The sequence below is a fragment of the Rattus norvegicus genome, chromosome 9 (genome assembly GCF_021556685.1).
Source record: "Rattus norvegicus strain SHRSP/BbbUtx chromosome 9, alternate assembly SHRSP_T2T, whole genome shotgun sequence".
Classification (NCBI taxonomy): domain Eukaryota; kingdom Metazoa; phylum Chordata; class Mammalia; order Rodentia; family Muridae; genus Rattus; species Rattus norvegicus.
In genome coordinates this window covers 17,130,635-17,199,607 of record NC_141542.1, presented here as the reverse complement: position 1 = coordinate 17,199,607, position 68,973 = coordinate 17,130,635, and the positions used below count along the sequence as shown (strand labels likewise).

At 36.7% G+C, this 68,973-nt stretch overlaps 1 protein-coding gene and 1 pseudogene across 2 annotated transcripts; both read right to left on the bottom strand.

Annotated features, from left to right (window-relative positions):
* Window positions 1–1,552, bottom strand: part of Sik3-ps1 (SIK family kinase 3, pseudogene 1) — a 1,959-nt pseudogene extending 407 nt beyond the window's left edge.
* A 15,739-nt stretch (window positions 1,553–17,291) lies between these two features.
* Window positions 17,292–41,703, bottom strand: Vom2r76 (vomeronasal 2 receptor, 76). Of its 2 annotated transcripts, XM_087565069.1 has the most exons (7): window positions 41,498–41,703; window positions 34,611–34,616; window positions 28,365–28,656; window positions 27,188–27,994; window positions 26,277–26,504; window positions 24,414–24,537; window positions 17,292–18,220 (listed from the first exon to the last, which is right to left on the bottom strand). In XM_087565069.1, exons 1-7 carry the CDS (start codon window positions 41,701–41,703, stop codon window positions 17,292–17,294), a joined length of 2,592 nt encoding a protein of 863 aa, XP_087421195.1. The 2 variants fall into 2 exon arrangements, with proteins under 2 accessions (XP_087421195.1, NP_001092975.1); NM_001099505.1 differs by lacking the exon at window positions 34,611–34,616 and having other exon boundaries at window positions 41,492–41,703.
* Between the last annotated feature and the right edge of the window lie 27,270 nt (window positions 41,704–68,973).

Genomic DNA, 68,973 nt, shown 5'->3' with positions numbered 1-68,973 from the left:
TCATGTTAGAATCCACCTGCAGGAATGGAGCCTGTGGGTTTGCTCTAGGAAATCTGGGCAGGAGCTTCTGCATGTCTTCTATAACTGCTGTACATGGGTCAGCCACTCACACCATGTGCATCCTCATTGACAAATAGTGAACAAAGGCTTCTGGAGAAGGCTCTTCACACTCATCACTGTCCAAGTTCATGGTCCTTGTCAGGCTCTATAAATTGGTTCTTTGAGTTGAATCCTCTCAGCTGAACTTGGGGGACACTAATGTTCAAGGCAGTGCCTGTGTGCTCTGCCTGGATATTAGCTAGTGCCTGAAAAGCTATGTCGTTGGGCATGCTGGGAAGTGCTCCAGGATGCAGTTTTGTCTCTTAGGTCAATTGCACAGGAGACTGTAATTTCAGTATAGTAATTCATAGGCATCTGACTTGAATGACTGAAGTGTGCTCTCCTTGTCCAGTCCCATGTCTTCCATGGACAAGAGAACATCATTGTTGAGGGGATCCAACTGCCATTCCTCCTTCAGTTGCTTGCATTCTTCTATTAACCTGTCAAAGTTGGGGACGGTCCAAACCTCTGAGCTTCATCTACTTGTGCCTGTAGATCTGCTCCATTCAGTGGCACTTATTTTGATATAACACCAGTATGTGGGGGATCAAGTGCTCACACCCTGTGGACATGAAGAATGGAAGGCAGGACTTGCCACTAAGCACATGGGCCTGAAGATTCTGCACTGTGTTCCCATCAAATGGTAGGGCACCACACACAAGCACATAGAGGACAATGCCAAGACTCCATATGTCCACCTTGGGCTTGTCATATTCCTTGCAGTCAAAGAGCTCTGGTGTGGCATTGAGAAGGCTGCCATAACACGTCTTCAGCAGCTGCCCCAGAGTGAAGAGGTTGCTGAAACCCAAATCTGCTACTCTGATTTTCATATTGGCATCCAGAAGCAAATTTTCAACTTTTCAATCATGATGAATGATATTCTGACACTGACAAAAACACACAGATGTGATGATCTGTTTGAATTTCTGCCAAGCTTCCTTCTCTGCCCTTCTTCCATGGTCCACCAAGTGGTCAAATATCTCCCCTCTGCTAGTGTATTCTGTCACAAGGTAAATCATGTGTTATGTCTCCATAACTTGGTACAGCTTGATGATATGTGGATGGCAAAGCATCTTCATTATCTGAACCTCCTGGAAAATCTTCAAGGTTTCTTCATCGAGCTGGATATTATTTATGATTTTAATAGCAACCTTGGCTTTTGTGATGAGGTGCATGTCCCACTTGACTACAGCAAAGATGTTCTTGCAGAAGTGCAGTTAATTTCATAAAAGCTGATGAGTGCGGTCGTTGAATTGCAGGTGGCTGGGGCTGGGGGACACGGAGGGCAGGTGGCAGGAGGCACTGTGGTGGGGGATGTTGGTGTCCCCACTGCAGTCAGAGATAGCAGGTGTCCAGCCAGCCCGAGTCCTCCTGCTCAGATCACAGAAACCCCAGCAGCCCTCTCCAGTTTCTTTATGAGGGCACGTAGTGCTATGAATTTTCCTCTTAGCATGGCTTTCACTGTGGCTTTCATGGTCATAAGTTTGGATATGCTCTGCCTTCTTTTTCATTGAATTCTAGAAAGTCTTTCATTCCTTTTTTTATTTCTTTCCTGATCAAGTTATCATTGCATAGAGAGTTGTACAGTTTTCATGGGTATGTGGACTTTGTTGTTTTTGTTGCTCTTAAAGACCAACTTTATTGTGTAGTAATACAATTTTCTTGTATCTACTGATGCTTGTTTTGTGTCCAATTATATGGTCAATTTTGGAGAACATACCACGAAGTGCTGAGAAGAAGGTATATTTTTTGTTTTACAGTGAAATATTATAGATATCTGTTAAATCCATTTGGTTTATAACTTCTATTAGTTTCACTGTGCCTTGGTCTAGTTTTTTTTCCATGATCTGTCCATTGGTGAGAGTTGGGTGTTGAAGTCTCCCACTACCGTTGTGAGAGGTTCAATTGTGTTTTGACCTTTAGTGATGTTTCTTTTACAAATGGGTGTGTCCTTGCATGAGGGGCATAGATGTTCAGAATTGAGAGTTCATCTTGGTGTGCTTTTTCTTTGATGAGTATAAAGTATCTTTCCCCATCTCTTTTTATAACTTTTGGTTGAAAGTCTATTTTATTAGATATTAGAATGGCTACTGCAGCTTGTTTCTTGGGACAATTTGCTTGGGCAAAATTTTTTTTCCAGACTTTAGTCTGAAGTAGTGTCTCTCTTTTTTATTGATGTGTGTTTCCTGTATGCAACAAAGTACTGAGTCCTGTTTACATATCCAGTCTGTTAACCTATGTCTTTTTATTGTGGAATTGAGTCTATTGATGTTGAGAGATTTTTGGTTTCTGTTATTTTAGTTGTTAGTAGTGGTATTGTGTTTGTGTGGTTCTCTTCTTTTGGGTTTGTTGTGGGGTGATTAAATTTTTTTTTGTTTTTTTGTGTTTAGATTTTTTAACAAAGCATATTATACAGAAAACGTCTATACAAAACACATATGGCCATTTCCATTTTTCTTTTTCTTTTTTTCTTTTGTACTTTTACTTTTTACAAGCTCTCTTTTTCCAAGATCCCTTACTTTTTATGATGTCACTTTCTGTTTTTACTTACTGCCTTATCTATATTTCCCTATATCTTACTCCCTAGGGGCAGTCATTGCTCCTTTATCTTTACCAAGGGCTGTTTGTCTGTTTGTTTTACACTCTACCATGGTCCCCACCAATTTGTTCCCACACTCTCAGAGCATCCCCTATTTGAGTGCCACCTGTATGGGTCTGGACACTGCGAGATCAAACAGTCCTCTGATGGGGGAGTAAGGCTGGTTTTAAGAAAGACAGAAAAGAAGACTCAAGGGACAATGGTTAGAAATTGGGAGGGCTATGCAGTCAAAACTGAACTGTGACAGCCTCCAGTTTAATTCTCTTAGGCTTTATGTACTTTACAGCATCATAGGAAAAAAGTCCACAAGCTAACAGAAATAATTTGCTAAAATGTGCACAACACATTTCTTCTTATCTGAAAAGCCTTTGTTCTCTCCATCAAGGTCAACAGAATCTTCAGCCCCTAGTCTTGAGTCCCAAGTGCACCTCCTTTAATCCATGACTCAGCAGGCCAGAAAATCTTCCAACTGGCCCTGACCTGCCTTGGCTCTGCATGTCAGACAGACTTTGTAGCTTTTTTTTGTTGTTGTTGCTTCAGAGAAATGGTGAAACAGCTCCCAACAGTTAGTTGGTCAAGTTGTTTTCTACCAAGCCTGACAACTTGTATTCAAACTGAGGACACTACAATGTGGAGTGGAGAGGGCAAACTCCTGACCTCCATGGGCAAATCTTCCCAGGCACATATACCTCCCCCAATAGATAATACTTTTTAACAAAACAAAAATTCCTCTTTTCTAGTTATTAAAGTAAAAAAAGAAGTAATGAAAAAAGAATTTCTTTGTGACTTAGGAAATATTTTTTGGTGTTCATTTGTTGCAATGCACCTATTAATACAACACTGCAGATTTAATTATTTGGTTGTTTGTTCTTTTCTGTATTTTTCTACTTTTTAGGATTTTAAAATTTGTATGTATGTATGTGCCTGTCTGCAAGTGTGAAAGTGCACATGTGTGGTGGGTTCCTGAATAGTAAATAAAAACTAATGTACAGAAAATTGTGAAGCTACCCGTGTGTTTGGAGTGAATTCTTGTCTTCTGCAAAAGCACCAGGCAATCTTAACAATTTTAACTAGTAAGACATCTAAACAGTTCCGTTTTGTGTATGTTTGGCTCAACCATATAGTTACACCTGAATTTTGACTCTTATTTATTGATTGAGCGCGCGCGCGCGTGTGTGTGTGTGTGTGTGTGTGTGTGTGTGTGTGTGTGTGTGTGTGTGTGCCACAGCATATATGTGGAGGTGAGAGGACAGCATTTTGGAGTTGGTTTTGTTCTGTGACCTTTACAATTGTACTAGAAATCGAATTCATGTGATCAGGCCTACATGGCAAACACATTTTCCTTCAATCATTTAGACATCCCCATTTTATACTATTTTACAGGAGATATTGTTTTTTAGTTTATAAATTTACAATGTCTTTTATAATGGGTTGAATCTGACTTTAATCTAATAATACACCTGGTTTGAATCATCCCATAATTGTTTAATATCTGAGTTTATTTATGTCTCATTTAGTTTCAGCATCATTTAAATTTTCTCATCATTTAGATCTTTTACACAATTTATTGGCCATACAGTTTGGAGACATTATGGCTGTTAGAGCATTCTGTGGAATAGTGACTATCCTGGGAGCTTAAGATCTTCAGAAGCATGGCCTCTTCATTGGTAGGCTTGAATGGTTGGAGCTTACCCCTCCTAAGCTGTTAGAAGGAGAGTTACAACTTTTGTACTTATTAGAGATTCAACAATTCATTTACTATGACTTGTTTCTGCTTAGCAAGAAAGTGTTGTGACCTTATTCTTATTAATTTATTTAAGTAACCCCGATCATTGCCCCATTGACTATTGCCATAAATACCGATTTTGTGTCTTTTTGAAGCATCATTCCATATTTAAGACCCTTTCTTGTCTCTTAAGGACATTTGTTCAGCAATTGGTTCTAATAGTCAGATTCTGCTTTCCATTGGTTAATTCCATTATATTTTGCATGTTTCCTGAGGCTATTGTAACAACCTGTCTTGAAACAGCAGTTTATCAACTCCTAGTTCTGCTGCTAACAGCTCAAAGACAAGGTGTTTCAAGAACTAGTTTCTCCTGGAAAGTCTTCAAAAGACTGACTAGTAATGTTCCACACACTTTTGTGGTTGCTTACCATCATTACTGTCTTCTGGCTTATCGACTTTTCACTTCAGTATCTCCCTCACATTCAGGAGCTTTCTTTTCTCTGTGTACCTGTGTTTGTATATTTACTTTGTAATACAAAGTCCTTGGATTGGGATGTATTCTGGTCTAACAGACTAAAGCAGATTCCACCAGCAATAACTTCCCTCCAAATAAAATCATGTTTGTCAGTTTTGAAGATACTTGGAAAAAGCACCCATTTCAACTCCAAAAACCAATAGCAGCATGCAGACTTCCTATTTTTCTCAATAGAAAACTCCAACTCCCCTTGATCGTATTTCCTAACTCTAAGCTACTTAATAGAGAAGGCACAATTGTAGAGCATATCCCCATAGATAAGAAGCATTGCATTTTTCTTAATTGGGTTGTAATTTTGAAGACACCTAAGCAGCTGTCATTGAATATGGAGAAAAAACAGTAGTTAAAACAGAAGAGGAATGCTTATGTTCATCTGTAGGTGTATATAATGCAAATGTAAAACACTGAATATTGCAAGGGGATAAGTCTTCCCTCTGAAATACACAAACTTTATCCAAATGGATCCCTATCTATAAAATTACTCACTTGTGACACTTGACAAAAGTGTGCTAGTGTTTTCAGCCTCAGGTAATTCCCGTCTTAACTATCTGTAGTCTACTTTTTCAAGTTTTGCCTCTGTGATGAGTTTTAACTATGAGATTGGCTACTTTGAGTTGGCCATAAAAAGGTACACTTGGGCTATCAGAATGACTCAGTTGGTCAAGATGATTCCCACCAAACCTCACAATCTATATTCAAACCTAGGTATGTGTATGGGTATACTTCCCCAGTACACATAACTCCACTGAGGGATAGTAAAATGTAATTGAATAAAATAACAATATTCTCTTTTTAGACTTTAAAATAGTAAAATAAACAAAGAAATTTTGTGTTTGATTTAGCAAATATCATTTATTTATTGTTCATATGTTATAATGCTGCTATTAATATAAGAGTATGGCTCTCATTCACTTAGCTGTTTTGCATTTTGAAGTAATATTTTGAACTACAATTAAAAGGCTGCCTTTGTCTACCAAGTTTTGGGCAAAAGCCTTCTCTCCATGTATCCCAGAAATTCTCTCTTGGTGTGGGAAGTGGAAAACTAGTTTTTGCATTTCACAAGCACACTGTGCTGATCACTTCATGGCCTACATATAGCTGGACCAATTAATGAATCATATTCTTCTCACTTCAAAAATTGTCAGAGTTTATCTAATTTTGTGGATGCATGAGTCAACTTTGCAGGTTGCAGGGGATACTTGAGTGTATAAGTTTAACTCACCTCTTGAATCTTAGGAATATCCCTCTTCCTCTAGGATGGGAAATTTCTATTCTCAGGAAATTATAGTAAGTGATAAATGACTGCCAAAAGCTCAACTGTTTTTTTTTCATCAGTCAAATTCTATACATCACTGACAGAGTGGCTAAGACCTCCGCTACAAACTGCTTTGTTTCCACTCAGTGTATTCAATGTTATGACAGAAGATCTTCAGTTTCCCTATGCCAGAAAGTCATTGGCTCTGCCAGTGCAGTGTTCCAAGTTATTTTTGTGTCCTTTCTTAACTTGTTTAAATTGTATAGTACACAAGTTATCATAATCACTTTTCTAGGTCAGGAGAAATTTAGGATATGGTAAAGGCTAGCAAGTGACTCTCATCAATATTAATTCTTGCAAGTTATACGTTCTTTTTCTCAGTATGAAATTAGAACAGTAATTCCTGTGCATTAGCCTACCCTGTGGGGTAGATTTTTGGATGATTTACAGATCAACCAACATGTACTATCTTGTAGCGGTGCTATATAGACAAATAGATGATTTTTTAAATTCTAACAATGACTATATAGAATAATTAAATTTACACTAGTAACTATTAAGTCTTCTGTAATACAAAAACTATAGTTAGGGCTCTGCAGGCATGCAATGGAATTATGATCAAACATTCCTTTTAGGCTTGCTGTAAAGCTATTATGTGATAAATATGGTCATACAGTGGAATAAACAATTTACTGTATGTAAAATAGTAGTGTGTGTGTGTCCATGCAAGAATATATGTCAGTGAGACAGATGAGATTATTGGACCCAACTAAATGTAAATGTATATCTAGATTTGTATAAATGTGTGTATATGCATATTTGCTTGTGTAAAAGGTTTTTTCTTTTTATAGGTGTAAATTTCTTTTTCTGGTTCAAGAAAAATTAATTGCTCCAAGTTTTCCTCTTGCCTGGCCAGTGAGAGTCAAGGCTTCCAAACAACAGACAAAAGAACCTTAGTAATCAATCCTCTACTTAATTCCCTGAGGTTATACATATGTTAACTGCCATTATAAAGTAAGTTTATAAATTAAGTAAGAGTTAAGATTTTCATGGCTTATTCAAGCAAAGAGTGTAATAAGATAGATAAAGAATTAAGTTTCTCCAGCACACAATTAAGCACACAAGAGCAATAAACAGTTAAGATTTTAGTACCAAACAGTAAGAAAGAGTTACATTTCTTACGAGTACAGAGATCATCAGTTTTTTTGTCTGCCCCTGATGTTGCAACTCATTCCAGCTGAGAAGGCCCTGGACATCTAATCACATATGCTAAATTCCCTTGTCTTCTCCCACTTAAACCTCATCAAATTGATCTCCATTTTGTAAGACTTTACTGTAGTTGTGTAATAGAATAAACTATCATACTATTTATGACTGATAATTTTTCTCTATCCATTTTTCTATTCTCTTGCTCAATTCTTTAAGTACTTTATTTGCTTCAAAGTACTAAGGATTGAGTTTGTGGCCTAAAGTATTGTTGAGAACTGAGGGTTCACAAGATAGTCAATGGGTAAAGGCAATTTCCACAAAACATGAATTTAATCTTTGGAACTCACATGAATGACTAAGTCTTTTTCTCAAAACTCTACATGCATATATATAGTGTTGCACACACACATGCACGTGGACACATACACACACACACACACACACACACACACACACACACACACACACACACCAGGATGTTTACACATTGGGGAGAAAGCTTCATCAAGTTCCCCTGAATAATAACTGTAGTTCAAGTTGTCATGACTTGGAATCACTTTCCTCACTCTTCAGAGCTCCAGAGTAATAACCATATTTCATTAGTTTCATATGTGTGTGGGTGTGTGGAGGGGTGGGTGTGTGGGTGTGTATAATTACATTCCAGACTTTATTCCCCTCTGAGTCCACCCTCCAATTTTCTACATCACATACCTCTTCTCCAATATGCCCGTGTCTCCATGAATGTATCCTCACCACACCTACACTACCAGACCTCTAAACTCCGTAGGACCTTCAGACTCTTGAGGGGTTAGGTGCATCTTCTCTGACTGAACCCAGACCTGGTAGTCCTCTGTTGTATATGTGTTGGGGGCCTCATAACAGCTGGTGTATGCTGCCTGGTTGGTGATCCAGTGTCTGAGAGATCTTAGTGATCCAGGATAATGGAGACTGCTGACCCTCCTACAGGGTCACACTCTGCCTCAGCTTCCTCCAGCTTTTCCCTCATTCAACCACAGGGATCAACAGATTCTGTTAATTGGTTGGGTGCAATTATCTCCATCTGACTCTTTCATCTGCTTGTTGGGTCTTTTGGAGCACAGTCATAACAAGTCCCTTTTTGTGAAAGCCCCATTGTCTAAGTAATGATGTCAGGTCTTGGGGCCTCCCCTTGAGCTGGATCACCATTTGGGCCTGTCATTGGACCTTCTTTTCCTCCAGTTCTTCTCGATTCCAATCCCTACAGTTCTTTCAGATAGGAACAATTATGGACCAGAATATTGACTGTGAGATATCAACCCTGTCCCTCACCTGATGACCTCTCTGTGCTGGAGGTTGGTTCAACAAGTTTCTTCCCCCCATTGTAGGGTATTTCATCTAGGGTCCAATCCTTTGAGTCCTTAGGGTCTATCACTTTCCAGGTCTCTGGTACATTCTGGAGGGTCCTCCCAACATTCTTCCTCCCAAGGTCACCTCTTTCTATTCTTTCTGCTGGCCCTCTGGGATTCACTCCTTTTCCCCCACCCCATACTAGATCACGTTCCCCTTTGTCCCCAACCCCATCAGATTTTCCTTCTATGTCTCTCCCTCCCTCACCCTTTGTAGTTGTTTTTTTTTTCTCTCTCTCTCTCAAGTGGGATGAGGCATCCTTACTTGGGCCCTTCAGTTTGATAAACTTTTTGAGTTCTGTGGACTGTATCTTGAGGCATTCTGTACTTGGGTATGTTGTTGTTGTTGTTTGCTTGATTGTTTGTTTTGTATTTTTGGCTAATATCCTCTTATTCGTGAGAATATACAGTGCATGTTTTGGGGGTTTTGTTTCTTTTTTTGTTGTTTTTGCTTTTGTTTTTTATTTTTTGGTTCTGAATTACCTCACTCAGGATGAAATTTTCTAGTTCCATCCATTTGCCTGCAAAATTCAGGATTTCTTCATTTTTCATAGCTGAAGAGTATTCTATTCTGTACATGAACCACATTTTCTCTATCCATTATTCTGTTGGGGGACATTTGGGTTGATTCCAGCGTCTGGCTATCACAAATAAGGTCACTATGAACATAGTGGAACATATGCCCTTGTGGACTGGTGGGGCATCTTTTGGATATATTACCAAGAGTTGTATTACTGGGTCTTTAGGTAGATCTATTTTCAATTTTCTGAGGAATGTCCAAGTTGATTTCCAGATTGGTTGTACCAGTTTGCAATCCTACCAGCACTGGAGGGGTGTTCCTCTTTCTCCACATCCTTGCCAACATGTGTTGTCACCAGAGGTTTTGATCTTAACCATTCTGAATGATGGAAGGTGGAATCTCTGGGTTATTTTGATTTACATATCTGTGTGTACATTAAATGTGAAGTGTTTTGTGGATGTAATTTCCTATAAATTTAGAAATTAATTTGCGTTTGTTTTTTCTTCCAGTCATTGGCAAACATATACAGTCTGTTATACAATGTGTAAAATAGACAGATTCTTCATTCATTTTGCTTTATTCAAAAGGAAGAGATGATAGAAGCCATATAGGAATGGGTATGACAAGAAAGTGTTTTTCCTGGGGACTGCCCACTATTTTGTATGGTTGTAAAAGGATGGACTCAGAGACTTTGTCACAGGATTTCTTTTCACTGCTATGTGCCTTTCCTGCCACTATCAGATAGTCTAATGATTCTTGGGCATCAGCCTACCCTATTGATCCAATTTCCTACAGATCAACATGAAGAAGAAATTTCATAAATTAATGCTGTCTAGATAAATTAATGACTTTATAGCATCCCAGAGTTGATTCAAGTAATTTTAGGAAGAAAGTATAAGGAAATGATTTTAGTTCTTTTGACAAACAATGCAAAAAGTTAGAATCAATAATAGAATGTGCCTCCAACTCAAAGATAGTAAGTAAAGGCTGCATAATAAATCATACAATGAGCTTTCTTAAATTGAACTAAGAAGAAAAAGAAGCTTGGGAAAGACTTCTGATCAAAAGAACATATTCAGTCAAGGTCAGGTCCAAGTATGAAGTCACAGGAGTGCACTATGATAAAGCAAGTCCATGTAAAATTGTTGTCTTTTACTTATAATGAGCTTATAGTACAAAATATACTGATTAGAACTTACTATATACATCCTTCTTTAACTACCCTTTTTGTAACATTTTATCTATGTAACATTTTTATCTATGAATTGATGAAATCAGATGGTCAAGCCCAACCTGTGTGTGTGTGTGTGTGTGTGTGTGTGTGTGTGTGTGTGTGTGTATCTTCCTTCCTTTCCATTCTTTTCTCTCTAGCTCACAAAGCCCTAACAGGCTCAGAGACTCTTACCTTGCCTGGGTAGCAAGGAGACCTTGGGTCAAGAAGAAAAGAGCACAAATAACTAGGCCTGTTTTAAAATCTCATGCTGCTATCAGCAGGAGTCAAATTGCTAGAAGTCACTAGCTACTGGTCCCAGAATAGCAAGACAGAGTTAAACTGCCAAAGTTAGCATCTTTTAACCCAAACCACCTAAGCCATTACTCCTTCTCTGTCTTCCCCTATTACCCGGATGCTGGTGGACACTAGCAGCAAGACAATCAGTTACTTTCCACATACTTGTAGTAAGGCCTCATTGTTGAAGACAACATAGAAAAACTCATTGAACATGGAATATTTCAGCTGGTACCATCATATACCTTCTCTTTCTTCAAATAGCTCTGGAACTGGAAGGTACAGTGTAGGTTACCAAAAAAGAAATGTAAATAGCAACCCAGTGACAAAACCTTTTCCCTCCAATTTAGTCTGCCTACAAAATATACTAGGGCAATACTAGTGGGAGTAGCTAACCAAAGTCTATACCACAAAATGAAGCCTGTGTTAGGTTCTTCTAGTTTAACAAAGAACTGGAGACTAGATATCCCAGAGACCTGATCTATAAAGTAAAATAGGTAACATTAAAATGACTTCTAATGATCTTTGGCTATATTTATAGAGCAGTGCCACATTCATTCAGCAACAGACAAGCTTTTTCTTACAGCAGAGAGAAAAAGATACAGACAGCAATAGTCAGACACTATGAATATCAAGTGGGGGGAAGAGATGAGGAGGGGAGAGTGAGAGAGAGGTTGGCAGGGAAAGAGGGAGAGAAAGAGAGAAAAAGAGAAAGAGAGAGAAAAAGTCTAATAGGATGACCATTTCAAATTTCTCTTCCCAGATGTCAGAGAACCACATGGAAAAAGAGGTAGAAGATGTGTAAGAGAAATAGGGGCTAGAGGATATCAGGAGTATAAGGTCATATCAATGAATTAAGCAATGCTTATATGAATTCACAGTGAATAAAACAACAAGGTGAGACCATGTATTGGTTCTGCCCCTGGTCTTCTGCAATTTGTATTTTTAGGAGCTCTAAGTGAGTTAATAGAGGGTCCTTGAATCTAAGAATTCACTTACAATCTTTTTATTATTTTGATTTCTCTTGTCGTAGTTAAATTTGATAATTTTTTTAAATTAGCTTATATTCTGTTATGTTTTGTTATCTTGTAGAAGTGGATAGTTTTCTAATGAAAAGCAAAATGGACTGGACCCAGCATAGAGAAAATGTAGAGAGAACCTGATATTAGAGAAGGGTAAAACTGTAATCAGATTTTTAAAAAGAAAATAATGTATTTTTAATAAAAGAAGAAATGGTCCAGAGTGAGAAAAAAAAGTAGAGATGGCAATAAATCTTTAAGCAGAATCAAAGTATAGTAAATAAACAAGCCTATGAAAATTATAGCTAACAATAACTCTAACAATATAGTGAATTAAATGAATTGCTCCCTTAGAAGATGTAGACTTCCAAAGTTAGTGATGGGTACCTAAACATGTGGTATTTAGTTGAGTAAAAGTAGAGGATGTTGGCTTTGAGGAAATTGCTATCAGAAGGAAAGGAAGCCATGAAGAGTACTCATTGAGGAAGAAAAGATAAAATGAAGTAAGGCAGGATGAAAAACAGAATGTTTACTGGAGGTAGTTTTGTCTTTCTTTGACAGTGTGAATGACTTTTAACTTCTGAATATCCTGCCAACACATTTAGAACAGCAGTTCTGAACTAATGATTCATGACCCCTCTCTCATCACAGGACCCTTTTGTAGGCACCACCTAAGGCCATAAAGAACAACACATAGACATGTTATGATTCATAATGGGGCAAATTAATGTTTTGAATAATAAATATAATCATATTCTCATTACAGGTGAGCACAACATGAGTTAATGCATTAAAGTGTTATAGTAATAAGAAGGTGAAAACTCCTGAGTTAAGGTGACTATGCAAAATTAAGTAATGTTGGTGTCAAACCATGACCTTTGTGAGTTTTAGACAAGTGGTCTACTGACTGAATTATATGCCCAAATTCTGAATAGTTAGCAAGAGAAAGAATCCTATGTGGTACAATTTAACTTTAATTTTAGAACACAATATTTATATATAGAGAACCACAGTTTACTCCACACACATTAATTTATATATAGAGAGGCTAGAAACACTTTTCAATTTTTAAGGTCTGTCACACCTGCATGTAAAGTCAACTACTTCCTAAATACACACACACACACACACACACACACACACACACACACACACACACACACACTGTATACTGTAAAAGACATAGGATATAATTCTCTATGGTTGAAGGTATAATTGAATAAAGGACAAAGCAACCATAGGTAAATCCAGAACAAATAGTAGTACATTGTCATTGCATTGTCAGTTTGAAATTTCTAACTGACACAGTGGAAATACAACTTTGAGTGTATAACAGAGTTTTCATAAAGATTTAACAGAAGTAAACATCTATATTTTGATTTTGGAAAGTGTAATCTCATGTGACCTCCTCAACTACTGTGACCTTCTTAGCCTGTACAGGTTGAGGAGGTCACAGTCTCATGTTAATATTCCACTAAGAATAAAAATAGAGCAGTTACCTGAATGCCAGAAAACATCTTTATGGGAATCTTAATAGAAAATATAATGTGATATTTTGAATATCCATAACTGGGTGAATTTTTATCTTAAAACTTTAAGTGGATCAAGGACCTCCACATCAAACCACACTCAAACTAATAGAAGAAAAACTAGGGAAGCATCTGGAACACATGGGCACTGGAAAAAATTTCCTGAACAAAACACCAATGGCTTATGCTCTAAGATCAAGAATCGACAAATGGGATCCCATAAAACTGCAAAGCTTCTGTAAGACAAAGGACACTGTGGTTAGGACAAAACGGCAACCAACAGATTGGGAAAAGATCTTTACCAATCCTACAACAGATAGAGGCCTTATATCCAAAATATACAAAGAACTCAAGAAGTTAGACCGCAGGGAGACAAATAACCCTATTAAAAATGGGGTTCAGAGCTAAACAAAGAATTCACAGCTGAGGAATGCCGAATGGCTGAGAAACACCTAAAGAAATGTTCAACATCTTTATTCATAAGGGAAATGCAAATCAAAACTACCCTGAGATTTCACCTCACACCAGTGAGAATGGCTAAGATCAAAAACTCAGGTGACAGCAAATGCTGGCGTGGATGCGGAGAAAGAGGAACACTCCTCCATTGTTGGTGGGGTTGCAGACTGGTACAACCACTCTGGAAATCAGTCTGGAGGTTCCTCAGAAAATTGGACATTGAACTGCATGAGGATCCAGCTATACCTCTCTTGGGCATATACCCAAAGATGCCCCAACATATAAAAAAGACACGTGCTCCACTATGTTCATCGCAGCCTTATTTATAATAGCCAGAAGCTGGAAAGAACCCAGATGCCCTTCAACAGAGGAATGGATACAGAAAATGTGGTACATCTACACAATGGAATATTACTCAGCTATCAAAAACAATGACTTTATGAAATTCGTAGGCAAATGGTTGGAACTGGAAAATATCATCCTGAGTGAGCTAACCCAATCACAGAAAGACATACATGGTATGCACTCATTGATAAGTGGCTATTAGCCCAAATGCTTGAATTACCGACGCCTAGAACAAATGAAGCTCAAGACGGATGATCAAAATGTGAATGCTTCACTCCTTCTTTAAAGGGGGAACAAGAATACCCTTGGCAGGGAAGAGAGAGGAAAAGATTAAAACAGAGACTGAAGGAACACCCATTCAGAGCCTGCCCCACATGTGGACCATACATATACAGCCACCCAATTAGACAAGATGGATGAAGCAAAGAAGTGCAGACTGACAGGAGCCGGATGCAGATCGCTCCTGAGAGACACAGCCAGAATACAGCAAATACAGAGGCGAATGCCAGCAGCAAACCACTGAACTGAGAATAGGACCCCCGTTGAAGGAATCAGAGAAAGAACTGGAAGAGCTTGAAGGGGCTCGAGACCCCATATGTACAACAATGCCAAGCAACCAGAGCTTCCAGGGACTAAGCCACTACCTAAAGACTATACATGGACTGACCCTGGACTCTGACCTCATAGGTAGCAATGAATATCCTAGTAAGAGCACCAGTGGAAGGGGAAGCCATGGGTTCTGCTAAGACTGAACCCCCAGTGAACTAGACTGTTGGGGGGAGGGTGGCAATGGGGGGAGAGTGGGGAGGGGAACACCCATACGGAAGGGGAGGGGGGAGGGGGATGTTTGCCTGGAAACCGGGAAAGGGAATAACACTCGAAATGTATATAAGAAATACTCAAGTTAATAATAATAAAAAAAAAAAACTTTAAGTGTAGAAAATCAACAAGCTGAAGAGCCCAAGTGAGGATGCCTCAGTCCCACTGGGGAGGGAGAAGAAAGCAATTACAAAGGGTGAGGGAGGGAGAGACATAGAAGGAAAATCGGATGGGGCGGGGGGACAAAGGGGGACATGATCTAGTATTGGGTGGAGGGAAAGGACTGAATCCCAGAGGGCTGGCAGAAAAAATAGAAAGAGGTGACCTTGGGAGGAAGAATGTTGGGAGGACCCTCCAGAATGTACCAGAGACCTGGAAAGTCATAGACTCTCTGGACTCAAAGGGGAGTATCCTAGATGAAATACCCTACAGTGGGGAGAAGAAACTTGTTGAACCCACCTCCAGCACAAAGAGAGGGCATCAAGTGAGGGACAGGGGTGATATCTCACAGTCAAAACTCTGGCCCATAATTGTGCCTATCTGAAAGAACTGTAGGGATGGAAATTGAGAAGAGCCTGAGGAAAAGAAGGTTCAGTGACAGGCCCAATGGGTGATCCAGCTCAAAGGGAGGCCCCAAGACCTGACATCATTATTGAGGCTATGGGGTGCTCACAATAAGGGGCCTATCATGACTGCCCTCCAAAAGACCAACAAGCAGCTGAAAGAGTCAGATGCAGATATTTGTACCAAACCAATTAGACAAAAGCTGGAGGAAGCTGAGGAGGAAGCCAGCCCTCTAGGAGGACCAGCATTCTCAATTAATCTGGACGACCTCCCCCCAATCCCCAAAATCTCTCAGACACTAGATCACCAACCAGGAACCATATACCAGCTTATATGAGGCACCCAACACAAATACAACACAGGACTACCAGGTTTGTGTTCAGTCAGAGAAGATGCACTTAACCCTCTAGACATTAGATGCCCCAGGAGCTTTAGAACTCTTGTGAGATGGGTGGGGTGGGGACATCCATGTTGAGATGGGGTGGAGGGAAGGTATGTGATGGAAAACATTTGGAGGGTGGACCAGGAATGGAATAAAATCGGGAATGTAAAAATAAATAAATAAACAAACAAACAAATTAAAAAGAAAGAATATCAATGTTACATTAAAGAAATATATATATCTTTCAAAAAAAGCGTGAAGCCTAATAATACCCTTCCACAAATGATTTATTACTTATTTTGTTTTACATGTAAAAAAAGTTATACATTCTGAAGAATCCATTCTAGGATATATGTAGAGTGTTCGAAATTTGCATTTTTTTCCACGAAAACTGGGGAAGTGATACAGAACTCAGAAATGGGAAGCTTTAAAACATGATATAAACTGTTCAAAGGGTCTTTATTCTGGAAGATCAGAAAGCAGAGAGAAATATTTAGAGTGAAGTTAAAATTCAAATAGGGTCATAGAGAAACGAAGATTCTATTGATCAACATAAAAATGGAACACATTTTACATAATTTGTTGCAAAGTTCTAGATTATCCCATGTAAGACTGATATCAAATTTAAAATATTATTTGCTTATTAAGCAGGAGAAATTTCAAGGCATGGTCACATTTAGCTAGAACACCTTTATTGCTGACTGCTCTGATTTATGACTTCAGTAGAAAGAAAAATAAAACAGAAGATTTGAAAATGTGAAATATGAGGAATATTGCATTTTGCAGCTTAAGGTCACATTGCAATTCATCACATCTGAAAGGATTAGAAAGTAACACTATCATATTGACACCGAATGGTCAGTACTTGGAAAATTGCAAAGGTCTTCTGAAAGCAATCACTTGTCAAAACTACTAACATGAATTATATATAAATAGTTAGACAAAAAGCCTCATAATTGTTGTATGGTTTGGTAAGCAAAGTCATGATTCCAATTGGACCAAATTTCAACAGGAAAAAAATAATTTCTTAAGTTCATGAAAACAACTATATTATAAATTCATTTATTGTTTATACAGTCTAAATCATAGTATAATGTTTTAAAAGATTTATTACATGTTTCTTTATTTATTTATGGCAGGAGACAAACAATAGTTCAGCCCGAGAAAACGGGTTCCAAACTTCATCATGTGGTTCCAGAGAATCAAAGTCAAACTATAAGATTTGTTCAGAAGAACCTATATCCACAAAGCCATCTTTAGAACACCACTTTATAGCATTATATTTGACTGTTAGAATTGTAGAGAACTAGCATAATTCAGTTTAATTGAAGAATCATGTGAACTATGTTTTAATTAAATTTTTGCATCTGTTTTGTCTTTTATCCCTGATAAAATGAAATGTATTTCTTTCTGGCCTGAACAAAATGATGTAGCACTTGGGGGCAAAGATCAGGCTTAAAATGCTAGCACTAGAGGCCAGAATAGAGAAAACTTCCATAGCCACCATGAACTTCCCTGTGGTGCTGTGATAGACAGGGAGGAATGTGACCCAGACACAGCAGAACACCAGCATGCTGAAAGACAGGAACTTGGCTTCATTGAATGTGTCAGGTAGATTCCTGGACAAGAAAGCCATGAGGTAACTACCAAAGGCCATGACTCCCAGGTAGGCCAGAGTGCAATAGAAGGCAAAAGTTGATCCCTTGTTGCATAGAATGATGATGTACCCATGTTCAGAATGAGCATCCATGTCAACAAATGGAGGAGATGTTCCCAGCCATATACCAGAAAGAAGTACTTGTATCAGGGTACAAACTGGAATGATGAAATTAGGGGCCTGTGATATCAGCAACCATCTTTCCTTTCTTCCTGGAGCAGTAATCTTGAAGGCTATAACTACAGTGGTGGTTTTGGCCAACACAGTAGATAGGGCCACTGTGAACAGAATTCCAAACACGTTCTGCTGCAGGATACAAGTTGCTGTGTTTGGAAGGCCAATGAAGAGCAAGGGGCAGAGGAAACAGAGGGTGAGAGTGACAAGCAAGATGTAACTGAGAGTTCTATTATTGGCCTTGACAATTGGAGTGTCTCTGTGATTTACAAAGGTTCCAATGACAAAAATTGTGAGTGCTGAGAATCCCAGAGACACGAATGTCAGTCCCTTACCCAAGGGATCATCATAGGCTAGAAAGGTCACAGTTTTCTTGAGGCAGTGCTTCTTTTCTGCACTTGTATAATGAGTTTCTGGACATTTGAAACACTGGTCCATACCTGGTAGAAATTCAGTTGGTCATAAATGCATGGTCAAGTTTTTCCTTTACCCTAACATGTTTTACAATACCAACTCATTGGATTGTTATTATAACCACATTCTCTTAGCGTTTTAGATATAATTGAATATGTATTCTAAGGTGAATAATTCCAAAAGTTAAGATATGTACTCCTGTCATAAAACCACATGAGCAAAGCCAACCTGTGAAAGAAAGGATACTTTTCATATTGTTCCTTGTAAATATATCATTAGGGAAACCAGTCAGGAACACAAAATAAGATCTAGAGGCAAGAAGTGAAGCTGAACTCATGAAAATTTTGTGTTGCCTGACCCGCTTCTAATATCTTGCTCAACCTGTTTTATTATATAGCACAGGATCACACTCTCAGAAGTCATACCACGCACAGTGAGGCAGTCCAATCACAGTAATAACTCACCAAGAGCCTTGCCTATAGGCCAGTCCATGAAGACATTTTTAAATTGTTCCATCTTCTTGTAACATAAATCTAGATTGGGTCAAACTGAGAATGAAAAAAGTAGAGGCTACAACATTCCTAGTGTGCATTTATTTTAGTTGAATATTGAGTGATTCTGATTCTCTGTTTACCATAGTGTCTGGCTTATATTATACAATATAGTTAAAACATACATTTCAACCACGAGAATATCAAATTACACAACAAAAGCTACCTCAGCACTTAAAAAAATTTTTTTTTGGTTCTTTTTTTTCGGAGCTGGGGACCGAACCCAGGGCCTTGTGCTTCCTAGGCAAGCGCTCTACTACTGAGCTAAATCCCCAACCCCCTGAGCTAAATCCCCAACCCCCTGAGCTAAATCCCCAACCCCCACAATTTCTCATAAAACATTTCTTAATTTCCAAAAGATTATGTGAATTGAATATTAAGAAATGTATTTCTGTTTGAATTTCTTAACCTATGTTAATCTCAGGTGTATGACACAGATTTATTTTTATTTATAAATAAATTTTTCATTCTTATTTGGACTTTGATTGGCCCAAATTACTTAAAACTTAAAACTTGTTCAAAATTTTTCTTATCTTTCCCCACTCCCCTTCCAATTTTGTTGGCAGAAAGATCTTACAAATACTAGAGTAGTTGCACAGATGTCAGAGAAAAACTAGCAGGACTTTATTCTTTCTTCTACTTGTAGATTCTACAATCAAATCCAGGTTAGTGTATTGGAATGTAAGCTCCTTTGCATAATGAGATAATTTCATGACTATTAATTTATTGAAGTTGTGAAATTTTTCAATAGCAAAAGACTTTTCAGGAAAATACCTACTTAATAGTTACATTTAGCTTTCCTTTGATCTTCCAGAAAAGGTTTTAAAGACTAAGTACTTGTGAATAAAACTCAAAGGTAACAACAGTATATGTTCCTGATGTTATTTAATGTCACATTTCATGCTAGGTAAAACTTTTAATAAAATATGAAAGAATTTCATTTCAAAAACCTATTTTAGTGTTATTTTTCATAAAACATATAGAAAAGCTATACATTTACTTCTTTGTACCGTCCATTTATTTTGTGTATTGGGATTATACATTCTTAAACTACTCTCTCATAATGCTTTACATTTTCCCAGTATCCCATTTCTGCTCCTTTTTAGTTTGTTTTTGTTTCTGTGTTATTTTAGCTTCTAATGATTGCATCATATAAATAATGTCAACTCATTCGTTAGTGACAATTGACCTGTAAGACACAAAATTTACTTTGTACAGGATTTAAGATATGCTTTGACATATAGGTTTACTTTATTCTACAATATTTTATCTACAATTTATTTCATTTTGAGTGTTCAACACGTATGTAGCCATCTTTTTTAACCAGTAAAAATTATTGTTATATAGGTAAACTGGTTCTTTATTCCATTTCACCACTCCAAATATACACATATCTGTAGAGTCTAAGACTTACTTTGTAACGATGAAAATAATTTTGAGGTGTTCTGTTATATAGTCCTCCTATATCCATATCAAAGTCATACATGAACTTCTATGGTTTCAGTCAACATATAGCATCTATAACCAAGTTAACAGTAAGACAGACTCTGTGTTCAATCTCACTATGTTCCATAGAAGTAACTTATGTTTAGTTTACTTATTATGAAATAATGAAAATTAATAGACAAGAAAAACTATCATGTCCCTTACAGAAATAAGATTTTTTGATGCTAGGTATATATCTAAAATAAAACTATTTTATACAAAATGGTAAATGAACAAATAGCCCTCTCTTTCAAATCAATAATAATGATAACAAATCAATCCTTTCTAATTATCTTTTCTATTCAACATGGATTGACATAGTGTTAACTCTACATTCCTGATTCAATTACCTTTTAACATTCTTATTTTTCCTGAACTTATTTTGATGCAGTGTTCTTACTTTTCCCAAGTCTGCCTGAAAGTAATTATACTTCATTTCAGTGTTCTATGGTGTGATAAAAGTTGTATGTGCAGCCAAGCTTCACATATCATTTCAGCAACATTAGATGGGTAGCCATGTGCAAAGTCTTCTCATTTCAAAATCTGTCAGAATATCATGGTCCACAATTAAGTTTTTGTTTCTAATAGTTCTTATGGGAATATGTATATTCTATTGGCATTTGCACATTGATGAGTTAATGAGTACTATCACAAGCTACAAACTTTTAGAAAACAACCAATGATATGAGTTATAATAAAAATTTCATATTTTGTCTAATTACAGTTTCAACTTCATTAGTAGATATGGAAATATAAAAATTTTAAATCATTAATTATTCATGAAAAATGTAACAGTTTACAAAATACTATATAAAATATGAATTCTGTCTTCAAATTCATTCCATAAGTCTCTGATTGTCTGTCTTAAAGACTGTTCACAGTACCTTAAGTCTATTGTATAATCCATTGTTTCACATGCATGCATTATATTGTGCTGGAGAAAACCTGGCAATAAAGTCTTGTTAATTTAGAAACTTTTTTACACCAAACAACAAGGATCCAACTAAAAAAATCCCACTAAGGAAATGAAACAAACCTTCCTGTCCCCTGTATGAAATGAGATTGAAAGGGAGCGTATAGTCAAACTGAAAACATCCATGTTTTGGATAAGTCATAGTGGGATTGAAATATGGTTTCAATATTATAAAGACTTAATACTGAGTCAATTAAATTATATTCTGAAATGAAACATTCATCTCTGAGGTGAGGAAGTGATTTCTTGACACAAAATGTCTACAATGGATCAAAAATGTGAAGCATTCTTATATATTAAGAGAAAATACATATGAAAGATGGAAATTGTTGATTGAAGAATAGAGTGTCGATTCTGTGAAAGATCTGTATGAGAAGAACTTCAAGTTTCTGAAGAAAGACATTGAAGAAGATCTCGGAAGATGGAAACACTCCTAATGCTCATGGATTCACATGATTAATATATTAAAAAAGGTCATTTTGCCAAAAACAATCAACAGATTCAATGCAATGCCCATCAAAATTCCAACTCAATTCTTCATAGAGTGAGAAAGAGCAATGTGCAATTTCATTTGGAATAACAAAAAACCAGGATAGTGAAAATTATCCTCAACAATAAAGAACTTCTGGCGAAATCACCATCCCTGACCTCAAGCAATATTACAGAGCAATAGTAATAAAAACTGTATAGTATTGGGAAAGAGACAGGCAGGGAGGTCAATGGAATAGAATTGAAGACCCAGAAATGAACCCACACATCTATGGCCACTTGGTCTTTGATAAAGGGGCTAACGCCATCCAGTGGAAAACAGATAGCATTTTCAACAAATGGCGCTTGTTCAATTGAAGGTCAGCATGTAGAAGAATGCAAATTGATCCACTTTTATAGACATGTCCAAAAAGTTTAAGCCCAGTGGATCAAGGACCTCCACATCAAACCAGATACACTCAAACTAATAGAGGAAAATGTGATGACAAGTCTTGATCACATAGGCACTGGGGAAAATTTCCTGAACAAAACACCAATGACTTATGCTCTAAGATCAAGAATTAATAAATGGCCCCTCATAAAATCGCAAAACTTCTATAAGGAAAAGGACACTGTCATTAGGACAAGAGGGCAACCAACAGATTGGGAAAATATCTTTACTAATCCTACATCTGATAGAGGACTAATATCCAAAATATACAAAGAATTCAAGAAGTTAGACTCCAGAGGGCCAAATAACCCTATTAAAAATAGGGTACAGAGCTAAACAAAGAATTCTCAGCTAAGGAATATTGAATGGCTGAGAAGTACCTAAAAAATGCTGAACATCCTTAGTCATCAGGAAAATGCAAATCAAAAAAACTATGAGATTCCATGTCACACCAGTCAGAATTGCTAAGATAAGAAACCCAAGTCACAACAGATGCTGACAACAGATCCAAGGATATGTAGGAAGAGGAACATTCCTCCATTGTTGCTGGGATTGCCAACTGGTACAACCACTCTGGAAATCAGTTTGGAGGTTGCTCAGAAAGTTGGACATTCCACTACCTGAGGACCCAGCTATACCTCTCCTGAGCATATACCCAAAAGATGCTCCAACATACAACAAAGACACATTCTCCACTATGTTCATAGCAGCCTTATTTATAATAACCTGAAGCTGGAAAGAATCCAGATGCCATCCAACAGAGTAGTGAACACAGAAAATGTGGTACATCTACACAATGGAGTACTATTCAGTTATCAAAAACAGTGACTTCATGAAATTCATAGGCAAATGGATTGGACTAGAAAATATCATCCTGAGTGATGTAACTCAATCACAGAAAAACATACATTTTATGCAGTCTCCAATAAGTAGATATTAGACCAAAATCTCGAGTTACCCAAGATATAATCCACAGACCACACGAAGTTCAAGAAGGATGACCAAAATGTTGATGCTTAACTCCTTAAAATGGGGAACAAAAATATTCATAGAAGGGGATATGGAAGCAAAGTTTGGAGCAGAGCCTGTAGGAATGTCCATTCAGAGCCTGCCATATATACATATATATATATATATATATATATATATATATATATATATGTCGCCACCAAAACTAGATGCGATTGATGAAGCTAAGAAGTGCATGCTGTCAGAAACCAGATATAGGTGTCTCCTGGGAGACACAGTCAGAATGTATGAAATACAGAGGCGAATGCTAGCAGCAAACCACTGAACCGAGACCAGGATTCCCATTGAAAGAATTAGAGAAAGGACTGAAAGAGCTGAAGGGGCTTGCAACCTCTTAAGAACAACAATGCCACCCAACCAGAGCTCCCAGGGCCTAAACCACTACCAAAAGACTGAACTGACTCATGGCTCCAACTGCATATGTAGCCAAGGATGGTCTTGTTAGGCACAAATTGGATCCCCAGTGTAGGGGATGTCGGGTGTTAGAAGGGGTTATGAATGGGGAGGGGAACACCTTTACAGAAGAAGGGAATAGGGATGGGATAGTGCATTAATGTCTGGGAAATCGGGAATAACATTTGAAATGTAAATAAAATACATATGCACTAAAAAAGTTCAAAAAATATGAAACCCACCAGTTTTTACAGTGAATATACAGTGATACACTGACTTATATGTAAAATATAGTCCCGGATGCAATATTTTAAGGAGTATATCTGGGAGAAGATTTTCCTGAGTATATATTTTAGTAAAAGAGCAAGCTTCCACCCAGGCAATGCCAGCTCTGTTCTTTTTTCATTCCTTTATCAAAACACCTTAAATATATTAGAGGGCAAAAAACAAAGAACAGACTTTAATTGTTTTTCAGGAATAAATGCGTGCTATTAAGGTATACTTAAACTGTATTATGTATTTTCTCATTTTCTCAAGTTAACTGGCTGTATGTGTCTAATTATATAAATCACAGGGAGGAATATACAACAAATATTAACTAATTTTCCATTCTGTTAAGTATGTATATATTTAGAAATTCTTAGAAAGTTTCAACTAAAGGCTTACAAAATCATAAGGCATTGTTAACATTATATAAGTTTTAAAAATATTGATATATTTGTTTATTCCATTTCAATGATTTCTAATAAAGTAGATATTTTACAGGAAAAAAAGAATGTCCATTCTGTTCTATTGTGTAATTTTTTCAATAGCTTAGCTTTTCCAGAGCATTGTGGAAAGGAAAGTCCTCTACGATACTTGTGATTCACCTGTCTCATTGGAAATCTCATTCTCTGGGCAAGGGGTGCAGTCAAAGCAACAGGCAGGCTTGCTCTCCAGAATGACTTTCCTGAATCCCGGAGTGCAGCTCTCACTGCATACAGATTGAGGGATCTGAAAAAATATTTAATACATAATACAAAATGCTTAGCTCTTTATCAATGCTCAAGTGAAGGATGTGTTTTACCATACAGAACATTTATTAAATTATATTTTATATTTTTAAATGTAGATATTATTTATGTTACCCCAAAATTCCATGTAGAAAGACATAAAGTATATTCTTTATAAAGCTATTTCCTAAGACTATGAAACTGTAAGATGCATAAATAATTTTGAAGGTAGAACAAAGAAGAGGTAAGTTAGGTCACTTGGAAAATGTCTAATGAAGTCAGGTTGGGACTCTAGACAGATCCTCTCCCGGTAATCCCTGGCCAAATAAATGAGAAGATTTATTTTCCATTATTTCTGTGATCTCTACAGTCAGCATGGTATGAATTAAAGTGAACATGAAAACAAACGTTCAACTATTTTTGAGAAATGTTTCCTACATTCTATTAGCTAAGTTTTAATAATCTGCTCAAAATGGGTGCTATCATTTTTTGCATTAGAATGAAAATGGAAAATAAATTTGGTCAGCAACATCAGCACACTCTTATTTCCAATTTTGCACAAAACCTATGTAGTTTATTAAAATCAGAGATTTGGTCACCATTTCAATTACGTTTTCCAGTTTTCCACCTTTAACTCCTATCCTTATTTCTATTGATAAATGGTAAGGTGGAAATATAAGTTGAAGTAAGAATTTCTCAGTTTGTTTCATAAACATCTAAGGACCGCCTGCCAGAACTTTCATTTCTATGGCTCCTTGTAATAGGTTGGCCTAATGTTGCTTGTATTCTGATGCTAATTTGGGTCCCCTCAAAATGCCAAAGAGGAGAAAGTACACATACAATACACTGTGCATTCCTACCCCCAGTTAATTCTGATTGGTAAATAAAGATGCCAGGTGCCAAAGGGTAGGAAGTAGAGGTGGTTAGCTGGGATTTAGGTTTCCCAGGCTAGGGAACACAGAAGGAGTAATGAGAACAAACGAAAAGAACCAAAAATGGATCATGCAGGAGGGAGAAGGAGAGACACCATGGGATAGCTGAGCCGTAAAACATGGCCATGTGGGTTGTCCAATTGGAGGTTAGAGCGAGATTCCAACAGCATGGATGGTAGACAGTTTCCCAGCTATTGTGCTGCTTATTGCATATTAAAATAAAGGATGTGTGTGTGTTTGTGTATATGTGTGTGTGTGTGTGTGTGAGAGAGAGAGAGAGAGAGAGAGACAGAGAAAGAGAGAGAGAGAAAAAGAGAGAGAGACAGAGAGAGAGAGAGAGAGAGAGAGAGAGAGAGAGAGAGAGAGAGAGAGAGATATCCGGGAACGTAAATGATTAAAGGTGAGTAGAATCGCCGTGCTGGGATTTTTTTTTTTTATATTGTGTTTACTACAGTCCATCTGTGTAAATTCCAGAACATGCCTGACAGGATTGACTTTAAGCCTGTAGTTTGGAAATATTTTATGTACTGAGATCTCCTTTCCTTGGTAACTCTAATTTGTGTCATGTAGGGAAAAACTAAGAAACACACTGAAAGACTATTTTATTACAATGATGTCACAAACCTGTCTTTAAATGGCAAGATAGTTGGGTAATCTGAAATATTGTAAAATACAGCCACCAAAATTAGCAGTCAGTAATACTGATTATATTGATACTTAGGATTATATTGTTAACCAAGAGTCATTAAATATAGAATCATGCATTACTTACATAAATTAGAATCTTTTAGATAAGAGCTTTACCTACCTCTGTAAATGCAATAGGCCATTCAATCATAAATTCAGATATTGATAATTGCTGCCTTTTGGGAGCTCTTGGAGAAAATGTACCCACTTTCACAAATAGTGAAAGACCTGTTGGGAAATTCCAAAGGTTGTTAATATCATACTCTGGATCTGTCTTTCTTTTCCAGTCCAGAACCACATGGTCATCAACAGAATTTTTCACTTGAATATTCTTCAGAAAAGGGTGAAGCTAAAAAATATATGAAATCCTGTGATAAAGTAGCAGTCATGGATTTATAACCAACCTATGAATATGGATGGAGTCATTTTCTAACTGTAATGTATGATGTTAATGCTATTTTGAATTATCTGTTGTGTTGATCAAAGAAAGCTTAGGAAAATCAACTATAATTTGACATACAAAATGTCAGTTTCTGGAGATATATTAATCAAAGCATTACCAAATGGTCAAGGAATATACAGTAAATAAATCTCAACTTCTTTAAAACCAAGCAACCACCTTCAATTTTCTGAATCTTTCACAATCTCCATGAGGAACATGAGGTTATTTGAGGTTGGTGGACAATTGAGAGAGGTCTAGGGAACATAACAATTCAAGGGATATACAGAAATTCTTGAGGTCTTTGGTCAGAAATGGCCAGGAAAATCAGGATTTTCATACTTCGTTAGTATCATTAGACACATCTTGATGTTTCTACAAAAATCAGAATTATTCTCTTAAATAAAAACTCCCATCAGCTCACTCATCCTGTACATAGACATGGGTGCACATTGATATCTAAACATTGAAATATATAATAACTTTTATAGATTATTGAAAAGAAAGTTAAAGTGTACAATAACAAGTTTGAGAGCTTTTAAAGCACCTTATGTCACGTTGGTAGTGTTAAAATACAATAAAAAGGATAATACCTGCCAGGGAAGTAACATAATCCTATCCTTTTTTGACTGTGGGTGAAACTGTACTTGATTGAGAATCATATCATGAAGGCTGTGGGCCACTGCATACACAGCATTGTACACATTGTAACTCTCTTCTGTCATGCCCATTTCAAAAATATTCCCTGGCAACAATTCCAAAGAGGCATTGGGTAGACAGTTATCAAATATTTTACAATTAGAATGCAAAAGTGAGCAATTGAAATATCTCTTCCACAAGATATGAAGACATATGTCCTCTGGGTACTTGATAGGGGTGGCTTGCTGTATAAAATTTGTGAAACCAAAAATCTCCTCATGATGGGGTGAAAAAGTGAGAGTTCCATGAGATAAATCTAACATTTCATATACTTCAAATTTTTGGCCACTCCATTTTGAGTTCATGACCCAAACTTTTTTCAGTATATGTTTTCTATGTCTACTTTCTATTACAGTTAATATAAAAGCAATTTCTCCATAAATTATGATCACATTTGCTGATGACTGCAGATTGAGCTCCTGATTATCATTCAGAATATTATATACTGATTCTCCCACAAATGATACTGTTTCCACAAATGCTATGCAGATTCTATTCTCATCTAGCTCCTTTTTCAAGTCTGACAGAAACTGAGCACCTCCATGGTCATCTGTGGTGAACAGTCCCACCCAAGTCCAGTTGAAATGGAGCATCAAAGAGGCAATGCCATAAAACACAGATATGTCATTGGGGGCCACCTGGTACAGAGATGGAAACTGGTTTCTGTCAGTAAGAACATGATCAAAGGGCCCAAAAGTAATCTGAAAAGAAAATAGTATTTTAAAAAATTAGAACAATTAAAATATTCCCAGTCTTAACAAATTAAAGTGACAGAGATGAAACTCTGCTCGACAGTCATTAATGCCACATCTTACTTCCTGGGTGTTTTCAGAAAATTACTGAAAATTCTTAAGGCTTCATATTACCTTGTGTATTGTTCATTCACCTTACTGTATTTCAAAATAAAAAACAGAGAAAAGCAAAAACAAAAAAAAACCTATGCTTGTGTCTTTCTCTTTGGAGTTGCTACTTTATAGTAAATAATTAAAACACCTCCTTTAATTTTGCACACAGAAAATAAAACCCGGAAAAAGAGACTAGCTGTCCATCAATCATTTCATTCTCACTCACCTGAGGAAATTTGTAAAGATCCAACACTGTTGCAATGAGTTCAGATGTTTTCCGTGAAATTCCTGTAAGTACAGCAGCTGAATCTCTCTCCTTTCTACAGTTGTAATTAGGGATGGACATGCTCAAACCTGTGAGCCAATGGAATACATTCCTCAGAATATTCCTTTCAAAATGTAGCAGATTATAAATCTCAAGTCCAAGAGAAGTGTTTGGTAAAATATATGAGTTCCAGTTGATCTCATGGATTGCAAATAGCATGGCCAAAACTAGCTGGTAGTTTCTTTCATCCATCCTGCATAGAATCATAGCAGCATTAAAATAAAAAACTCATGACAATCATATTTATAAATTTATTTCAATGACTTCTACAGTTTGAAAGTTTATCTTTTCATAGAACACAAACTTATGTCTGCCAACCGATTGTTTCAATTCCAATGTTGCACTATGACACTTGTAGTTGATAATTCAGTGGCATACATATTAATTATAGACCCCAAAGAGCTTTCTTTTTCCATCTTTCAATGTGGAAATATAACATAATTTTAACCTTGAATGAGGGGAAATCATTCACAGTATATCTACTCTTCTTGTATTACAGTCTCCAAAATTATGAAAAAAATTCTTCATTAAGCCACCAGGTCCCTAAGAATGGTTATTATAAAAGAGCTTAATTATTGATTTCAATCTGTCTGTGGCAATACTTGACTTTTGTAAAATTATGTATTTATCATACATTGTAGATTTGTATGCTGCCTTTCAGTGTTCCTTGTTGCATGTAGTTTTTCTGCCCTGTCTAATCTCTGGGCAGATCTCACTACCAGTCCTTTCCCAAAGAATATTGAAAAAGAGAGATACATAATTGATCAATTTCAACTTGCGTTATTGGATCAACTGCTGGGCACCTCTCCACCTGAGGTTTCACAAGGCTGCTTGGCACTTCTCCCTCAAAAGCATGGCAAAAACACTTTATTTCCTTCCCTTTCATCTGTTATCTTGCCTGCAGAGACCCTGAAGTCCCACCTATTTCTGCCCAACAATTAGCCTGTGGCATCTTTACTGATAGATCATGAATCAATTTCGAAAGAGGACCTTAGCATCAAAACCACACCAACAGTTTCTGTCTCTGTTGTTGTTTGATACCCATCTCATGTGGGGAAGATATTTAAATGCTTGTGCATGAAATGCACAAGATAACTTCTCAGACTCTTTTCTTTAATCCTCTTCAGATTATATGTCTCTGTTGTCACCTTTATACATGCCAAGGGAGCTTCTGATAATTTTCCAGTCTCATCTTCACATCTATTTTTAAGAGTACTTCAAGTGTAACTGAGCGCTGTCATCCCCATGTGATGAAGTCTCTGTAAATCTGAGCTTATATTCCTCACCTATTTTAACTACTTTGAATATTGTGGCATCCACTCATTTTTATAATAATCCAGTGAAGAATATAAATCATAATTGGGAAGATAAAAACATATATGGAGACAGTTATATTTTCAACAAGTAATTCAAAAATAAAGGCTTAATTATTCTTAAATTTTCAATTGTTCTATAGTTGAGGACTCAAAATTCTTATTTATATGAAGAAATTTTTAATTGCTTCATAAAATACCATATTAAATTTATCATGTCTTAAATGTTCTTTGTCAAAGACATTAATTTGCTGAAGTTTATATATAAAGAAAATGGACACAGCATTTCACAATCCAGTATAATCAAGCAGGATCCTCCTCTTTGGTCCAGTACTATGTTAAAAGTAGGGCTGAAAATTTTAAACCCGAACAATTCCTAAATCTGTTTTAATCTTTTTACTTATACCCACAGTTAAATGTAGCTCATAAGAGAAAACTTTGTTTCAACATATGATAACTACAGAATAACATAAGATGACAAAGCAGAATGAACAACCCTGAAAGATGGCTAAGAGAACAGAAAATTCAACCATACATATGCTGCAACTAACCTTAGGGAAGATTGTGCAAATTAGGCCAAAATGATTGTAAGAGTCAGATGAGCAAAATATATGTGAGGTTTTATATCTTATCAGTAATATAAAAGATACACATTTGATAACTCAACATTATAGCTTACAATATAACAACAAATATAGACCTGCTTTCTCAGGGGGAGACTTTTCACAGTGACTCACCCATAGATTAGGATTATAGGCAATTAATTACAGCTGAAAGCAAGAGAAATCATCATTTTTAGGGATGAACATTCAATTAATTATCCAATTCTAAGTACTCAGTCCCTAAACCATATGCGGTCAAGCAATACAAGGAATATGAAATAGACTCAACAGGTTATAGGTATATAATTTTTCATTTATATGTAACAGGGATAAGTGGGAGTGCATACAATGATATGAATGGGAATTAGAAAAGGAGAGTTTGGATCAGGAAAGCTAGGAGACAAATGATGTAATTGCATAATGATCATAATAAAGAATTATACAGATACAAATTATTCTTTGATTATAATTAAATATTAGATTATATAGGATACTAATCCAGAAGCCTAATATGTTTTAAGTAACATAATCACAATTTCCTTTATGTTAGCTACAGGAAAAGCTTAGTACATAAAATCATGGCAAGTTTTTTGTCCATATATAGATAGCATTTTCTCCCCCAAATGCAGACATATTTGTCAAATCACCATTTGTCTGAAAAGGACTTAAAGTGATGATATGCTTATATATATTTCACACGGCCTATGGTTATAGTCACATGACTAAGAGCACAATTTATTCAGTTATAGGGAATAAAAACTGTGGCTTGAGCATGCTTGGTAAAAAAAACTCTGCTATCTAGAATACATTCTATTCCATTCATTATTAGTACTAATCAATATTATTTAGTAAATAAAAATAAGAATTAACATAAAAATAACTATAACTACATAAATAGATCTTAAATTTCCATAAGTATAATAATTAAGTCATTAGTATTATTAATTACTTGATGAAACTATTCAAATGTGGCTTTAAAAACTTTAATACATCCATAGTGTCAAATACAACTTATGAATTCTATGCAAATAAAATGAATATGTTATGATAATTTCAAAAGCTTTAAAAGCATTTAATTTTTCATGATGATAAAATCTAAGTTTTCTGACCAAAAAAGTATGTGTTATACATGATGGAATGAATATATATATATATATATATATATATATATATATATATATGTGTGTGTGTGTGTGTGTGTGTGTGTGTGTATTTTCATAAACAGAAATTTGGAAATTGTGATAAAAGAACTACAATAATATGTCAATTACATTTGTCACAGAAATATAAATCCAACAAGTGAGTTATTAAAAGAACCAAGTAGGATTACGCTTGGTGGGATGTTCCCATATAGGGGTACAGTATGTTAAGGTATATACTGTATATCAGAGAATTGATTATTAAACTACCAGAGTGCTAAATGCTAGCTTACTCTGCAGATTGTATATTCCTATTTGTATGGCCCACCATGGTCTCATATTTGGTGAAAAGTCTTCCTTCCTGCCTTATCTTTTGGATGTAATAAAATATTTGGCAGCCAATATCTGGGCAGAAATTGAATAGCAGAATTTCTGAGAGAGATAGGAATGCTGTAAAGACAACAAAGATAGGAGAATTGCCAGCAGGACACTGAGGTGAAAGGATGGATGTGAAGAGAAGCATAGATGCTAAATTTTGCCTTGGTAAGCTAGAAATCTCACTGACAATCCACCCAGTTAAAATTCCTAAGTTTTAAAATATTAAAAAGTCTCTGCATTATTTGTACTTCTGGTGGGTCCAAGAGTCCCACTGATTCTCAACAATCTTAAAATTAAGAATGGAGAGGCAGGCAAATCTGTGGATTTCTATGGATGTGGGTTACATCATGGGTCCCAGAGAGCCCTGCATATACAATGACTATACCTCAAAGAAAATTCAAAAGTAGTAGGAGAAAAGAAAACACTGTGAAGACACAATATTCTTCAATATAACTAACTTAGAAGCACACAATAAATTACTCTAAAATGCAGCATAAAGGGGAAAAAAGAGACAATATCAGGACCTTGTTATTAAAGAAGGCACTCAGATTTATGGATCAGGATGAAGGATGAACACTTATCCACATACAATAGAACCACCAGATTTTTTATGGAGACACGAGAAACATACATGGTAGAAAGCATTTTTCAGCAAGATGCTGGGGAGTATAGAAGTCATTAATATAAGACTGATATTTTTATGTTTTATCACCCTATGGAAAATCATCCTAAATTATATCCAATACATAAAAGGAGAACATAAAGCTATGCAACTCATCTAGGTACTTTGTGGGGGCACAGTTTGCTACTATATTTACAAACCACAGATGATGTGATATCATATACGTAGTTATGCAGACAACTAAAACTTTCTGCAGAGTCACCGAAAGAAGCCACACAAAGAAATTATGCTAGGTAAGTCAGACCATTGAACACTACTGAACTAATAAGTAATCAATATGCAAATTACAGTTAACAGGACCCACGTATCAGAATCCCCATATACTATAAATAAAAGCATCAGAATAGTCATATAAAATGAAAAAGGCAGAGTTTCCTTTGTTCTGTAATGAGAAATGCCATGACAAGAGTTACATAGACAGGAAATGGCTTATTTCATCTTACAGTCTTTATTTAATAATTGAGGGTAGTCTAATCAAGAACTCAAGGCAGCAACATGGAGGAAAGAAGTGAAGTAGAGAGCACAAGAGAAATGCTAATTTCTACCTTGTATTCCATGGCTTGATCAGCTTGCATTCTTAAAATAGCTTCAGACCATCTTTCTAGACTTGGCAACACTCACAGTAAACAACATCTCATTTGTCTTTTCTTTCCATGATTTATTGCAGTTTTGTGTGAAGTTGGCAGAACCAAAAAGCACAGTCCTGTACAAAAGGATACCTCTACTGTTCAAAAGGGTTTTGACAACAGTTGCCCAATTTCACTATTTGTCATGAAAGACATTATATAACAACATTGAGCATCCATAAATTTGGAGTTAGGATGTTATTGTTCAATGGATTAAGTCACACATACTGGTGGTAATGTAGAGGAAGATGAATTTCATGTGGTACTGCTAGTGCTGCAGATTATTTCAACCGCTACCAAGAACTAAGTGTGTTCACAAGGAGACGTATAAGAGAATCAGCATGCTCTCTTCTCTGTTAATATCAAAGTGAATGATGTGGACATTATAAACTCTCTCTCTTGATCAACAGAATCCATGTAACTGTGCTTTAAATACAACTTTATGAATAGACTAATTATTTCTAGATGTAGAGAAGACAATGAAGACAGGTTGAAAAAACTTAGGATAGAGAGATGTGACTCAATCACAATTTGAAAAAAATGCAGTATCTAATGAAGATCATGTCAAGGTACTTTGTAGGTCATAACATTTATTTATTTAGGATAACAGATGCAGACATTGATTGGAAATCTCCAAATACAAAGCAATAATAATATGAAGGTGGAAAATCAATCAACCAGACTTTGCAATTATATTTAAATTACTACCTAGAAAAAGCCATATGTTATACATATATAAAACTGCTGTAAAGATATGTAAAAATTTTAAAATATGATAAATTTTAAATGTCATAATTTCATCATTGCACAGTCTATATTCTTGTGGATTACCATATAGCATCACACAAATAAGTAAGAATGTCAAAATTCTTATTTTATTTAAATTTGCATGTTAAAACTAAAACTCAGTGAATATTGGTCAGGAAGAATATGAAAAAATATGATTTTTTTCAGAAAAGTAATATCTGAATATTTATTTGATTTTAGGTTAAAGCAATATAGATCAATATAAGTATCAGAATAGCGAGATCAGTTAATAGGAACAGAGAGCAAACTGAAAAAATCCTGTGTTTCTAAATGTTTCCTTCATGAAAACATTTTTACTGACAATCTGAGAAGGTAGGTAATTGGCATGTAGCAAACCATTGTGCTCCTATGAATTAATTTACATTAATCCTAAAATAAATATTTCTATTGTATATTTCATGTTTATCAACTTTTAATTTGTCATTTTCAAGTAATGAAAATAGAAAAACAAAATAACCCCACTTTCCCTTCCTTTCTTTGTCACAATATGTTAGCCAACACCTCTTGCTTTCTATCCCTCCAAGGTCAGACAAGCAGCCAGAACTCCAGGGAAGATAGTTTTTCCATTTTGCCCATACCTGCCCAGTATACTCTAATCACCATAACCTGATCAGAGTCCTGACCAGCATAGTTTAAACCAGGTGATTCACTCCCTGCCCTGCCTGCATCCACAAGAGGTCATTGAGGCCATCAGAAGTGGAATAACTAGAACAGGCACACACTACTTAAGGATAGGTGACTCCAGTGAGAAAAACAGAGAAGAATCAGAACCCAAGGAAGAAAAGTAAGACATACAAAGTCAAATAAAGAGAAAACCAGGGCTGGAGGGATGCCTCAGAGGTTAAGAGCACTGGCTGCTCTTCCAGAGGTCCTGAGTTCAGTTCCCAGAAACCACATGGTGGCTCACAACCATCTGTAGTGGGAACCGATGCCCTTTTCTGGCATGCAAGCATACATGCAGGGAGAATGTTGTATACATAACAAATAAATAAATAAGTCTTAGAGAGAGAGAGAGAGAGAGAGAGAGAGAGAGAGAGAGAGAGAGAGAGAGAGAGAGAGAAGTCAGCACATAGACCTGTAATCACTCCCAATGTAGATGCCTAAATGTATAAAAAAACAATGAACTCTAGTTTAGGTAACAAGATCCCACTAGGGCTCATCCATCCCACCATAGCAAACCTTGAATATGCTAACACCACTGATCACAAGAAAATAAACTTACAGCAACTTTATGAAGATGACAGAAATCTGCAAATGAATGAGTTCCCATACAGAGAAAATCAATGAAAAGTCAATCAAAAATGGAGGAAATCAATAAATCAAATAAAGAATGGCAATAAAACTAAAGGTGGGGAGGGTAAAGGAATTGAATAAATCTGTTCAACATAGAAAATAAAAATAGAAGCAGCAAATAAAACACAAAGAAGGAATTCTGGAAATGGACAATCAAGTATACCCAACAGAATACAGGAGACTGAAGAGAAAAATCTCAGGTATAGAAGACACCATATAAGAAATAAATGTGCCTTTCAAAAATGTTAAACCTAAAAATTCCTAATAAAAAAATCCAATACTTTTTCCAATGAAAAGACCAAACCTAAAAAGGATAGGAATAGAAGAAAGAGTAGATTCCAAGCTCAAATATCTAAGATAATTTTTAAAAATGTGTAAGAAAAAATTCTTAACTCACAGGAAAAATAATGCATATAGTCATAAAAAGAACAAACAGAACACCTAATAGACATAATAATCAAAACACTAGATGAACAAAATGGAGAAAAATATTAAAACTGCAAGGTGTAAATGCTATGACATACAAAGGTAGACCTAGTAGAATTATACATGTAGTGTTAACAGAGACTCTAAAAGACTGAAGGGCCTGGGTAGATGTTGTGAAATTTCAAATAGATCACTTATGTCCAACAAAACTATTACATCCAATGAAAATTTCAATTACTGTACATGAAGAAATTGAATTATTCCATGTTAAGGCAAAGATAAACACTATCCACAAATATAGGCTTATAGAAAGGTCTAAAGAAAAATTTCAATCACAAGACTCAACCATAAAACTCAGGCAATAAGTTATCTCACACCATCATAACCAAAGAAGAAAACACACACATTTCACCACCACCACCACCCCAACCACAACCACCACCACCTACACCAAGATAACAGGAATTAACAATCATTGGTCATGTGAAGGCTAGATGTCCCAGTGGAGGGAAATGTCAGGGCAGTGAGGTGGGAATAGGTTGATAAGTGGAGGAGCACCCTCAAAACAGCAGGAGGATGGGGGATGAAATAGAGGGTTTATGGAGGGAAAACTTGGCAAGGCAATAACATTTTAAATGTAAATAAATAAAATGTCCAATAAAAAATAAGTAAAATAAATGAATAAAGGAGGAAATCAAAAACTTCCTAGAATTCAATAACAATGAATGTAGAATATGCTCAAACTTATGGGACAAAATGAAGCTGTGTTAAGAGGAAATTTTATAGTACTAAGTGATTTGATAAAGAAATTTGTTGTATCTCAAAAAGCAACTTAATAGAATATCTGAATAGCCTTTAACAAAGAAAGAAAGAAAGAAAGAAAGAAAGAAAGAAAGAAAGAAAGAAAGAAAGAAACACATTCAAGCAGAGTGCTTGGCAGGAAATAATTAAACTCAGTACTGAAATCAATAAAATAGAAACAAAGAAAATAATACAAAGAATCAATTAAACAATAGTTGATTCTTTAAGAAAATCAACAAGTCATAAAATGTTTACCCATGCTCACTAAAAATCTCAAAGAAAATACCCAAATTTAAAAAATAATATTAGAAACAAGAATCATTAGAATCATTTAAAGACCTATATTCCACACAGTTGAAAAATTTAAAATACTACTTACCAAAGTTATATCAAATGAAATAAGCAACATAAATATAACTATGGCCATCTACGGAATAGACAAAGTCATTAAAATCACCCAATTTGCTAATATCAATCCTTTTCTATACTATTTATCAAAATACAAACAGAAGAAACATTTGCCAAATTCATTTTAAGATATCACTGTTAACTCAAATATCCAAACTATCCAAACTCAAAAAACAAAGAGAATTCTAAACTAATTTCTCTCCTAAACATAGATTCAAAAATACTCAATAAAATACTTGAAAAATGAATCCAAGAAACATTGAAACTATCATCCACTGTGATCAACTAGGTTTTAACTCTGAGGTACGGCAATGGTTCAATGTACAATAATCTCTGAAGGTAATCCACCACATTAACAAACTGAAAGACAAAGAAAGAACAGGATCATCATATTAGATGCTTGAAAAGTATTTGACAAAATCCATCACCCTTCATAGTAAAAGTTTTGGGGAGATCAGAGATACAAGAGACATACTTACATACAAAATAGGCAATTTATAGTAAACCTATATCCAAGAAAGCAGTTCCCGTAAAATCACAAACAAAAAATGGCTGTCCACTATCTTCATATAGTACTTGAAGTTGTAGATAGAGCAATAAGATAACGACAGGAGTTTAAGGCAATTCAAATTGAAAAGGAAAAAATAAAGTATCATTATTTAGAGATGGTATGATAATATACATGAGTGAGCCCAAAATTCAAGCAGAGAACTCCTACAGCAAGTATTGGAATACAAAATAATCTAAAAGAAATTAGTAACCCTTTGATATAGGAACGATAAAATGGCAGAGAAATAGGAAAACAACACTGTTCACAGCCAAAAATCATGTAAAATATTGAGGTAACGGTAGTCAATCAGGTGCAAAACCTGAATAATAAAATCTTCAAATCTTTGGAAAAAGAAATTGAAGTTATCAAAAGACAGACAGATCTCATAAGCTGATGGATCAGTATGATGAAGAGAGTAAAAGCACAGTCTAACAAAAAGCAATCTCAAGAGGTTATGGAGTTCACAGAAAAATTACATCAGAAATTCTTAGAATGATACTGAACTTCCTAGGTTGAAACAAAAACTTCAGGGTAGATAAAACAATCCCACACATACACACAAAGTACAATCCCAAGGTATCACCATTCTTGATTTCAAATTTTACTACAAAGTAGTAGTAGTAATAAAAACCTAATCACATTAGCATTAAAAACAGACAGGTGAGAAGGGGAGGGGGAGGGGTTAGGGAGATGTTGGTCCAGAAACCGGGAAAGGGAATAACAATTGAAATGTAAATAAGGAATACCCAATTTAATAAAGATGGGAAAAAAACAGACAGGTGATTAATGGAAATGCATCAAAATCACTGATGTGAATTTACACACACACTTCTGATTTCTGATAAAGAAACCAAAAGTATTCAATTGGAAAAAGAAAAGATTTTCAATAAATGGTGCTTGTCTAACTGGTTGTCAGTATTTATAAAGTGCAAATAGATGCATATATTGCACAGAACTTGTCTAAGTGAATCGAAGATATTAACATGAAACTAAAAACACTGAATCTAATAGAAGGAAAAGTGGAGAATAGTGCCACGGGAGACAAATTGCTTTACAGAATTCCAGTTATTCAGTAACGAAAATTAACAGTTAATAAAATGAAACCTCATGTAAATGAAATGCTTCTGTAAGGCAAAAGATACCATCAATAGGACAAAAGAAGAGTCCTCAGACTGGATAGAATTACATCAGCTCTATATCTGGCAGAGGGCTGATATCTAAAACTGTAAAAAAAAAAAAAAAACCCTCAAGAAACTAGACACCAACAAACCAAATATTTCAATTAAAATTGGGTACATAACCAATCAAAAATTTTCAACAGAGAAATCTGAAATAGCAGAAAAACACTTAAATAAGTGTTCAAAATCCTTATCCATCAGGTAATTACAAATCTAAATGACTCTGATATTACATTTTACACATATCAGCATGGTTAAGATAAAAACAAAAGTAGCAATTATTGAGGATATGGAGTGAGGGGAAACCTCATCCATTGGTGCCAAACTTGCACAGCCACTTTGTTAGCTCAGATGGTACTGAGAATTCATCCACCTCAAGACCCAGCCATCCTATTTCTGGGCATTAATTAAAAAGACTCTTCATCCTACTACAAAAATAGTATGTTCAACTATATTCTTAGTAGCTTAATGCATAGTAGCTAGAATTCAGAAACAATTTAAACATTCTTCTTCCAAAAATGGATACATAATGTGTTACATTTACAAAATATAGTATTACTCAGCTGTTAAAAGTGACATCATGGGATTTGAAATTGAAACAATTCATCCCAAGTGAGGTTGCACGGGCCCAAAAAGATAAATATGGCATGAACTGATAAGTGGATATTAGGTATAAAGTAAAAATAATCATAGTGCAATCTACAGACTGAGAGGCTAAGTAATGAGGAGGGCTAAACGGAGGGTGAAAGGATCTTCAAAATGTAACAAATACCAATGTCACTGTTATATAATGAACTCATTTTTTGTTTATTAGCATGAACTATGACTTTCATAGACATATTTGATTCTTATATTAATAATAAATGCTATTTGTGAATTTAAATGATTTTACACTAAAGATGCTATTTATAAGGATATTTCTTGGTCATTTGCTACTTACCCAGTTTACTTGTTATAATACAATCAGTTATATTTTTTGTTAAAAAAATCAGTTTTAAAAATGCCACTATAGAAAATGGATCAGTTATTCAGACTTCATTTTATGTGTGACACATTTTAACTTCAAGTTTCCAAGTGTGCCTTACTGCTGTTTCTGCTTCCAATATAATATTAGTACTGAAAGTACATGTCTTCCAATATTGCAAAATGAGTTAATAAAAAAAGAAGTAAGAAAATAAAATTCTACTACAAACAGGTAAATTTAAACATCAGCATTGTGGCAGACAGTGCCAATAATGCCAAAGCAAATAATCTTTTGTGTTCATTGTAATCATGATGTTGTAGTTGTCAGAACAAAACCAGAATATGAGAAAAATGGATTGAAGAGTGTCAGAATAACCCTATTTCAAAATGACTATATGCTCCTGCCTTTTATTATAAAAGATTTAACCAGAAACATGAATGAAGATTAGCTAATGTTGATGTATGTCTATTCATATACCCTGTCTTGTACAGTACTGGGAAGTTTTAAAATATATTAGATAAATGTGTTTATCATGCATGGAAAAAATAAAACCTATCAGAGAATTCTATTTCCTTATTCCATAACCTGTTAAATCATCTGACAAGTCATTCTTCAGCTTTTCATATTTGATAAGCTGGGCATTAAATCTGTTTAACTACAAATGTGTTATTAGCAGGTAGAATACTACTGCTGTTCTTCCTGGAGAGACAGAGGGCATAATGCACAGTAATGATTTAGCTGTTGAAACTGGACAGCAGAAGAAAGGACAAATCAAGTACAGCCTTATACCTTGCATAATTAAAAAAGTATATCCCTAGGCTATTTAGAGGTCCATGTAAAACATTTCAAATAATTGTGAAATTTTGTATTTCTCTGATCATGTTTTCTATTGAAATTTATGACAAAACATTAAAAGAAGTCCTATCTAATTTCATTTCATTACTGAATTACTTCCCTTCTTGGCTGTATTGTCCCAATGATTTATTACCATACCAAGGTGTTTGCAAAGTGTTGCAATGTCATAATCACAAGAATCCACCTCACTCTTTCAGCAATATTCTGTCAACTGACCACTAGCTGGACATTCATTGTGTAATTTTATTTTCCATTGTTGACTTCAGACTTAAGTGCATGCTGTGTTTGTCAATTTCAGATCTTTAAATCTTGTATAGTTTATAGTGATGGATATATTGGCATAATACAAAATATACTTTATTGCCTTTAAAAAGAATTACACCTGGTTATTTCTCTCTAAATTCTCCAAGGGAACTGAAACAAAGTATCAGTATAGGTCTGCAATCCCCACAGATTTACCACTGTTTGAGGAAGAGACCTCAGTGAACATAAGTTCATAAAATATGTCTGTATGAGTACATTCATAAAACTAAGCAAATGTATAATTTAACTTATGGAATAAGTATGTTAAAATGGCTTTAAAAACCCTCTGCTATCAAAAGATGTGAAAATGTTTGCTTTCAATACTCTGTAAAATGTCAAGGGTACAAAATGGGTGAATATTGATGAATTTCTAACTCTGAACTGAGTGGACCCAGATCAGAGGCATCTGGCACAAGAAACACTATCACTGTAGAAACGAAGGAGGGAATCCAAAGTCACAGATTTCAAAGGAATCGTAACTGAAGTTCCAAAAATCCTTATAGTATTGTGTCAAGCCACTGCCAACAATACTTCTAGTACAGAGATGCCAATTTATATGATTAGAGTCTGAGGACTTGTAGGCAGCACAGGGAAAGGTGAACGAACTGCAACCATCAAATATGACACATATCTGAAACCGAGTCCACACTTAGCCAAGGACAGATGAATATTTTAAAAGAATGAGTCAATGCAAAATACTTACGAAAACATATTGCCTGTGTCAAAAGATGTTTTCCACTCTGTTTCACTTTGAGGGTAAAAATAAAAAATAGGAAAAAATGCACTAATGACCATGGACCCATCATGGTATAATAGGGTTTTTGTTTTGGGTATGCAAGAAGGAATTTCAATGGTGCTGAGGAGAGTTGGCATCTGTAGAAAGCAGCAGCAGATATAAAGCCAAGAGGACTGCATATTAACAGATGTTTCTGCCAAGATGTAAGTTTTGGCATGGTAAGACTCACTCTCTATATAAAATGCTTATAATGCATATGTATATGCTCATTTGTTGTTGAATGAACAGCTGAGTATGTCACTCTAATCAACTGGAGATATTTCCAAAGATTCTTTCCTTTACCTCTTGAGAGTTGTGTCACTTTATCCTTAAGGCTCTGCATCTGAGGCACAAAACTCAGTGAAAAACAGATTACTTCATAAGATGACACATTTTCTTCTCCAGCCAGAACCACAATTCTTTCCTCTTAAGACTCCAAGATCCCAGGGTAGGAATCTCCTGAGTTTGGGCTAAAAAGTTTACCAAGAGTGTGTTCATGTGCGAGCCCACTATCACATCAAAGGAAATCATTGTTGGAAAAACATGAGGAAAGACACTAGCCGCATTTATAAACTAAATTAAAGGGGCACCATGCTTTATAAAACTAGTACTATTGTTATTATATTTACCTTTTCCCTTTAATTCTGAGGATATAGGGAGCATTTTTTCTATGATGCATGCATATGCCCATGTAATATTTTGACAGTCCTCTGCTCAAGACCCTTTATGTTTTATTCTGGTGATTTTATTACTTCATATCCATATCTTTATATCAACATAGAAATCATGTTACAAATTTCGTCCTAATTTTGATGTTCTTCACCATTGCTCTTTTTATTTATCTAGCATATTGAATCAATATAGCATCAATACCATCCTTACAGTTTAGCACCACTCTTTGTTTTATTCTTCATTTTTTGTTTTTGTGTGTGTGTGTGTGTGTGTGTGTGTGTGTGTCATATCAAAGAAATTCCCCATTTCTCCAAAGAACAAAAATAGTTGCTGAGGATTTCTTCATACTATTTCTAGCACCTTCGACAATTTTAGGACAGTGACAATACTTACCAATCAGATTTATATTAGTAAATTGTCACTCCACAAACATGCACACAATAAACTAAGAGCCAATAGATATTGAAATAAACTGATCACCTAGATAAGACAAATTGTCCTGTAAAAATCTATCCCTTATGGAATATTCATAACCACCTGAGGCACTTTCAGGTCACAAGATTTAGTTCGTTCTTCTCTGCTTCTGTCTTGGTTCTTTCTCACCCACCTTTTCAGAACTCTGCGTTTGCCTTACTTTTTCACTGTTTAATCACAGGCCTTGCCTTATCTTGTGTTTGCTCTCACCTGTATATAGACAACAATCCACTCTACAGTGAATTTTGGTGCATTGTTTTGTCTCATGCCCCTGAAATGCAAGGGATCAATAGAGAATATAGGAATGATAGTTTTGCTTATATGGGCACATTGCCAGTAATGGTGGTTTCTTTCTATATTTACTCTAATTCTGACTGTGACCTAAGAACATCCCTGATGTATTTTAGAGTCCCTTCCATTGTCATTATCAATGCACCAATACCATGTGAGTAGTGCATGACTACAATGTGACTGTTCTAGTTTTTGTCTGTCACATGTTAAGAATCTAGTTTTATTTGTAAGATTTATTTTATTATAATTAGGTGTATTTGTGCATTCATGTGGGGGTGAGTGCATAGGTGCACAATATATATGTTAACTTGGCTGTAGGCATCTGTGAAGAACAGAAGTTCATTAACATTATCATTATCCTTTGAGCTAGAATTTGAGATGACTTTGATCTGACATAGATAAATGCTGGAATAAGCTCATCGGGTTGTCTAGAATAGTATCATGAGTACATAAATGCTCAAATAGCTCTTCAAAGCCAGACTCCAGGATTTATTTCTATCTCCATAAATATCCCCTAAAATTTGCATAAAATTGCTGCCTAAAACAGATTTTCACAATGCCAACATTGATTGGGATTACAAAATATAAGTATAAATCTCAAAAGATCCCACACCTAGGTGGAAATGTACAGCCAAGTAAGGACTGCTGAAAAAAGGTGAGTAAATATACACGGAAGATGAAGCTATTACTATGCTATAACAGGTAGTGGTAATGAATAAAATAGACTAATAACCTTATTGACTGTTTAGTAAAACCCATGACTTTTGTAGAGCAAATTTATTCAAATTCTTTTAATCATGTCTTCTTGATGACTGATGAATTTCTTAGGAACTGATATCTGGTAATTTTTGTCTGGAAATCGGTTGTTTGTTGATGTAATCAAATAAGAATAACATCATTTTGGCTGATACAGATATGAATATAATTCTGTAATACACAGAGTAAACAACCAGATGGCTGATACACTGAATGAAGTACTACAGCTGCAATGAAAGCAGGGACAATATGAATGAGACAATAGTGTTTTTTTTTTTATTAACTTGAGTATTTCTTATTTACATTTCGAATGTTAGTCCCTTTCCCAGTTTCCCGGCAAACAACCCCCTAGTCCCTCCCCCTCCCCTTCTTTATGGACGTTCCCTCCCCACCCTCCCCCCTTGCCGCCCTCCCCCAAACAATCATGTTCACTCGGGATTCAGTTACTTAGCAGGAGCAAGGGCTTCCCCTTCCACTGGTGATCTTACTAGGATATTCATTGCTACCTATGAGGTAAGACTCCAGGATCAGTCTATGTATAGTCTTTAGGTAGTGGCTTAGTCCCTGGAAGCTCTAGTTGCTTGGCATTGTTGTTCATAAGGGGTCTCGAGCCCCTTCAAGCTCTTCCAGGTCTTTCTCTGAATCCTTCAACGGGGATCCTATTCTCAGTTCAGTGGTTTGCTGCTGGCATTCGCCTCTGTATTTGCTGTATTCTGGCTGTGTCTCTCAGGAGAGATCTACATCCAGCTCCTGTCGGCCTGCACTTCTTTGTGTCATCCATCTTGCCTAATTGGGTGGGTGTATATGTATGGGCCACATGTGGGGCAGGCTCTGAATGGGTGTTCCTTCTGTCTCGGTTTTAATCTTTGCCTCTCTATTCCCTGCCAAGGGTATTCTTGTTCCCCTTTTAGAGAAGGAGTGAAGCATTCACATTTTGATCAACCGTCTTGAGTTTCATGTGTTCTATGCATCTAGGGTAATTCAAGCATTTGGGCTAATAGCCACTTATCAATGAGTGCATACCATGTGTGTTTTTCTGTGATTGGGTTACCTCACTCAGGATGATATTTTCCAGTTCCAACCATTTGTCTATGAATTTCATAAAGGCATTGTTTTTGATAGCTGAATAATATTCCATTGTGTAGATGCACCACATTTTCTGTATCCATTCTTCTGTTGAAGGGCATCTGGGTTCTTTCCAGCTTCTGGCTATTATAAATAAGGCTGCTATGAACATTGTGGAGCATGTGTCTTTGTTATATGTTGGGGCATCTTGTGGGTATATGCCCAAGAGAGGTATAGCTGGATCCTCAGGTAGTTCAATGTCCAATTTTCTGAGGAACCTCCAGACTGATTTCCAGAATGGTTTTATCAGTCTGCAATCACATCAAAAATGGAGGAGTGTTCCTCTTTCTCCACATCCTTGCCAGCATTTCTTGTCACCTGAGTTTTCGATCTTAGCCATTCTGACGGATGTAAGGTGGAATCTCAGGGTTGTTTTGACTTGCATTTCCCTTATGACTAAAGATGTTGAACATTTCTTTAGGTGTTTCTAAGCCATTCGGCATTCCTCAGCTGTGAATTCTTTGTTTAGCTCTGAACCCCATTTTTTAATAGGGTTATTTGACTCCCTACAGTCTAACTTCTTGAGTTCTTTGTATATTTTGGATATAAGCCCTCTATCTGTTATAGGATTGGTAAAGATCTTTTCCCAATCTGTTGGTTGCCATTTTGTCCTAACCACAGTGTCCTTTGCCTTACAGAAGCTTTGCAGTTTTATGAGATCCCATTTGTCGATTCTTGATCTTAGAGCATAAGCCATTGGTGTTTTGTTCAGGAAATTTTTTCCAGTGACCATGTGTTCGAGATGCTGCCCTAGTTTTTCTTCTATTAGTTTGAGTGTATCGGGTTTGATGTGGAGGTCCTTTATCCACTTGGACTTAAGCTTTGTACAGGGTGATAAGCATGGATCGATTTGCATTCTTCTACATGTTGACCTCCAGTTGAACCAGCACCATTGACTGAAAATGCCATCTTTTTTCCATTGGATGGTTTTGGCTCCTTTGTCAAAAATCAAGTGACCATAGGTGTGTGGGTTCATTTCTGGGTCTTCAATTCTGTTTCATTGGTCTATCTGTCTGTCTCTGTACCGATACCATGCAGTTTTTAATCACTATTGCTCTGTAATATTGCTTGAGTTCAGGGATAGTGATTCGCCCTGTAGTCCTTTTATTGTTGAGAATAGTTTTAGCTATCCTGGGTTTTTTGTTATTCCAGATGAATTTGCAAATTGTTCTAACTCTTTGAAGAATTGGATTGGTATTTTGATGGGGAATGCATTGAATCTGTAGATCACTTTTGGTAAAATGGCCATTTTTACTATATTAATCCTGCCAATCCATGAGCATGGGAGATCTTTCCATCTTCTGAGGTCTTGTTTTTAAAACCTCCATTTGTTCAAATTTGGTTTTAAACAGTGTTCCTTTTTATACTTTGAGATTATTATATAGTCCCCCTTGCATTACAATCTTCCCAACTCTCTCATAAAGAAATTCTTGCTTCCCTGGAACTTCACAGGCTGCATTTCATTAATTTTTGCTATATGCAAAATGTATATGGATCCATATGTATCTAAAATATACTCCAAAATCTAAACAGCTCAGTATATGTAAAGTTATTTATAGTGTATTTTCATGGCTTAATCTTTTTTAGACTATTAATAGGTGTGGCATTTCATAGAAGGAGGCTGTTCCTCTGTTGTCTTTTTGGAGGAAAAATGTTCCAAAAATGAAACCTGTAATTTTCATGGTTTAATACATCCTCACCTTTCCCAGTCTACTTTGGCATGTCTATTATTATTGTCCTTGTTCAACTCATGTTAAGGCAATTCTACTATTGAGACTTTGTGGGTGCAGCTCTTAAGTTACTAAAAGACAGTGTTGCACAGCAGTTTCTGGAACACAAAATCTACACAATCCTTTAAAATATTCTCAGAGCCTCAGCTTTGTGAGCTGCTTTGTAGATACATCCATTTTCACTGGTTTCTAAATCTTTTTGATTGATTTTTGTTTTGTTTAATTGGCTTCATAATTTTTTATTAATTTTTTATTAACTTGAGTATTTCATATTTACATTTCGAGTGTTATTCTCTTTCCCGGTTTCCGGGCCAACATACCCTAACCCCTCCACCTCCCCTTCTATATGGGTGTTCTCCTCCCCATCCTCCCCCGATTGCCACCCTCCCCCCTACAATCACGTTCACTGTGGGTTCACTCTTAGCAGGAACAAGGGATTCCCCTTCCACTGGTGATCTTACTAGGATACTCACTGCTACCTATGAGGTCAGAGTCCAGGGTCAGTCCATGTATAGTCTTTGGGTAGTGACTTAGTCCCTGGAAGCTCTGGTTGCTTGGCATTGTTGTTCATATGGGGTCCCAAGCCCCTTCAAACTCTTCAAGTTCTTTCGCTGATTCCTTCAACATGGGTCCTGTTCTCAGTTCAGTGGTTTGCTGCTGGCATTCGCCTCTGTGTTTGCTGTATTATGGCTGTGTCTCTCAGGAGAGATCTACATCCGGCTCCTGTCGGCCTGCACTTCTTTGCTTCATCCATCTGGTCTAATTGGGTGGGTGTATATGTATGGGCCACATGTGGGGCAGGTACTGAATGGGTGTTCCTTCTGTCTCTGTTTTAATCTTTGTCTTTCTATTCCCTGCCAAGTGTATTCTTGTTCCCCTTTTAAAGAAGGAGTGAAGCATTCACATTTTGATCATTTCTCTTGGGTTACATGTGTTCTATGCATCTAGGGTAATTCAAGCATTTGGGCTAATAGCCACTTATCAATGAGTGCATACCATGTGTGTTTTTCTGTGATTGAGTTATCTCACTCAGGATGATATTTTCCAGTTCCAAACATTTGCCTAACAATTTCATAAAGGCATTGTTTTTGAGAGCTGAGTAATATTCCATTGTGTAGATGTACCACATTTTCTGTGTCCATTCTTCTGTTGAAGGGCATCTGGGTTCTTTCCAGCTTCTGGCTATTATAAATAAGGTTACTATGAACAGAGGAGCACGTGTCTTTTTATATGTTGGGGAATCTTTTGGGTATATTCCCAAGAGAGGTATAGCTGGGTCCTCAGGTAGTTCAATGTCCAAATTTCTGAGGAACCTCCAGACTGATTTCCAGAATGGTTTTATCAGTCTGCAATCCCACCAACAATGGGGGAGTATTCCTCTTTCTCCACATCCTCGCCAGTGTTTGCTGTCACCTGAGTTTTTGATCTTAGTCATTCTCACCAGTATGAGGTGAAATCTCAGGGTTGTTTTGATTTACATTTCTCTTATGAATAAAGATGTTGAACATTTCTTTAGGTGTTTCTCAGCCATTCGGCATTCCTCAGCTGTGAATTCTTTGTTTAGCTCTGAACCCCCTTTTTTTAAATAGGGTTATTTGACTCCCTGCGGTCTAACTTCTTGAGTTCTTTTTTTATTTTGGATATAAGCCCTCTATCTGTTGTAGGATTGGTAAAGATCTTTTCCCATTCTGTTGGTTGTCGTTTGTCCTAACCACAGTGTCCTAAGCCTTACAGAAGCTTTGCAGTTTTATGTGATCCCATTTGTCGATTCTTGATCTTAGAGAATAAGCAATTGGTATTTTGTTCAGGAAATTTTTTCCAGTGACCATGTGTTCGAGATGCTTCCTCACTTTTTCTTCTATTAGTTTGAGTGTATCTGTTTTGATGTGGAGGTCCTTGATCCACTTGGATTTAAGCTTGGTACAGGGTGATAAGCATGGATCGATTTGCATTCTTCTACATGTTGACCTCCAGTTGAACCAGCACCATTGGCTGAAAATGCTATCTTTTTTCCATTGGATGGTTTTGGCTCCTTATATCAAAAATCAGGTGCCCATAGGTGTGTGGTTTCATTTCTGGGTCTTCAATTCTATTCCATTGGTCTATCTGTCTGTCTCTGTACCAATACCATGCAGGTTTTTTCACTACTGCTCTGTAATACTGCTTGAGTTCAGGGATAGTGATTCCTCTTGAAGTCCTTTTATTATTGAGGATAGTTTTAGCTATCTTGTTTTTTTTGTTATTCCAGATGAATTTGCAAGTTGTTCTGTCTAACTCTCTGAAGAATTGGATTTGTATTTTGATGGGGAATGCATTGAATCTGAAGATCGCTTTTGGTAAAATGGCCTTTTTTACTATATTAATCCTGCCAATCCATGAGCATGGGAGATCTTTCCATCTTCTGAGCTCTTCTTCAATTTCTTTCTTTAGAGTCTTGAAGTTCTTATTGTACAGATCTTTTACTTGCTTGGTTAAAGTCACACCAAGGTACTTTATATTATTTGGGACTATTATGAAGGGTGTTGTCTCCCTAATTTCTTTCTTGGCTTGTTTCTTTTTTGTGTAGAGGAAGGTTACTGATTTATTTGAGTTAATTTTATACCCAGCCAGTTTCCTGAAGTTGTTTATCAGCTTTAGTAGTTCTCTGGTGGAACTTTTGGGATCACTTAAATATACTATCATATCATCTGCAAATAGTGATATTTTGACTTCTTCCTTTCCAATCTGTATTCCCTTGATCTCCTTTTGTTGTCTGATTGCTCTGGCTAGAACTTCAAGAACCATATTGAATAAGTAGGGAGAGAGTGGGCAGCCTTGTCTAGTCCCTGATTTTAGTGGGATTGCTTCAAGTTTCTCTCCATTTAGTTTAATGTTAGCGACTGGTTTGTTGTATATGGCTTTTACTATGTTTAGGTATGGGCCTTGAATTCCTATTCTTTCCAGGACTTTTATCATGAAGGGGTGTTGAATTTTCTCAAATGATTTCTCAGCATCGAATGAAATGATCATGTGGTTTTCTTCTTTCAGTTTGTTTATATAATGGATCACATTGACAGTTTTCCATATATTAAACCATCCCTGCATGCCTGGGATGACGCCTACTTGATCATGGTGGATGATTGTTTTGAAGTGCTCTTGGATTCGGTTTGCTAGAATTTTATTGAGTATTTTTGCGTTGATATTCATAAAGGAAATTAGTCTGAAGTTCTCTTTCTTTGTGGGGTCTTTGTGTGATTTAGGTATAAGAGTAATTGTGGCTTCATTGAATGAATTCAGTAGTGCACCATCTGTTTCAATTTTGTGGAATAATTTGGATAGTATTGATATGAGGTCTTCTATGAAGGTATGATAGAATTCTGCACTAAACTCGTCTGGACCTTGGCTCTTTTTGGTTGGGAGACCTTTAATGACTGCTTCTATTTCGTTAGGAGTTATGGGGTTGTTTAAATGGTTTATCTGTTCCTAATTTAACTTTGGTACCTAGTATCTGTCTAGGAAATTGTTCATTTCCTGCAGATTTTCAAGTTTTGTTGAATATTGACTTTTGTAGTAGGATCTGATGATTTCTGAATTTCCTCTGATTTGTAGTTATGTCTCCCTTTTCATTTCTGATTTTTTTAATATGGACACACTATCTGTGTCCTCTCATTAGTCTGGGTAATGGTTTATCTATCTTGTTGATTTTCTCAAGAACCAACTTTTGGTTCTGTTGATTCTTTCTATGGTCCTTTTTGTTTCTCCCTGCTGATTTTAGCTCCTAGTTTGATTATTTCCTGCCTTCTACTCCTCCTGGGTGTATTTGCTTCTTTTTGTTCTAGAGCTTTTAGGTGTACTGTCAAGCTGCTGACATATGCTCTCTCTTGTTTATTTCTGCAGGCACTCAGAGCTTCGAGTTTTCCTCTTAGCACAGCTTTCATTGTGTCCCATAAGTTTGGGCATGTTGTACCTTCATTTTCATTAAATTCTAAGAAGTCTTTAATTTCTTTCTTTATTTCTTCCTTGACCAGGTTATCGTTGAGTAGAGCATTGTTAAATTTCCACATATATGTGGGCGTTCTTCTCTTATTGTTATTGAAGACCAGCTTTAGGCTGTCGTGGTCTGATAGCACGCATGGGATTATTTCTATCTCTCTGTACCTGTTGAGGCCCTTTTTTTGACCAATTATATGGTCAATTTTGGAGAAAGTACCATGAGGAGCTGAGAAGAAGGTATATCCTTTTGCTTTAGGATAGAATGTTCTATAAATATCTGTTAAGTCCATTTGGTTCATGACTTCTCTTCGTCTGTCTACATCTCTGTTTAATTTCTGTTTCCATGATCTGTCCATTGATGAGTGTGGGGTGTTGAAATCTCCTACTATTATTGTGTGAGGTGCAATGTGTGTGTTGATCTTTACTAAGGTTTCTTTTACGTATGTAGGTGCCCTTGTATTTGGGGCATAGATATTTAGGATTGAGAGTTCATCTTGGTGGATTTTTCCTTTGATGAATATGAAGTGTCCTTCTTTATCTTTTTTGATGACTTTTAGTTGAAAATTGATTTTATTTGATATTAGAATGGCTACTCCAGCTTGCTTCTTCCGACCATTTGCTTGGAGAGTTGTGTTCCAGGCTTTTATCCTGAGGTAGTGTCTGTCTTTGTCTCTGAGGTGTGTTTCCTGTAGGCAGCAGAATGCAGGGTCCTCATTGCATATCCAGTTTGTTAATCTATGTCTTTTTATTGGGGAGTTGAGGCCATTGATGTTGAGAGATATTAAGGAATAGTGATTATTGCTTCCTGTTAAATTCATATTTGGTTGTGAGGTTATGTTTTTGTGCTTTTCTTCTATTTCTTTTGTTGCCAAGACGATTAGTTTCTTGTTTTTTCTAGGGTGTAGCTTGCCTCCTTATGTTGGGCTTTACCATTTATTATCCTTTGTAGCGCTGGATTTGTAGAAAGATACTGTGTAAATTTGGTTTTGTCATGGAATATCTCGGTTTCTCCATCTATGTTAATTGAGAGTTTTGCAGGATACCGTAACCTGGGCTGGCACTTATGTTCTCTTAGGGTCTGTATGACATCTGTCCAGGATCTTCTGGCTTTCATAGTCTCTGGGGAAAAGTCTGGTGTGATTCTGATAGGTCTGCCTGTATATGTTACTTGACCTTTTTCCCTTACTGCTATTAACATTCTTTCTTTATTTTGTCCATTCGGTGTTTTGACTATTATGTGACAGGAGGAGTTTCTTTTCTGGTCCAATCTATTTGGAGTTCTGTAGGCTTCTTGTATGCTTATGGGCATCTCTTTCTTTACCTTAGGGAAGTTTTCTTCTATGATTTTGTTGAATATATTTATTGGTCCTTTGAGCTGGGAATCTTCACTTTCTTCTATACCTATTATCCTTAGGTTTGATCTTCTCATTGAGTCCTGGATTTCCTGTATGTTTTGGACCAGTAGCCTTTTCCGCTTTACATTATCTTTGACAGTTGAGTCGATGTTTTCTATGGAGACTTCTGCTCCTGAGATTCTCTCTTCTATCTCTTGTATTCTGTTCGTGATGCTCGTATATACGGCTCCTTGTCTCTTCCTTTGGTTTACTATATCCAGGGTTGTTTCCATGTGTTCTTTCTTGATTGCTTCTATTTCCATTTTTAATTCCCTCAACTGTTTGTGTTTTCCTGGAATTCTTTCAGGGATTTTTGTGATTCCTCTCTGTAGACTTCTTGTTTATTTATGTTTTCCTGCATTTCTCTAAGGGAGTTCATCATGTCTTTCTTGAAGTCCTCCAGCATCATGTTCAAATATGTTTTGAATCTAGATCTTGCTTTTCTGGTGTGTTTGGATATTCCGTGTTTGCTTTGGTGGGAGTATTGGGCTCTGATGATGCCATGTAGTCTTGGTTTCTGTTGTTTGGGTTCCTGCGCTTGCCTCTCGTCATCAGATTATCTCTAGTGTTACTTTGTTCTGCTATTTCTGACAGTGGCTAGATTGTCCTATAAGGAGTGCTCTAGACCTGTTTTCCTGTTTTCTTTCAGCCAGTTATGGGAACAGAGTGTTCTGCTTTTGGGTGTATAGTTTTTCATATCTACAGGTCTTCAGCTGTTCCTGTGGGCCTGTGTCCTGAGTACACCAGGCAGGTCGCTTGGAGCAAAAAAGTTGGTCTTACCTGTGGTCCCGAGGCACAAGTTTGCTCGTGGGGTGTTGCTTATGAGCTCTCCACAAGGGCAGCAACCAGGAGGACCTGCACTGCCCTTTCTGGGAGCCCCAGTGCACCAGGTCCCAGATGGCGTTTGGTGTTTTACTCTGGAGTCAGAAATGAGGGCAGAGTGTAGTGTCTTCTGGTTTCCCAGGCATGTCTGCCTCTCTGAAGGTTTAGGTCTCCCTCCCATGGGATTTGGGTGCAGAGAACTGTTTATCTGATCGGTCCCTTCAGGTTCCGGAGGAGTCTGAAACGCAGGGGACCTGCTGTTCCTGTGCCCTTATCTATGGGAACCCAGAGGTCGTATACAGTTCCCTTTGGGCCAGGGATGTGAGCAGGGGTGGGCAGTGTTGGTGGTCTCTTCTGCTCTGCAGTCTCAGGAGTGCCCCCATAATTTTCAAGTACAGTTTCCTTGAAGAGTATGTTTATCTCTGTGACTAAGAAAATACATTTACAATACAATTAGTGATTATGTTGTATTATTTCTCCAAAGTCTGCAAGAGAAGTTTCTCCAAAACTTCACTAACCCTAATGGTAAACATGGTAGATGGTTTTCTGTACAACTCAAAAGCTACTTGATACTGTGATATTATGTTTCCTACAAGAAAACTTTGAGTTATGCAATCATGGTTGTTTTTTTGATAGAAATTATAGTTGGATGGAAGTGCTGGTTACTTCCATCATTTGAATTTTGTATTTTATATCTAGAATTATAAAAAATCTTTTTCTTTTTATTTATTGGATATTTTTATAATTTACATTTTAAATGTTATAACATTTCATGGTTCACCATACCCCCCAGAAACCTGCTATCCCATCCCTCATCCTCCTTATTCTTTGAGGGTGGTCCCTCACCCATCCACCCACTCCCACCCATCTAACTGCCCTGATATTCCACTACACTGGTAGATTAAGTCTTGACAAGACTAGGGGCCTCTCTTCCCACTGATGCTGTAAAGGTCATTGTCTGCTATGTATGCAGATGGAGCCATAGGTCAACCCCTGTGTTCTCTAGGGATGGTGGTTTTGTCCCTGAAAGCTCTTGGGGGGATCTGGATGGTTGATAATTTGATTCTTCTTATGGGGTTCCAAACCCGTTTGGCTACATCAATCTTTTTCTAACTCTTCTATTGGGGACTCTGGTCTCAGTTCAACAGTGAACTGTGAACATCCATTTCTGTATTCGTTAGCCTCTTGTACAGCCTCTCAGGAGACAGCTATATCAGGCTCCTTACAGCAGGCACTCCTTGGCATCCAAATTATTGTCTGGATTTGGTGTCTATATGGGAAGGTTCCCCTCAAGTGGGACAATCTCTGGATGGCCTTTTCTTTAGTCTCTGATCCACACATTCCCTTAAAACTTTCTCTTGTGAGTATTGTTGTTTCCCCTTCTAAGAAGGACTGAAGAATCCATGGTTTGGTCTTCTTTCTTGAGATTCATGTGGTTGCTGAAATGTATCATGTGAATTCTGAGTTTTTGTGCTAATATCTGCTTGTCAGTGAGAGAATACCATGAGGTTTTGTTTTGTTTTATTTTGTTTTGTTTTTTGTGATTAGGTTACCTCACTCAGGATGATATTTGCTAAGAACATTCATTTGCCAAAGAATATCACGAAGTCATTGTTTTTAATAACTGAGTAGAATTCGATTGTGGAAATATACCACTTTCTTTATATCCATTCCTCTGTTGAAGACTATCTGGGTTCTTTCCAGCTTGTGGCTATTATAAATAAGGCTGCTTTGAACACAAGGGAACATGTGTACTTGTTATATGTTAGAGAATCTTTTGGGATTATGACAGGAGTTGGTATATCTGGGTCCTCAGGAAGTATTATGTACAATTTTCTGAGGAACGTCCAGATTGATTTCCAGAGAGGTTGTACCAGCTTGCAATCTGACCCAAAATGGAGGAGTGTTCCCCTATCTACACATCGTTGCCAGCATCTGCAGTTTTTACTCCAAGTCATTATGCATGGTGGGAGGTGGAATATCAGAGATATTTTGATTTGCATTTCCCTGATGACTAAGGCAGTTGAGCCTTTCTTTAAGTGCTTCTCCACTCTTCAATATTTTTCAGTTGAGAATTCTTTTTTTTTTTTTTAGCAGTGTAGCACATTTTTTAAAGGGTTATTTGATTCTATGGAGTCTAACTTCTTCAGTTTTATATTTTGGATATTAGCCCTCTATCAGATGTAGCAATGGTAAAGATCTCTTCCTAATCTCTTCTTTACCTATTGTCAATTCCTATTGACAGTGTCATTTAACTTACAGAAGTTTTGGAAGTTTATGTGGTCCTATTTGACAATTCTTGATCTTAGAACATAAGATATTGGTGCTATGTTCAGGAAATTTTCCCCTGTGCCTATGTGTTTGAGGCTTTTATTCACTTTCCCTTCTATTAGTTTCAGTATATCTGGTTTTAGGTGGAGGTCCAAGATCTACTAGGACTTGATCTGTGTACAAGGTAATAAGAATGGTTCAATTTGCATTCTCCTACATGCTGACCTTCTGTTGACAACTAGCACCACTTGTTGAAAATGCTATTTTCCCCCTCTGGATGGTTTTAGCTCTTTTGTCAAAGATCAAGTGACCATAGATATTTGGGTTCACATGTGGGTCTTCAAATCTATTCCACTGATCTGCCTGTCTGTCTCTGTACCAATACTATGCAGTTTGTATCACTATTGCTCTATATTGCAGTTCGAGGTTAGGAGTGGTGATTCGCCTAAAAGTTCTTTTATTGTTGAAGATAATTTTGGCTATCCTGTTCTTTTTGTTCTTACAAATGAATTTGCAAATTGGGCTTTCTAACTCTGTGAAGAACTAAGTTGGAATTTTGATGTGAATTGCATTGAATCTGTAATTGCTTTCAATCAGACAGCCATATTTACTATATCAATCCTGTCAATCTATGAACAAGGGAGATCTTTCCATATTCTGAGAGCTTCTTAAATTTCTTTCTTAAGAGACTTGAAGTTCTTTTCGTACAGATCTTTCATCTGCTCGGTTAGAGTCACCCCAAGGTATTTTATATTATTTGTGACTGCTCTGAAGGGTGTCATTTCTCAAATTTCTTTCTTAGCCTCTTTATCTTTCAGGAGAAGAAGGCTACTGATTTGTTTGAGTCAATTTTATATCCAGCCACTTTGCTGAAGTTGTTTATCAGGTATAGGAGTTTTCTTGTGGAATGGTAATATTTTGAATTCTTCTTTTATAATTTTTATCCCTTTGACCTCTTTTTGATGTCTAATTCCTCTGGCTAGGACTTCAAGTATATGCTATAGATAGGGGGAGATTGGGCAGCCTTGTCTAATGCCTGATTTTTGTATGATTGCTTCAAATTTCTCTCCATTTAGCTTGATATTGGCTACTAGTTTGCTGTACACTGTTTTTAGTATGGTTAGGTATGGGCCTTGAATTCCTGATTTTTTAAGACTTTTATCATGTAGGGATGTTGAATTTTGTCAATTTGTTTTTCCACATTCAATGAGATGATCGTATGATTTTCTTCTTTGAATTTGTTTATATAGTGAATTACATTGGTGGATTTCTATATATTGCATCCCTGGAATGAAGCCTACTTTATCATAATGGGAGATACTTTTGATGTGTTCTTGGATTACTATTGCGAGTATTTTATTAAGTATATTGACATCAATATTCATAAGGGAAAGTGGTCTGAAGTACTCTTTCTTTGTTAGGTCTTTGTGTGCTTTTGGTATAAATGTAATTGTGGCTTCACTGAACAACTTGAGTAGTGCTCCTTCTGTTTCTATTTTGTGGAATAGTTTGGAGAGTATTGATATTAATTCTTCTATGAAGGTGTGATAGAACTCAGCACTAAACCCCTTAGGTCTTGGACTTCTTTTGTTTGTCTCTGTTGTTATATCTCCCTTTTCATTTCTAATTTTGTTAGTTTGGATACTTTCTCTGCAATCTGTGGTTAGTCTGGCTAATGGTTTATCTAAGTTTTGGTCTTCTTAAAGAAACAGCTCCTGGTTTTATTGATCCTTTGTATAGTTCTTTTTGTTTGAATTTAGGTGATTTTAGCTGAGTTTGATTATTTCTTGCAGTCTACTTTTTCTTGTGTATATTTGTCTCTTTTTGTTCTAGAGCTTTCAGGTGTGATGTTATGCTGCTTGTATATGCTCTCTCTAGTTTCTTTTTAGAGGGACTCAGACCTATGATGTTTCCTCTTATCACTGCTTTTATTGTTTGCCGTATGTTTGGGTATTTTGTGCCTTCCTTATCATTAAATTCTAGAAAGTCTTTATTTTTTTCTTTCTTTATTACTTCCTTGACCAATTTATCTTTGAGTAGAGTTTTGTTCAGCTTCAATACATATGTGGGCTTTTTGTTGTTTTTGTTGTTATTTAAGATGAGCCTCAGTCCATGATCTGATTGAATGCAAGGCACTTTTTCAGTCTTCTTGTATTTATTGAGGCCTGTTTTATGACTTTTATGGTCAATTTTGGAGAAATTGCCATGAGGTGCTTAGAAGATGTTATCACCAATACTATTGTTGTCCAAACAGTACCCAGAAACAATTTACATATAGTTTACAAGGAAAAGATTAAGTTGCAATAAGTCTTCTCATTCTTATCTTATAAATAATACATTGTCCCTCTCCTAACAGTGTTTGTCTAGGTGAAAGAGATGCCTTCTGTGTTTCACCATAGGCCATGAATGTACAGAACTAAAGAGAAGACTCCAAGGTTTCTCCTGAATGTGGAGTATGTCTGAACTGGGGGCCAACAATCCATAGGTTGAGCTCACAAACAGAGCTGAAATGAATAAGAAGCTTTATGGTAAAAAAATATGCAAAAATATGCAAATATTCTCACAGAGATTATTCTCCTAGGCTCTTCTTAGGGGTAGTCAGTTTCTGTGGAAGTTTCTGGAAATGAGAATTTCCCAAGTCTCCAGAAGCTAGTGCAAATTTAGCATTGGGGATTGATACTACCATCCTTTTAGTGCTCTCTGCTTAAGAGCCCTATGTTTCCTGATAGGTAAAATCTTGGTTACTAAGAAAGTGGGATAGACAGGCTATTAAGAGAGACAGTTGAATGTCTATGGAAATGTGGACTGAGTCCAGAGTAGAGAGTGCAGGGGACTCCTGTTTCCTGATATAGACATCCAATAGAAATTTACGAGACAAATAAATTGCTCCCTGTTCTCACTTTAATGAAATGTTCAGACCTTTGGTCAATGTTTCAATAGAGAAATTTTAAGAGGACATAATTCAATCCATAATAATACTGAAAGAATAGAGATCTATGAGGCAAGGGAACTTAGTTTCTTTTCTATTCCTATGGTAAAATACCATGACCAAGGCAGTTTTTAGAAAGAATTTATATCAGCTTACAATTTTAATTGGGTAGCATCAATGATGGTAGATTGGAGGTATAGCAGGAAAGAACAAGAAGCTCTGAACCCTAAGTAAAAAGAGCAAGAAAGAAATAGCACATGACTTTGCAACCTCAGAGCTCAACGTAGGTGACAAGTTTTGTTTTTGTTTTTTTTTTTGTTTGTTTGTTTTCTTAACTAGTCAAGGATATACATTGTTCCCTAATAATTGTATATTTAAATGCCTGAGCATCTGCGGGACATGTCATTGAAACTAAGAGATGTGACAATTATGAGAATATTATATTTGAAAAGTTCTTAAAATTGGGATAAAGATTGCATTTATTAAGCAATAGTTAGGATTTTGAAATATTTTTGTCCCAAATAGTGATACAACGACCTTAAGAGAGATATATAATGAAGGAGGAACAGGGATAGAAGGATGCAGCAGGTATAAGAGAGAATTCTGAGCTGAGATTGATGATTTTCCTGAGCAAAGGATGTTATCATGGGTAGGGATATACTTATTCACCTATATACTTCCCTTCAGAGTATTCCTATAGAGAGAATTATTGGTATTGATAAAACTGGTGAGCTTTAGTAGAGACTAAGGAAAAAAGAAGTATGTTCTGATACTGAAGGGACAGTTGGTAACAAGAATGACCTAGCTGTGTGTTAACTTTACAATTGAAATTATTTTAATTCATACTTTTTCTGTGCAAATAGACTCAGTCATAGGCTTCTAATCTTCAAGTTTTGCTTTATGCACATATACACATGTATCTGAATTCATATTGTACAATCCAACTTCTCTATAGTGAGGGGTGTGTAAATGAGTATCAGGGGGTATGCATGTACATGAATGTTTGTTTTGTGCAATTACTAGTCAAAACCTATAATATGTATCAACTTAATTTAAGATCAAATCAAGGCCATTTTATAAAAAGTATGATCTACAATTGATAAATCTACATCTATGAATATGTGTTCTTCTTCTATATGCTTTCTCATTCTGTTTTAGAGAGTGCATTGCCTTGTGTGCCCAACATTATCTCTTGTGATCATGGCATCAAATCCCCTGTGTCTCTGTTAGCTCTTCTATGAGCATACTTGTGTTTTGTTTATATCAAACCCTGTACCTGCATTGGCCACAATTTCTCCCCACATCGTCCTAAGGTAATCTAGTGAAGCATTTGTTGATGGACAACTGATAGGAATAGATATGCCATTAGAATATACTTAGAAGACTTTACTGAGTACTCATTGTGGCCTGTTTATTTGATCTAGATGCTGATCAGGAGGATGTTAACTTCTATTATTGTTCATCAATCCAGTTTTCTGTCCAGTGCTGCTGACTCTCTAAGTGCTGCCCTTACATTTTGATTCCCATCACTTCTTATAAAGATAGATATTTGTTCTTCTCTTCATGCTGGAGAAGCCTAGTCAAGGACATAGTTTCATTCTGTTTATTGTTTTTCTTCTGTAGTGGATTAAATATGATGACCTGCTCATGCTTATGCTAATTTAAATGGTTAGCCTCCCAGTTGTTGGGGCAATTTGGAAGGTGAGAACTTTCTTGAGGAATCATGTTATTATGGTGGATCCAGAAAAGTTCAAGACACCATATCTAGTGTAATCTGCTTTTTGGTTGTGTTTCAAGATGTGAGTCCTCACTTTCCTGCACCTGCTGCCAGGACTTGACTCTGTCATGGATTCCACCATCATGAATTGTAAAAGCAAATACTTTCTTTTTTCTGTAAGGAATCTTGATCTTGCATTTTATCACAGCAATAGAAACTTAGTTCGTCTTTATATAAAGCCCAGGAAACATCCCAGCCTCCAGCTTGTTTTTTCACATTCATTTAGCAGTCACAATATAGAGAGTATACATTGCAGAATGGACGTCCCAAATAAGCTCATCTGTCTCTGTTGAAGTCACAAACATATCCTTATGTGCTTCACCATTCTATATGGAGATGCTTGAGTTTCAAAAAGGAAATTGGCTTATTTTTCTTTTCTTTTTAAGAATTTTGTAATTATATTTATGTACAGAAAACTTAGTGTACATGTAACCCAGTTTACTGGCGAGTTCTTTAGCCTTTGCCTTTTCCAGCTTGGCAATTTGAGCCACAGACTTAGAACCCAAAACGTTGCCTCCCCAATGGCGGTGGATCTCATCATATCTGTTATTATATTGGTCCTAATAGCTCCCACCAGCTTAGGCAGAGCACCCTTGTCTTCTGAGTTAACCTGTGTGAAGGCAATGGTGGTGCATGTCTTTCTATGGTCTAGGCACCCCAGCCTGGCCTTTCCATTGATGATGCAGTAGGGAATCCCCATCTTTGCACACAGGGAAGGCAGGAAAACTACCAGTTCAGTGGGGTCTACATCGTGGGCAATCACCACCAGCTGAGCCTTCTTTTTCTCCACCAAAGCAGTGAATATTGACCCCTGCTCAGAGGGTAGGTGGTCCTAACTAATGTAGTTGGAATGTGCCCTTTGCCAGGAGCTTTCTTCTCAACATGGGACAGTAGCCTTTGCTTCTTCTCTTACTTTATCTCTAGCCTGTACTTGTGGGCAAGCTTAAGCAGCTGAGTAGCTTCTTTGCCTGTCCATGGCCTGGGTGAACTGGTTAATGGCAGGAGGTACTTTGAGGTGCTTATAGAGGAAGGCTCTTTGCTGCTGCAGCCTGATATAGAGGGGTCATTTGATGAAGTGTGTTAGTTCTCTTTTAGGCTGGATATCCTGCCCAATGCTGAAGTTCTTGGGCCTTTTCTCAAACAAAGAATTGACCATCTTTTTGGCCGCCTGTTTCTTGAAGGGGTGGCCTTCTTCCCCTGGGCCTTCCTTCATTTGGGCATCTTGCTGGGATGGAGGAGAAAGCCCTATTTTTCTGATTAACACGGTTTTCACTGTGGAAAATAATCTTTTAGACTAGATCCTGATCTAGGGGAGAAAATAATCTTCACTTTAATGCTATGAAATCTAAACCCTAAAAGACAAACCAGATATCATTCCTTGCATATTTATGATAAGACACATTAAATGAGCTAAAACCATAAACATGAATAATGAATGGAAACATATTATGTCATTATCATGTTTAATGGCAATGTGTTAATGTTTCATGTAAAATATTTCAGGAATAGGGTAATTGTAATAAATTTGTACTCAGGAAGGGAGAACTTGCAGATGATGAAATAGATTCCCTATTGATGAACATTTGAGAGCAGCTATAATTATGGTGTGGACTGACCTATGCCTATTACTGAATTCCACAGGACCAATTCTCTGTAGTTATTAGTGAACATAGACAGGATTTTCCCACGGCTGCCACTGAACTTTGGCTGGAATGACAGACTGTTTGTCAAGGATCACTTATGGGCCAGAATGCTAAGTACAGGGTTGGGAAAGAGCCATCTAGTCTGCCATACTTTAGCAAAACACACCAGATGGCAAGGAGGATTTAGTTGTGCTTTTTTTTCCCCTTTTTTTTCCTGTTTTTCCTTTAATAACTTGAATATTTCTTATTTAAATTTCGAATGTTATTCCCTTTCCCAGTTTCCGGGCTAACATTCCCCTAACCCCTCTCACTCCCCTTCTATATGGGTGTTCCTCTCCCCATCCTCCCTCAAAAACCACCCTCCCCCCAACAATCACGTTCACTAGGGGTTCAGTCTTAGCAGGACCAAAGGCTTTGCCTTCCACTGGTGATCTTACTAGGATATTCATTGCTACCTATGAGGTCAGAGTCCAGGGTCAGTCCATGTATAGTCTTTAGGTAGTGGCTTAGTCCCTGGAAGCTCTAGTTGCTTTGCATTGTTGTTCATATGGGGTCTCGAGCACTTTCAAGCTCTTCCAGTTCTTTTTCTGATTCCGTCAACGGGGCTCCTATTCTCAGTTCAGTGGTTTGCTGCTGGCATTCGCCTCTGTATTTGCTGTATTCTGGCTGTGTCTCTCAGGAGAGATCTACATCCGGCTCCTGTCGGCCTGCTCTTCTTTGCTTCATCCATCTTGTCTAATTGGGTGGCTGTATATGTATGGGCCACATGTGGGGCAGGCTCTGAATGGATGTTCCTTCTGTGTCTGTTTTAATCTTTGCCTCTCTATTTTCTGCCAAGGGTATTCTTGTTCCCCCTTTTAAAGAAAGAGTGAAGCATTCGCATTTTGATCATCCGTCTTGAGTTTCATTTGTTCTAGGCATCTAGGGTAATTCAAGCATTTGGGCTAAAAGCCACTTATCAATGAGTGCATACCATGTGTGTTTTTCTGTGATTGGGTTACCTCACTCAGGATGATATTTTCCAGTTCCCTCCATTTGCCTATGAATTTCATAAAGTCATTGTTTTTGATAGCTGAGTAATATTCCATTGTGTAGATGTACCACATTTTCTGTATCCATTCTTCTGTTGAAGGGCATCTGGGTTCTTTCCAGCTTCTGGCTATTATAAATAAGGCTGCTATGAACATAGTGGAGCACGTGTCTTTCTTATATGTTGGGGCATCTTGTGGGTATATGCCCAAGAGAGGTATAGCTGGGTCCTCAGGTAGTTCAATGTCCAATTTTCTGAGGAACCTCCAGACTGATTTCCAGAATGGTTTTACCAGTCTGCAATCCCACCAACAATGGAGGAGTGTTCCTCTTTCTCCACATCCTCACCAGCATTTGTTGACACCTGAGTTTTTGATCTTAGCCATTCTCACTGGTGTGAGGTGAAATCTCAGGGTTGTTTTGATTTGCACTGAAATGAGATTTATTTCAGATTAAACACCTGGAAATTCAATTATCAATTGCAGATCATGCAAAATGGTGGACTTCAGTATATTTTTCAAAATCGACTTTAACAAGTGTACTGAAATGCTTTATCCTACTTTCTACCCCACCAATTACCAGAAGTAGTAGAATGGAAAGGTTAGCACGGCCAAGTAGGATGTGAACCTATCCAGAAATAGTTCTCTGGGACAAATCCAATCTGTTTTGTCAGGGTATCAGTAGTTCAATTCACATGAATTAGTACAGCAGCCTCATCTACTTCCAAGTGGCATTCATGAATCAGCAACAGCAGTTCAATCCAGAAGAATTAGCAAGGCTCTGCCAATCAGCTCAAGACCACGGAAGTGGAAAGTAGCTGCTGGAACCCCACCAGAAGTTCTTTGGCGCATTTCTCTATACTAAGTCATGAAAAACAATCATCAGCAAAGAGTGACAAGGTTATCCATTACGAGAGTGACAAGGTTATCCATTACGACACAGTATTGTCAGTGAAGACTAGCATCAGCAAAGCCCAATGGTGACCAACAAAGAACCAATAATGCACAGCATCGTCCATTGCTTGTTGGGATATACTTACACACTGTCCAAACATCACGTGTTCTCTCAAGTGCACATGCGGGAAATACACCAAAAGTCCTTTTTTCAGGCATATTTAGAAAAATGCATATATGTTCTAAGCAAAACATCCTCCCACACATATACTTTAGTTAAAGAACATCGTCTCATAAGACAGTTTCCAGAAAAACATCACATGTCACAACTCAGCCTCCAAAGAAACCAGAAATTTCCACTTCAGTTGACCATATCTGGGAAAGGCATCTGCTAGCTTTAGCCTCTCCTAGAATGGCTCCTGACATTTAAGTGGGCCTACTCATTAGTTGACTAGTGTCTCAATGTCTGTCCCATCTTTATCTCTACACATCTCATTGGCAGGACATATTTTGGATCCAAAGTTTTTTGGGTGGGCTGCTATTCTTTTTCCTCCACAAAAGCCCTGCTTGTCATCTATGGGAGGTGGGCACTTCAGGTTCCATATTTCCCAGTGCTATGAGTCTGAGCTAGAGCCACCCCTTGGTTTCCCTGGTTCCTTCTCCATCCCCAGTCCCTGGCACATGCCAGAGATGTACCCCACTTACACTTTCAATTTCCATTCTCTCTCCAACACTCTCCAGATATCCGATCCCCTCTCACTGTATCCTTCACCATCCCCTCTCACACCCATATCCCTCCCTCCATCTCCTATATCTATTTTATTTCTCCCTCAGAAAAAAAATTCTCCCTTTGGCCCTCCTTGATATTTGGCTTCTTTGAGTCTGTGAATTGAAGTGGGGACTATTCTTTATTCTAATATTCATTTATAAGTGAATACAAACTATACATATCAGTTTTTGTCTAGGTTACCTTATTCAGGATGATATTTTCTAGTTCCTTCCATTTTCCTGAAAAAATTGTGATGTCCTTCTTTTAAACAGATGGATATTGTTCCATTATGTAAATGAACCACATTTTCTTTTTCAGTTGAGGTATACAGGGGCTGTTTTCATTTGTTGACTCTAAAGCTGCTATGAAATGAGGAAGTGTCCTTAAAGGATGCTGCAGCATGATTTCTGTATATGCCCAGGAAGGGGTATGGCTAGGTCTTGAGATGAAATTATTCCCAATTTTCTGAGAAATGGCCAAATTAATTTCCATAGTATTTGTATAATTTTGTACTCCCACCAGCAATAGGGGAGTGTTCCCCTTGCACCACATCTTCACCAGCATATGCTATCCACTGTGATTATGATCTTCATGATTCTTATGGCTGTAAAGTAGAATCTCAGAGTCATTTTGATTTTCATTTCACTGTTGACTAAGGACACAATATTTCTTCAAGTGTTTCTTGGCTATTGCAGATTCCTCAGTTGAGAATTCTGTTTAGCTCTATATTCTATTTTTTTCATTGTGTTATTTAGATTATGCTAACTAACTTTTTGAGTCCTTTATGCATTTTGATGTCCCATTTATTAAATGTTGATCTTAGGCTCAGCTATTGGTGTTCTGGCCATGAAGTTGTCTCTTGTACCAATGAGTTCATGGCTATTCCCCACTTTCTGTTCTATTAGATTTAGTGTATGTAATATTATGTTGAGACCTTAGATCCACTTGGACTTGAATTTTATTCAAGATGATAAATTTGAATCTATTTTCATCCTTCTACATGCAGATATTCAATTAGACCATCATCGTTTGTTGAAGATATTTTCTTTGATCCATTGTATGATTTTTGTTTTTGCTTTTGTTTTGATTTTTGTCAAAACTGAAGTGTCTGTAGGTATATGGCTTTAGTTCTATGTCTCTGATCTGATTCCATTGATTAAAATGTGTGTTTCTATACCAATATCATGCAGTTTTAATTACTATCTCTCTGTCATATAGCTTGAAGTCAGAGAGGGCGATACCTCCAGACATTCTATTATTGTAAAGGATTATTTTAGCCATCCTGGTTTTCTGTATTTCCCTATTGACAAATGTTCTTTCAATGTCTGTAAAAATTTGGTTGGAATTTTCATGAAAATTGTTCTAAATCTGTGGATTGCTTTCAGTGAGTTGTCATTTTTACTAGGTCAATAACATGAGCATGGTATATCTTCCAATCTTCTAAAATCTTCAATTTCTCACTTCAGAGAATTGAACTTCTTATTACCTAACTTGTTCATTTGTTTGGTTATATTTACAACAAGGTTTTTTTAATTATTATTGTTTACTGTGAATTCTGTTGTCTTTCCAACTTTTTCTGCCCATTTAACCTCTGTTTAAAGGAGAGCTACTGATTTCTTTGTGTCAATTTTGTATTCAGACACTTTGATGAAGGCATTTATCAGCTATAGGCATTCTCTGGTAGAATTTTTGGGGTCTCTTATACATATTATCATATCATCTATGAATTGTGATATTTTGACTTTGACTTTTGCACTTTTTATCCACTTAATTTCCTTCAGTTGTCTTATTGCTCTAGTTAGGATTTCAACTACTATATTGAAGACATGTGGAAAGAGTAGGCCACAAGAACAAGAGTTGTCTTGTTCTTAATTTTAGTGGAATTGCTTTAGGTTTCTCTCAATTTAATTTTATGTTGGCTATTGTCTTGCTGTATATTGGATTTGGGTATGCATCTTGTATCCCTGATCTCTCTAAAACTTTTAACATGAAGGAGTGTTAAAATTTTTCAAAAGCTTTTGTAGCATCTAATGAGAAGATCATGTTTTATTTTGTCTTTCAGTTTGACTACATTGTGGATTCAATTGAGCAATTTTCATATACTGGAACACCTCTAGATTCATGGGATGAAGCATATGTGACCTAGGTGGGTAATGTCTTTGGTGGGTTCTTGGATTCTGTTTGCAAGTATTTTATTGAGTAATTTTGCATAAGTTTTCATGAGAAATTTGGTCTAAAATTCTTTATCTTTTTTGGCACTTTATGACATTTAGTTATTAAGCAGAATTATTATTTTAACCTACTGCCATGTCTTCAAGTTTCAGTGTCTTTGTCTATAAGTACAAAGGATGACAGCTATTATTTACCTTGATTTTGACATAGTAACAGGATAGGGTGTAAAGATTTAATTTCTGACCATTCAGTTCTAGATTCAATTTTCTAATTTCCACAGTATCTGCAATCTTTTTTAATCTTACTGACATCCTCTATCAAATTCTTACACTCTGTTTCCCTGGTATCTGGTAAAATAGGAAGACTTTACAATTTGGGATTTATGTACCCTAGTTCAAAATATTCTATTTTCAAGTTTGGGTATGTAGCTCAGCAATACACATCTTGGTCATGACACAAAGATACACACTGCCCCTAGCTCAATTTCCAGAACCACTGAAACAAATGGGTTCAAAGGAAACTCTAGTTCTTCAAATTCCAAAAGGCGTAAGGGAGAAATGTCTAAATGTCCCTTCCCCTAAACTCCCTGTAGCTCATGTACTTTTTCTCTACCAGCTACTCATTCTTCTTATATCCCCCCTCTCTCTCTCACTCTCCCCTCCCTTCCTCCCTCCCTCCCTTCTTTTATTCTCCTCTTCTCCTCTTTCTAGTTTCTTTCTCTTTGTTTTGCTCCTGCTTCTTTAGTGGTCATGTCCACTCTACTGGTATATTCTGTGCACTTTTTCTTTCTGTTCTGAAATCTTCCAGATGTTCTTTCTCTGATATCTACAATGAAATCCATCTCCTTGACCATACCATGTAAAGCTCATATGATCATTGTTTATACATTGTCATTTACATGTCAGAGGCCCAGTGGAAATTCACATAGTTAATCTGCACAATATACAAAAGCTTCACTCCCAAGTATGTGGACTATAGACCATCCACACTGGCACTTAGAACTAGTTCACCTGCATCCAACCACTACATCTTTTTCCACATTAATGCTATGTTACAATTCTTATGCCCATTGTCCCATGAATCCTAATGCTCCAACATACTGAATAAACATAACAGTAACCTGGAACCAGTTTGTGCATTTTATGTGTGCTGGAAGGGTGACACCATCACTTTCTATCTCTATGTACTATCTATTTTATATTCAGGCAAAACCATGACTGTGGTCTGCCATGTTCTGCTCTGGAAATTGATGTCTTTTCTAGATGCTCTTGCAGAGGGACTTTACCCCATAGCTGTTTAGCCAAGGGGCTCAGAACTCTTTTAGAGGGTTTGCTTCTTATTTCCCAGAACCAATCTTGCCATAAAAGTTGTCAGTACATTCTGGGCTCCAGAACTGCATACCCCCATTTAATTTCTGATTATTTAGTTGCTGCTTGTCTCTTATGATTCTGAATGCTACCACTGAACAAAGATTGGACTTCCCCAAGAGGCTCCTGTTATCTTTGAAAGTAGATGGAGTCAGATAGTGTTGGTACAGGATCATATAATTGTGCATGTGGGTATTTAGATTCGAGTTGAAAGACAAGAGATACTTCATGATTTAACACAAAATGGAATATTCTTTTTAAAAAATCCCTTCCTTCCTTACTCCAGCTTGTGCTCTAGCACCTTTTTGCCCCACAGATGAGGTTTATAACCTTGAGAATTCTTTCTTTCTTACTTAAACATTCTATCTTAGACCCTGCTATTCAGTATATGTCTCAGGTCTTATGTCTTTAGAGCTCTTCTCCGTCTAACCGGCATGGATCACCAGTACTGCATGTGTAAAAATCCTCTGGTGTGTAGCAAGAGCTCTGCTTGTCTGAGGAGCATCCTGCTTACATAGTGTGTCATTCATTATAATTCATATATGAAGTGGTCTGGTTGTTTTCCAGTTCATTGCTGTCTATACTGGACTATCTCTTCTTTGACCCTGTTCCTAGTATATAATCTGTGGCACAGAAAAATATATATTACGTCTTACCCCTATTTTAGGTTGTTAAAATGAGCAGTTTTTTTTTTTTTTGAGATGCTTCATTTACAGACACACAGCCTAGATACACAGCTTGATTGTTTTTAAAACAAGGAAAGTGGAGGCTAAGAAATGAGAGACTTGCCTAAGAAAATTTTGAGGAATGGCTTACATTCCTTTGTTTAAGGGGTGATCTTGTGTCTTCATAGGGTTTCTGTCAGAGTTACCTTGTGTGCAGATCCAGCTGGCAGCCTCACTGTCTCCAAAAGTGCTGCAGCAATGGCCATTTGTCCTGTCACTCTGGGACTTCTTACCTGGTGTGGCTCCATCCAAAGCCTTCAGTAAGACCTGGCCCTTCTCCTTTTTGACACTAACCATTTTCTTCCAGTTATCATTAGTGTGTGATTAAAAATTATATTGTGTTGTGGAAAGGATAACTGCTTTGTTATATTTTTCATGCCATACCTAGAATATGCTAGTAATAAGACAGAGCAGAATAAGCACCGGAAAGTCTTTTAAGGTAGATTACTTATATTTAATGCTTCAAGAGCTTTGATGTGAAGTAATGGAAAGAATTCTACAAACTTACATGGCATTATTTAAAAAAAATATTTGTATATATACCAAACTCTGCTTCCTCCCTGTACCCCACTCACAGGCTCCTTCCCTGTATTCTCCCT

What these genes read in the sequence shown, in the direction of transcription:
- Vom2r76 (NM_001099505.1), bottom strand. Translation starts at nt 41,703, where the DNA reads ATGCAGTCCTCTTGGCTTTATATCTGCTGCTGCTTTCTACAGATGCCA. An exon ending in GACACAGGCAATATGTTTTC is followed by an intron (nt 28,657 to 41,491) that starts GTAAGTATTTTG and finishes GATTCTATGCAG; the next exon opens with GATGGATGAAAGAAACTACC. An exon ending in ATCTTTACAAATTTCCTCAG is followed by an intron (nt 27,995 to 28,364) that starts GTGAGTGAGAAT and finishes TTTTCTTTTCAG; the next exon opens with ATTACTTTTGGGCCCTTTGA.